This window comes from Phaenicophaeus curvirostris, chromosome 11 (assembly GCF_032191515.1).
Source record: "Phaenicophaeus curvirostris isolate KB17595 chromosome 11, BPBGC_Pcur_1.0, whole genome shotgun sequence".
NCBI lineage: Eukaryota > Metazoa > Chordata > Aves > Cuculiformes > Cuculidae > Phaenicophaeus > Phaenicophaeus curvirostris.
In genome coordinates this window covers 1,086,037-1,157,205 of record NC_091402.1, presented here as the reverse complement: position 1 = coordinate 1,157,205, position 71,169 = coordinate 1,086,037, and the positions used below count along the sequence as shown (strand labels likewise).

Below are 71,169 nucleotides of genomic sequence, written 5' to 3'. Positions count from 1 at the left end.
ATGGAATATGAAAAGATTCCAAAGGCGTGGAAACATTAAGTTTGCAGGTAACTACTTTCTGTGTCCATAACAGAAAGGCAGAGTTTCTGGAAGAATCAGGAAGAGCCCTACTCTGCCTCTCGATCATGAGATGGAGTGGATGATCCAAGGGATTAGCAGGGACAGGCATTTCCTATGGAGGTTGCCAGCTCAAACGCGGCAGATGACGGCTGACAGAGAGTTAGAACATGGCAGCGGTTGTTAAGGAGCAGGAATCTTCTTTTCCTGAGTCTTCTCTGTAACAACTAGCAATAGCTGGAACCTGAACAGGGGCAGTTGATGCATTTCCTGTGTCTGCCTATGACCTCAAAGTGCTTTGGAGGAATCACGTGAGAGAAATCCTCTTCATCTCCCTTTATCTCCCGTGGTTCTCTGCTGCTGTGTCTTGTAAGCAGAAACTGAAATGTTATCGAGTTCTTCAGTTGGCAGCTGCGCTACGTCAGTAGCTTTCACAGAGCCACATGGAGAGAATAAAAGATGAAACATGGGAGGAAAAAAATGAGGAGAGGAACTCTTTGGAATTAACTTTTTTTTTTTGTCTGTTGTTTTTTTTTTTTAAGGTCCAAGTCTCCCTCCAGCATTTCATCTCTCTCCAGAGGTTCATATTCCTGCTCTGAGTTCAGACCAGGTTCTCCCTGCAGTCACTCCTACTCCTGAGCTTTCAGTTGTTCCGAATCTCATTCCAACTCACCATCTCCACTGTATCGTTGCAGGGGTAAAGGTCACAAATCTGGCACCAGGTCCAGAACCCATGGTGATCCCTGTTCAAGATCAAGGTCATCCCCCTACAGAAGACACCGTTCACGGCCAAGGTCTCCCCTATTTAGAGGCCACTCTCACCCTCAATGAACAAGACCTCAAGGGGAAGGAGAGAGGAATCATTTTAACAGATATGCAGAAGTTCCAGCACACAATATGAAAGCTCAGAGTGGCAGAGCTGCTGAGTTTAGAGATCCATTGTCAAAGGAAAGATACAGAGAACAGGAATGTAACGATACAGAACGGTACGAGCAGTTTTGCAAGGGCTGGCTTGTTGGTGCTTGCCTTCACTCTCCAGTAACCAGAGAGCATTTTTCTCCACATTGGTTTTGACCACTTGGGACAAGACAAGAAAATATACCATGTGCTTGGGGTGTAGGCAGGATTCTTCCTGTGGACAGAGACCCTTGTATTTAATTCCAGTCGGATTAAGTTTATAACAGCTTTAATCTCAGTGATACAGGACACTTTTTTTTTCCCATTTAATAAAAATGTTATTATTCAGGCATGTTATTAATTAGGACCTTATTTTGAAGAACAAACCACACACAGTAGAAACTAATCGGATTTTTTAATTAGCTATGTTGTGTGTGACGAGCCTTGTCATGTCACTGGACACCATCTTGTTTAGCCAATGCAGTCAACAGCTTCTTGCACCTTTGTTTTCATCCTCCTATTGGATGCATCAAAAAGCTCAGGGAATCAGGGTGTCCCTGGGGTGGGGGTGGCCATGCCAGAGATGTTGCTCTGTGCGCATCAGCCCTAAATTTGCTCACACCGTGTTGGCCCCACGAGAAGCTGGACTGCTTGGCCCCCTTGGCTCGAGCCTGCATCCTTCTCATTTCCAGCAAGGGGAGAAGGTCTAGTTCAGGAATCACTTTGCCTGGAGACCCCGGGCAGTGTGTCACGCAGAAGGAAAATGGCGAGAATGTCAGCTGAAAGAGTTTGGACTGAAAAGGAAGCACAAACCATGAGCTGGCAGGACAGTGCTGGCTGGAATGAGGCCCAGGCTCCGAGTCATCTGGAGGTTCAGCCACAGTTGGCAGGGTTTCTCACACAGGTCACCAAGGAGGGGAGGGTGTCGGACGGAGAGGAGCAGAGCAGAGTTTCCAAAGGCTCAGTCAGTGCCCAGCTGCAGGACTGACATAAAACTCAGAGACAGCCACATCCCTGCCTGGGGTGGCAGAGCCAGGTCACCAGTGCAGGCGCAGCCACGACACTCTCGGGTGCTCACAAGCACAGCCATGGTCAAGGATCCCCTGAGCGCTGGCATGGCCCCTCTGTCCCCCGGTGCCCCTGCCTGGATCCCAGCCCTCTCGCCCACCCCACGGGTCCCCTGCTCGCTGGCTGCTCCGTCCTGGTGCTCCCTGCAAACAAGCAGCCCTCACGCCTTTCTCCCACAGGCACCCCACACTCGGCCATCTCCCCAGGGGCCGGCACGGACCCTCTGCCACCTGACAGCCCAGCGCGGACCCCAGCCCCCTAGAGCCCGGCTGGCCAGACTGAGGCTTGCTGCTGTATGCACACGCTCAGCCCATCCCACCAGTTCTGGGCAAGGTGCAGACCCTCACAGAGCCTCTCGCTTGCCTCACTCAGCCTGGGGCCCCACACGAGGTGGGTTTTTGAGAAACACCGACCCTGAATCGCTCCAGGAGCTGCACTGGGACCCACACCTGTTCCTGACACAACAAGCCAGGGCTCCGTACACACTCTGCTTGACTTCACCAACTGGCACCCATAAACGCCAGACCCCAGGGGCTGGATCATAGCATTTAACTTCACAGACACACAGGACAGAGTGAGCTTATGCAGGGAGATTTTTAAGAAAAAAATTAATAAAAGGCTGTGAACATCATGAGATTCAGCAAAGCCAAGTGAAAGGTCCTACATGTGGGTCGGGTCAATCAGTGGTTTAATGTGTAGAATCATAGAATGTTCTGAGTCTGAAGAGACTCACAATGATCATTGAATCCAACTCCTCTCTGAGAGCTTTGGTCAAATGCTTCTTGAATATTGTCAGGCTTGGCACTCACTTTTCCATTTGTCTAACCCACAGCTGACCCTACACTTCCTTCTCCAGACTCTGTCCCACCTACCTTCCCCCCAGAGCCCCTCCTGGCACAGAGGAGGGTTTTCCTGATACTGACTCGTGGGAAGAATGAGCCCTTGGAAAAAGGCAGCAGTGCTCTCGGCAGTCGTGCTTAGCTCAGAGGAAATTCAGCTCCCTATGGTCATCCCAACAGGGAAACGACCCTTTAGAGAGCAGGAAGGAATCTCCTGGGAAAGCTGCACTGCTTGCACACCCTTCCCAGGGCCCAGTGTATTTCATGCAGACGCAAGGACCTGCACCCTCCCACTCCAGCCCAGCCCTCTCCCAAACCCCCATTTCTTCCTGAATTCATTAAAAGAGTTGAGTTTTTGCTTGGCAGCGCCTCTCTCTGCCTGTGGTCATTTGCACAGTGGGAGGGAGTGGGTGTTCCCGCAGCCTCTGCCCACCCGACAGGTACCTTAGCTGGGCTGGAGATGCCCCGAGAGGATGGGGAGATGGGGCATCTCTCCAGGTGGCGGGTGCCAGTGGGTGATACCACCTTGATTGGCATCAACGCCAGCAGGATGGGAACCTCCATCACTGCCCCACTACCAACATCACTATCATTGCCTAGCACCAGCACCACTGCCCTTGAGCTGGATCCGGCCACGGAAAGGAGCTGCGGCCACCCTGGGAGGCCAGGCTGGGACTGGCTGAGAGCTCGCACGCAGCCCTCAGCGGGCAGAACTGGCCAGGGCTCACGTGCCCAGATCCTATACCTGGCAGGGCGCTCACTGCCCAGGTCACTCCAGCCCCTCTACAGCCTCATCTCTTGCTGTCTGGGCGTTATCTGGAAAAACCCTCTGCCCACGGGAGAGCCCTGAGCCAGAGGCACAAAAGTCCACAGCCTTCCCATGCCAACTGAGGCGAGAGGATGCAAAGTACAGAATTGCAGATGTATCCTTTCTCCTTCATCGACAGCTCTGAGCCTCCCAGAAGCCAAGTCCTTCTTCCCAGGGCCAGGCTGTCCTTGTGTTTCTTTACTGCAGCATGAACAGGAGTTAAGTGTCCAGGAAAAAAGCACTGCCTCATCCCATTACAGCATTTCAATATCTACAAACCAAGGTAGTGCACTTTCAAACTATAAAGACCGGTTGATTAAATCGAGAATGGAATTCTCATCACACGTCCTATGGGTCCCTCCAGCCTGGGCCCCAAAAAGCCAGTGACAAGGTGATGGAGAGCCAGCAAAAGATGCCACCTAGGGAGGCTCTGTCTCCCCTAATGATTAGATTTGCTGCTGCAGATCAGAAATCGCCCCTGTACCGCTCAGGGCATTCCAGCATCCCTCTGCAAGGACAGTAACGATCCAGCCACGAAGCTAAGGGACCCCCTGAATCCCAGCTGCCACATACACTGTGCCATCTTCCACCACATTCCGTCAATGAACAGCGTTCAGGGCTCCTGCAGCTCACCACGGCTTCGATAAGCGTGCTCCGACTCAGGGCTCACCAGGGGAGCTTCTCAGCACTTCAACTTTGCTTCAGGCTTGCTTGGAGCACGAGGCTTCATCCCTCTGCCTTGGCCCCAGCAGAAGGCGGGCAAGGGGCAGGTTTGTGAGTGGTTTGATGGAAAAGAGCTTGGTCACCTACCAGAGATTAAAACCCAACCAAAGAAAGAGACCAGAGAAACTCTGTTAGAGAGGAGCAGAAAGAAACATCAGGGCTGACCTCTGTTTAACTGGGGGGGTTTGGGATTCTGGAGACTGGAGCTCCCAGAGGACTCAGCTCTCCAAATGGAAACATCCTTTAACTTCAGATCCTGATCCTGACAGGAATATTACAGACTGCCCCACCTCTGTTTTGCAGTTACCTTGAGCGTTTGCTTGTCCCTGTCCAGTTCTCTTCTGTGATCCCAAAGTCTGTTGTAATCTGACAGCGCTACAAACAGGCAGCCAAACCCCTCTTCCCTCAGAGATGGGAAACTGCAGTCACAGACTACGCAGGCACCAGGAGAAGCCTTCGGGTCTGGGATAGGATTAAAAAGGGAGGACTTGCGAGCATCTGTTTTCCACAAGATGACCCCATCCTCCTGATCTGGGTCACGTAAGGGAACTTTGTTCTGGCAGCCAATAGAGAAAATGGCAGTGTGACCACAAACCCATCCAGGCTGGGGGGAGGGACTCCAGCTCCCAACATGCCTTGAGGGAGGAAACCAGCCCCCAACATGCCTTGAGGGAGGAAACCAGCTCCCAGCATTCTTTGGGGAGGGGATCTGAAGCTGTCACCGTGCTTTGGGGAGTGTTATAAATTTAGCCCAGTAAAAGATAGGAATTGGTCCAATTAGGTCGAATCAGAATTTATTAGCAAGAAGACAGACAGGCAAATACAGCGCTGGGCGACTGGGGAAGCCCTTCGCTTCTCCACAGTGCGCCCTCACCCCAGCAGACCTCGACTTTTATAGGCTCGCGTGTCTCTCCTTGTTGCTAGGCCTTCTCCTTTACTTCCTCAGTAGACATTGGCTGTCTCGAAGTCACAGGACGTTCCTCTGTGCATGTCTCTCCTTGTTGCCAGGCCCTCTCCTTCACCTCCTCAGCAGATATTGGTTATCTCGAAGTCACATGATGTTCTTCTTCTTTTTTGTGGTTTTCCTCCCCTCCAAAGCCCTGGTTGGAGTCGATGATCCAGTGGGTCTCTTCCAACCTGGTTATACTATGATTCTATGATTCTAAAACATCATGTTTACCTTTAACTTAAATGCTGCACAAAGCGGGGTCCATTACTTAGAGCAAATACAAAACGCTATTTACAAGGGTCAATGAACAAACTATTTCAAAGGTTCATCACACCTTCGCAGGAGTCAATGAACAAACTTTCTCTTGAAGTTTATCAGAGGGAGAGAGTCTGATTCTGTCACCGTGCTTTGGGGAAAGGGTCTGAAGCTGCCCAGGGAGGTGGTTGAGTCACCTTCCCTGGAGGTGTTTAAGGGACAGGTGGACGAGGTGGTGAGGGGCATGGGTTCGTGTTTGATAGGAATGCTTGGACTCGATGATCCGGTGGATCTTTTCCAGCCTGGTGATTCTATGATTCTGTGATTCTACAAACTCTGCCGAGGTCTCTGTGGTGCCGGGAAGCAGAGCGGCAGGTGCCTAAGCGACAAATGTCAGCGTTAGCAGGTGGCAAGGGGTGCCCTGGGGTAGTGAAGTGACAGCCTGGCAAGTTGCTGCTTCAGCTCCCCAGAGAAGATCCCTTTGGCTGGTTCGCTTTAGCCCTTCTACCAAGGGCCTGACTTTGGAAGACAATGTTCACACAGGCGGGTGTGGGGGCATTCTGCAGGCTGCCTGATGTCCCTGTCCAGGCAAGAAAAGGATTGCCAGCTGAGTCCTGCCAGAGTTTCTTCCACACTCCTGAGACAGAGTCTGCAGATATCCCTCTGGTGCACCACTGCCTTCCGCGGCAGGAGGCTTTGCTTTTCAAACCTGTCTTTCTGCAGGTGTTTGCTAGGTATGTCTGTGATGAAGCACGTGCCTAACGCATTCCAGTTCTACGTGTAACGTCTTCTTCTGGGGGAAAAGGCAAACCCACAGAATGCCATGAGAGATGGAATGCTGGAAAGAGGCACAGCAGCTACTCGGATCCATCAGGAAGTACCCTCCTCCGCGAGACATGCTGTCCGGGGTTTGTGGATCTGCTATACCTCTGCCTGATGCGATGCCACCAGCGTGCCTGCTCCCGCTGCTTTCTGGAGGATGAGTGGAGAGGTTTAAGGTGGTGTAAGGTGCCAGAGCCTTCTGGCAGCCTGTGCCTGCAACCGCTCTCTCTACTTAGCCGTAAACCATCCCTTGTCAGAAATGTTCCCCAAGGGAAGGGGCAGTAAGCCGTGCTTCTCGCTGCCTTTGTGCTTTCTGACTCTGTCCTCACAGGTGCCCATTTCCTTTTACCGGCTGAAGCTCTGCCACCCCTGGGCTCTTGCACTTCATGTCCACCATAAAAGCATGTTTTCTGTCATCAGACTGACCCTTGGTCTCCCGCGCTTCATGGCCACAATAAAAGCACATTTTCTGTCTTCTGAGTGTGTCTGCCCTCCCTGCCCTCCTCTCCCAGGCAGGTCTGGTGGCCCTCATGAAAAGACACTGCCCTGAAGCGAGAGACGCAAACAGCCAGTGCTAGGCAACAGCCTGAGCAAGAGCCCAGATGTTTTTTCTTTTTTTCTTTGACATGCAGAAACAGAAAATGCATAAGGAATTTGCTTTATAAAAAAATCTTTTAGGTTCTTCTATTTGGGAGCTGACTGGGAGAGATTTTATCTTTAAATGTACGTATGCACCAGATGCTTTCCTGCGCATTATGTGCAGAGGAGATGTTGAAGGAGGGCTGGCAACATCGGGCATGAATTACACTTGCTGCACCCCTCCCTCCTGGGGCGCTGCAGTGGGCAGCTCCCACGGAAAACAATATGGCCCAGCACCTTGTCCCCAGTGGCCGGGGCATCGCTGGCTGGAGGCATGTGCCCACCTGCTGAGGGCAACCCCTGGGTGCCTTCACAGCCTAAAATCCCTGGGGACGCAACAAGGACACCCTCTGCTCCCTAAGAGGGGGCAGCAGTGCCCGGGATCTATGGAGGATGACTGGGGTACAGGGGTGGGCTGGGACGTGGAGAGGGCTGGCAGCGTGGAGGTGGGCTGGGGATGTTGAGATGGGCTTGGTCTGTGGAGATGTGGTGATGACTTGGAGATTGGCTGGCATGTAGAGATTGGCTGGGGAAATGGGTCTTTGCTTGGCATGTGGAAATTGGATGGGAAGTAGAGATGGGCATTGGATGTAAAGATGGCCTGGCAGGTAGAGAAGGGATGGGGATGGGGATATGGGCTGGGGATGTGGAGATGGTCTGAGGACATTAAAGTGGACTGGGGAAAGGGAGCTTGGCTGGAGATGTGGATATGAGCTCAGATCCTGTACCTGGACTGGGACGCAGAGATCAGGTGAGGATATGAGATGGGGCAGAGAAGTGGAGATGGGATGAGGACATGGAGATGGGCTGGGGAAGTGGAGTTGAGTTGGGGACGTGGAGATAGGCTGGGGCATAAGGGTGGGGTGGGGACTTGGAAATGGGCTTGGGATATTGTGATCTTTCCATCATCTTCCAACAGTCCTGGAAGACTGGGGAAGTCCCACTGGACTGGAGGCTGGCTGATGTTGTGCCCATCTACAAAAAGGGCCGCAGGGAGGACCCAGGAAACTACAGGCCTGTCAGTCTGACCTCAGTGCCAGGGAAAGTCATGGAACAGGTGATCTTGAGTGCTATCATGAAGCACATGCAAGAGAACCGGGTGATCAGGCCCAGTCAACATGGGTTCACAAAAGGCAGGTCTTGCCAGACTAACCTGATCGCCTTCTATGACAAAGTGACCCGGCTACTGGATGAGGGAAAGGCTGTGGATGTGGTCTTCCTGGACTTCAGCAAAGCCTTTGACACAGTTTCTCACAGCGTTCTGCTTGAGAAACTGTCAGCCTCTGGGCTGGACAGGCGCACACTCTCCTGGGTGGAAAACTGGTTGGATGGCCGGGCCCAGAGAGTGGTGGTAAATGGTGTGAAATCCAGCTGGAGGCCAGTGACAAGTGGGGTTCCCCAGGGCTCAGTGCTGGGTCCAGCCCTGTTCAATGTCTTCATCAATGATCTGGATGAAGGCATCGAGTGCACCCTGAGCAAGTTTGCGGACGACACTAAGCTGGGTGGAAGTGTCGATCTGCTGGAGGGTCGGGAGGCTCTGCAAAGGGATCTGAACAGGCCGGACCGCTGGGCAGAGTCCAATGGCATGAGGTTTAACAAGGCCAAATGCCGGGTCCTGCACTTGGGGCACAACAACCCTATGCAGTGCTACAGACTGGGAGAAGTCTGTCTAGAAAGCTGCCTGGAGGAGAGGGACCTGGGGGTGTTGGTTGACAGCCGACTGAATATGAGGCAGCAGTGTGCCCAGGTGGCCAAGAAGGCCAATGGCATCTTGGCTTGTATCAGAAACGGCGTGACCAGCAGGTCCAGGGAGGTTATCCTCCCTCTGTACTCGGCACTGGTGAGACCGCTCCTCGAATACTGTGTTCAGTTCTGGGCCCCTCACAATAAGAAGGATGTTGAGGCTCTGGAGAGAGTCCAGAGAAGAGCAACAAAGCTGGTGAAAGGGCTGGAGAACAGGCCTTATGAGGAGCGGCTGAGAGAGCTGGGGGTGTTTAGCCTGGAGAAGAGGAGGCTGAGGGGTGACCTCATTGCTCTCTACAACTACCTGAAAGGAGGTTGTAGAGAGGAGGGTGCTGGCCTCTTCTCCCAAGTGACAGGGGACAGGACGAGAGGGAATGGCCTCAAGCTCCGCCAGGGGAGGTTTAGGCTAGACGTTAGGAAAAAATTCTTTACAGAAAGGGTCATTGGGCACTGGAACAGGCTGCCCAGGGAGGTGGTTGAGTCACCTTCCCTGGAGGTGTTTAAGGCACGGGTGGACGAGGTGCTGAGGGATATGGTTTAGTGTTTGGTAGGAATGGTTGGACTCGATGATCCGGTGGGTCTCTTCCAACCTGGTTATTCTGTGATTCTGTGATTCTGTGAAATAGCAGTGAGGGCACATTTGTGAAAGTCTTGGCTCCTATCCAGGCTGCAAATGAGCATGAGATCAGTGGAACGAGATGTTATTTTTCCCAGTTTGGTGTGCTCACCCCTGCTAGCAGGTATGAGGTTCAGTTCACATCCATTTAATTAAGGTACTTATGTTATACTAGTGGGGAAGGAAAGTTGTTTTCAGGTCAGAAAGAATTTATTAAGAACAAGAAAATCAAGTTACCAAGTAAGATGGGCTAAATCAAAAGCTTTTATTGAAGCCTCTGTACATAAGGAGTGTGGGTAATGATGAACTTGAATCTTAACCATCTCCTGGCTTTCTATTTGCAGGAAACAAGTTGTATGTGACTTTGACACTGGTTTTTTTGCTATATGAGGTTTTAATATAGAAAGGGAAAGGTACTAACAAGGTACTTTGCAGGTCAAGTGGTTCCAGCTGGGGCAAATGGATCACATTTGAAAACCCTAAATCCAGTATTACAGACTTTGAACACCCCGTGAAGAGACCTCAGTTGTCACATAGGTGTCCTTCTGGGTTGGTTGCTCTAGTGGTCTGCACGGCAGGGACCAAGGACATTGGCCTGGACGTGTGCCTTTGAAGCACCAGACAAAGCTCAGTATGCCACTCTTCTGGAGATGTATTTAAGTTTTGCTTGTAGTGAACCTCGAACCTATTAAGCTAACATCAGGTTTTGAATTGCCTTGGTTGAGCTGGTACAGACCTCTGTGTGTGTTTACACTCATAAATCAATTGAAACACTGTGGGAACATTCTACAGAGAACAAGGCCCAGATGCTGTGAGATTGTTTAATACTGAACAACTATAACAAGGCCTTGAAACAGAGAGCCAAACGATAAACAGGGGCCAGCTGGGAGGAATGCAGCAGCTAGTTCAGTGGGAACAAGCACCAGCTGAAAGAAAAATAATTAAAGAGAACTATCAACATAGTTAATTTTAGTGTAACTTGGTTTCTTAGCATGTGCAGTAGTTTAGTCAATAATATGTTAGTAATAGCCTTATGGACATCTACCTTTAACCAGGAATACACTGTGGATACCCTCGTGGGCACCCAGTTATGTAACCGAAAAGGGTTTATAAAGAAATAGCTAAGCTCAATAAAGTGAACACTCACTCATCATATTGATCTCTGTGTTTGATTCCGTGATGCTCCCATCAACAAAATGCAAGCTGCATCATCTTAGTGAAATCCGCAGGAAAGCAACGCAGTATTGCCCCCACCCCTCCCAGCACTTCACCAGCCTTCCCCTTAAACAAAAACAAGACCAAGAGGAAACAATTCTTGGTGACCCTTTGCAGATTCCCTGGGATGTGGCGCGTTGCTCCAGCACTGGCCGTTCGGTTGTGCTGCAGCTGCTCACGCATTCCCTGAATGTGGACTCAGGATGGAGAAGAGCTGGTGGCAGCAGCTGGTGAGGGGTCCTGTCTATGCCTCTCTGCCTCCAGCTCAAGCTTCCTCAGCAGAGAAACAGGACCTGCTGCTGTGGGGCTGCTGTGGGTCTCCTGTTGGTCCTCCAAAGCATCCCTCACCTTGTTTTCTTCCCATCTTGTTTTAAGAGACCACAGGGTGTTAATTGCTTCTTCTCAGATGTGACCGTGTCAGCTTTGCCTTGGGCAGAGCCAAGTGTGGATTACCTTTCTTCTCTGAATCCTAGTGCTTTCACTTCAAGTCTCTTGTAAATCCAGTTTTGATTCAGTGATTTTTGTCCTTATGGGATCTTTCTGGATGGAAAGAGGGAAAACAAGCCTTTCTTCTCTCTGCTATGCTCCGTTAACTTAAACCTCCCTGCATGGAGTTCTCTCAGTCCCCTTTGCAGACTGTGTGATTTCCTATGGCTCCTAGAAGGGAGAAGCAAATGCTTCAAAATTCAGACTACAGTGTGATCAGTCCTGGAGAGAAGAGAGAAAGGACGATTGTTTGCTCCTGCTCCCATCTGCAGAGACTCCATGTGGCTAACCAGAGCAATGGGGACCCTAGATTTTTGGTTTAGTTGGTTTTCAGGTTGTTTTTTTTATTCTTAGAGTTGTATCAGCCAAGGCAGTCTGGGAAGAACAAACACAGCCACAACAAATTATTAAACCTTTAAACCGTGATTTAAACCTTTAAACTTACTCCTCTGCCTGCCTCCAAGAGCCTGGCAGAGCCCGGGGTGCAACTCTGCTGAATGCTGGTGTGCGCAGGGAGAAGACAAGAGCAAGAGGAGTCTGTGAAAGGCATCATTGTGCACTCCTCTTGCTCAACTAGGAAAGGAGTACAAGGAGAGGAAATTTCTTATTGCAAGCTTCTGTGTAAGTAGTGGCTCAGCAGGGAGGAATCCTAGTGTCGAACAGCACTGCAGTTTGTTATTTTGCGGGTATATTATTTGTCAAGAGCTTTTTTTTTTTTGTTCCTCTGTTAATCCTAATTACATAAATAATAACTGTGGAAAAGGACATCAAGTACACAGTAATCTTGCATTCACCTAGGTCTCTAGGGCTGGAATTCCTACAGCTGTTAAGCAGCTGCAATGTCTCCTCAGTTCTTGTGGTGCTCAGCTATGGGATGGGATAATGATAATTTAATAATGCACATAAGCCTATACTGACATGGCTTTGCAGCTCCTGTTCTCCTGCCTTATAAAAATACAGGGAAACAATCACATAGAGAAAGAAGAAACGGCTCATATGATGTGTGCAGCTTGTATATTCTTCAGAAAGCATTCAAAAAATCGTGCAACGCAAGGAAAGGAGAAAGGCTTGTAGCACAGATACAAAGATTGAATTGTATTAATTCTCAGACAGAAATTTGGCAAATTGGGCAGATGAACATGGACACGAGCTGGAGGAATCTCTGCAGAAAGTGGCAGCATCTCCAGCAGCGAGAACATGGAAGGGTCGAAGAGCTGAAGGAAAGATGAGTTCACTTTGCCAAGTACTTGAAATATCAGCCACGTTGGTAGCAATACTGAAGGAGAGCTGCTGTGAACTGCAAAGGAAATCTTCTGCCTTTCAGCAGTGTTAAATACGCAACTGGAATTAATAGAGGATGGATGTTATATTGTTTAGAAGGAAAAATAAACAGACTTGTTTTCAGATGTGGGACTGTTGAAAAATCCTCATCCAGACTGAAATGCACTTTCATCTTTATTATTCCAAACTACCTGGGATACCCCTGACAGCACTTGCTTGAGCAAATTTCTGATTGCATCCTCTCTTTAACCATTTCTGTATCATGTAAGAAAGTCTCCTAGTCAGTAGGTTGTATTTCCCTAGCTTAATCGGCTCCTGATTTGAAGAAGTTCTTGCAGCTCCTCCTAATCTTTAGGTACTGCCAATACAGGCTTTTAAGCAATAGTTTCACTTACACAGTTCTGACCCTAAGCAGTATCTCCTGATGATTAACACTTTTCTATAGAGCAGCAGTAGAACGGTTTATTAGCACCATGGGGATTTATTAGCACCATGAGATCTGTGCATTCCCCAGTTCCTAATCACATGTGACTTAGGAGGTTCTTCCGTCTGCAGTTTTTCACAGACAAAATTTCATATAATCCCAGTGGAGAATAAGTAGAGGGGAAAATCACATTCCAAAGGCTGCTTTCAGTAGTGTTTTGCACTTCTCTTCAGTTTGCGAAAATATACAATATTGCTTTGATGGTTGAAAGGACTCCACGCTTTTCTGCTTTTGATATAAAATCAGGGGTCCAAATTTAGAACATTTTTTTCCCCCGTGTGTTCTCAGTTTTATAACAAGCAGGAGTTTAGGGCTTTAGTGTTATTACTTGCATAGTATTTCATCTTGCCCTCTACCTAGACTTTTCCATTCCCTAGGAACTGAGAATGATAGAATCATAGAATCACCCGGTTGGAAAAGACCCACAGGATCATCAAATCCAACCACTCCTATCAATCACTAAACCACGTCCCTCAGTGCCGAGTCCACCATAAGGCCTGTTCTCCAGCCCCTTCAGCAGCCTCGTTGCTCTTCTCTGGACTCGCTCCAGAGCCTCAACATCCTTCTTGTGGTGAGGGGCCCAGAACTGAACACAGCATTCCAGGAGCGGTCTCACCAGTGCTGAGTCCAGAGGGAGAAGAACCTCCCTGGACCTGCTGGTCACGCCGTTTCTGATCCAAGCCAAGATGCCATTGGCCTTCTTGGCCACCTGGGCCACTGCTGGCTCATGTTCAGTCGCTGTCAACCAACACCCCCAGGTCCTTCTCCTCCAGGCAGTTTCCAGCCAGACTTCTCCTAGTCTGGAGCTGCTCAGGGTTGTTGTGCCCCAAGTGCAGGACCCAGTATTTAGCCTTGACAAACCTCATGCCGTCGGTCTCAGCCCAGTGGTCCAGCCTGTTCGGATCCCTTTGGAGCCTCCCGACCCTCCAGCAGATCCACGCTTCCACCCAGCTTAGTGTCGTCTGCAAACTTGCTAAGGGTGCACTCGATGCCTTCATCCAGGTCATTGATAAAGACATTGAACAGGGCTGGACCCAGCACTGAGCCCTGGGGACACCACTTGTCACTGGCCTCCAGCTGGAGTTAACTCCATCTCCCACCACTCTCTGGGCCCTCCATCCAACCAGTGTTCCACCCAGGAGAGCGTGCGCCTGTCCAGGCCAGAGGCTGACAGCTTCCTAAGCAGAATGCTGTGGGAAACTGTGTCATGGGCTCTACTGAAAAGTAAAAAATATATAAGAAAAGCTTTAGAAAGTCTGTAGATGTAGGAATCAGTGATAGCAAGGTTGACCTGTTGGATACTTTTGACTTGGGGTTCTTGAACTGACCTTGGGTTGTAAGAGTGGGAAGCTGAACAAAGAGGTGAACATCAGAGATGCAAATCAGGGTGGAGACAGCGCTTACAGGCAGCGTGTGGGGTTTTGGAGGACAGCCAACCAAATGTTGCTGCTGGTGATTGTGAGCGCGTGGACAATAGGCCTGGGCCAATGAGGACAGATGAGCAAAGGTATATAAACCTGTAAGTTCCAACAATAAAAGTCTCCACTTTTACATCTATCTGGAGTCCGTCTCAGCGTTTCATTCCCACAAAATGGTGACCCTGATTTGATGGGGTATTCAACGCGATCAGCGTCCAGCAGGAATCTCAGCTCCGACAGGGTCATCGGCAGGACCGACTGACTCCTCACACGTTCCTGGGCATCACCGTCAAGACGACAAGTGAGGAGCTGAGTAATCATGGGGCAGGGTGCATCAACAGAGCAAGAGGCAATAGTTAAGTTACTGCTCCCAATTCCTTCGAAGAGGAATCAAATATGATGAGACTAATATACACATTTTGCTGAAATGGCTTCGTAACAATGGAGCCCCGTTGGATGGTGCCCTAGTATTCCGACCAAAAACATGGACAGAAACGGGCAATTTAATCTGGGAGGCGGCTTCTTGTGGTGATGCTAATGCTACCTCTATGATGATGACTTGGCGTTTAGTTAAGGACACAATTGCTGCTTGGGATGCCAAAAAGGCTGCAAGCGATTCCAACTCTAACGACGTATCAGGGACAGAACAACCTTTAATTGATCTAACTGAACAGACGCCGTGTGTCACCTGTGCTTGTGCCCCCTAATTTTAGCCCCTCAGAGTCGACACCCAAAAATCCTGCCCGTAACTGGGAGAAGATAAAGCGTGATGCATTAGCAGATGGCCATGCTCTTCCCTCTGCATTCCCAGTTATCGTACGCCAGAATGCACCCAATGAGTGGACTCCTTTTAACTGGGATGTGATAAAGGAGCTGAGGAAAACTGTTACCACGTGGGGACTCACCTCTCCCTACGCTCAATCCCTTTTGGAGAATGTACTGTCAGGCAATACAATTACACCTTTTGACTGTAAACAGCTCGCTACAATGATCCTGACACCTGCACAAAAATTATTACGGCAACAAAAGTGGGGAGTGTTTTGTGAAGCGGCAGCCTTGCAAAACCTCGACCGGCCAAGCACCTCTGCTGCAGAGCTGGCTCTGGCTCGGGGTGCAGGCCGGGCCCGCAGGCGGCGCCGGACCCGCTGCCGCTTGGCAAGAACTACACCATGCAAGTGAACAAAACACTGCAGACCGTCCTCACCCGGCTCTTCCCTGGATATGGCAATGGACTGTGACTCCGTAAAGCACTTCTAATTTTCTTTTGTTCAAACTTAACGTGGGAAACAGAGCAACCTGTATGGATGGACCAATGGCCCATATCAACAGAAAAATTAGCCGCCCTAGAACAGTTGATAGCAGAACAAGAAGAACAAGGACACATTATCCCTTCAACCAGCCCTTGGAACACACCTGTGTTTGTAATCAAAAAGAAATCAGGCAAGTGGAGGCTCATACACGACCTCCGAGCAATCAACAATATTTTGGAAGATATGGGACCACTTCAGCCTGGTCTTCCATCACCGATAATGATACCAAAACAATGGGACATAATTATTCTTGATTTAAAGGACTGTTTTTTTCACTATTCCATTACATCCAAAGGATAGTAAAAGATTTGCATTTTCAACAATCAATAGAAGTCGACCACAGCGCCGTTATCAATGGACTGTGCTGCCACAAGGAATGAAAAACTCTCCAACCATCTGTCGAGCATACGTGGCACTAGCTCTGCAACCTTTTCAACAAAAATATCCGCAATTAATATGTTACCATTACATGGATGACATCCTCATTGCAGGGCAAGATATAGAAACACTCATGGCCAGTATGCATGATCTTAGAGCCTTTTGGCAAAACCGAGGATTGCAAATTGCACCAGAAAAAATCCAAACAATGGCACCCTGGAAATATCTCAGAAATGTTATTTTTGACCATTCTGTCCAACCACAGCAAGTTCAGCTGAACAAAAATGTCAAGACTCTAAATGATGTTCAGCAACTTGTCGGGAACATCAACTGGATACGTACTACAGTAGGAATTTCAAATGAGTTAATGCAACCTTTATTTGAATTATTATAAGGATCTACAGAACTTACAGCACCACAAGAGCTGACAGCCGAAGCGCATAAAGCAATTGAACAACTTATCTCCCAGTGACAAGTTTATCGATACGACCCTAATTTACCATTTAACATATATTTATGTAATCAACCCTCACAACCAATAGCTATTATTGGTCAGTGGGATCAACATCGATCGGACCCTCTTCGAATAATTGAATGGATCTTTTTACCACACCAACCACACAAAACTTTAGTCACTCACATAGACATGTTTGCTCTTTTAATAAAAAAGGGATGAACTCGACTTATGGAACTCAGTGCACAAAGCCCAGCAACAATATATTTGCCAATAACAACAGATTATTTGCAATGGAGCATTCAAAACAGCTTTGAATTACAGGCATCGCTAGAAGATTTTATCGGACAAGTAAACAACCATTTACCCTCTCATAAATTATTTACCTTTTGTCAACAAATCGAGATTTTTGAAAAACCGTTGTGTCAAGACCAGCCAGTCCAAGGCTTAACTGTCTTTACAGATGGTTCAGGGAAAACAGGCCAGGCAGTGGTTACTTGGTATAGTGATAACACCTGGCATGAAAAAATGACTACAACTGAAGGATGACCACAACTGGCAGAATTGGCAGCTGTCATTTTAGCTTTTGAAACGTGGCAACAGATACCACTTAATGTGGTATCAGATTCTATTTATGTTGTTGGTTTAGTTCGACGAATGGAAAGAGCATATCTGAAACATGTATTATCTGAATCATTGCTTTTGTTGTTAAAACATTTGTGGCTTTTGTTGAGCTGTAGGAAACATGTTTATTGTATTTTACATACTCGCAGTCATACCTCACTGCCAGGATTTGCTGCAGAAGGAAACATGAGAGCAGATAAATTAGCAAATGTAATTGGAATATCCACAACTACACCACTGCCCAATTCAATTGAGCAAGCAAAACTCTCTCATGATTTTTTCCACCAGTCAGCTAAGGCTTTACACAAACAATTTAATTTAACTCATAAAGCAGCAAAACAAATTGTCCAGTCCTGTGCAGATTGTCAACCTTTTCAATCTCACTCTCATTCTGCAACAAACCCTCAAGGTATTCAAGCATGAGAACTATGGCAAACGGATGTGACACATGTAACAATGTTTGGGAGACTGAAATATGTTCACGTCTCCATTGACACATACTCAGCTATGATGTGGGCAACCGCAAATGCAGGCAAAAAAGGTTGCCATGTACAAGCCCATTTTCGTGCTGCCTTTGCAGCTGGATGTTCAAGCTTAAAATACAATTGTATAAAATAAATTGAGTCCTCTTATTGAAAAATGGCATAATTATGGCTTTTTAGAGCAGGACAAAATACACTATTCTAAAAAATAACAAGCATGACAAGCAAGAAGTGAGAGGGAAAAACTGTAACTGGACAACACTTAAAGGAATGCTGACTAAACCATCAGCAAGAGATTTTTTTTTTTTTTTGTCTTAAGTACTGTGGTTTCAACACGTGATACAAAACCCTGCACAGAACAAAAGAAACGAGGAAGACAGCAAGGAAGAGAAGAACTCACCAGGAGAGTAGAGGGGAAAAATAAAAAGAAGGAAAGGTGAAATAATAGCTGAGCATTATTATCCAGGAATTGAATACATTTCCCAACGTTCTCTTGAAGACTCTGATTAAGGCTTTGTTGTATGTTAGATTTATGCTTGAACAGTGCTTATGGTGGGATTTCATGAAGCACATATGCCCTACAGCTCAGTTATCAGCCTACAAGTGCTTTCCTATTTAAACTTATTGAACTAGAGTATAGAGCACAGTAACTTGGGAAGTAAAGTGTCCAGGTGTTTTGTTTAACTTGCATCTGTTGGTGTTCCCTTTCAAGATTTAATTTGGGGGCTGGAAATATTTTAACTATTACCTGATTTGATCTTTAAGATCTATGCAGGCAAGAAGAGAAAGAAGTTCTTCTGTTTTTTTCCCTTTACTGTTCTGGAAGTGATTAGAAATACTGTGTTTATGAAGTGCATGGACATTTCAAAATCAAGGCAGGACAGTATGTTACCATGTAGTTCCAAAAGTATATGCTTATCACACTTCTGTTATTCATCCTCCAAGTTGCAGTCTCAGATCATCTTGTCTAGTTCTCTTGCTTTGGCTTTTTATACCTTGCAGGGACTTAAATCGTGAGCTCAGAAGTGCTGGTTCAACCTGAGGGTGAGGGAGCAGTAAGTCAGTACTGGGAATTGGAAAGGCTACAATTCCTCAAATATTTTGTATACATTTAGTTCATAGCTTCACTCAAAGACATATTCAAAGCCTTGAAGAAATAGGCAAGAGAGACCAGGTCTTCAGTGATGTTTCAGCACCTAATCCTACAGGAATATAATGAGAATGTTGGTCCCTATTTTTAATGTTATGTGTTGAGCTCTAAGTCACTCAGAAAGGTTTTTAACATGGAAAGACATTCTTTGTGTTTTAAGTGCCAGATGTACAGAATTTCTCAGCAGTCTTTTGCTTTTCTCAGCAAAAAAAATACGATATTCATTGAGTATGGCTGTCTGCCCATCTACATATATTTGTTCCTCCTCTAAGTTATAGAAAAATATTATTTACTGTGTTGTTTGTAAAATGTAAGAGCTAACATGCCAGAAGCTTTTCATGCCAGAATTTTCAACAATTTCTTTGTTCAACAGTAGTTTAATCAGAAAATGTATGCCTTATTAAATAGGTTTTTCTTCTTTTCTTTTCCCAATAAAGTCAAATGATAGTGTTCAATTTTCAGTTTATCAGTTCTCGAAGAAAATTTTTGATCATGTTACCTTTTTTTTTTTAAGGCAAGAAGTACCAGCTTCCATTTGATCAGCTTGCTTGTGCTGCTTCCAGAATGATGCAGGAGAAAGGAGACTGTATGTGTGTGAATGACAAAGGAGAACAGAGAACAGCTATAGAGGGAAAAATTTAAAGCCATGTAAATCAACTAGAATTTGTAATAGTACATAAACTGGTAATATGCGCTTTCCCTTGCCATAGATAACAGTTAATTGTTACTATTCTTGCAAGTTCAGAAGTCTGCAATAGAGATATTGCAGATATACAATACCAGCTGTGGAGGTTGTTCCATCTATTTGTCTCTGCCAAACAATACTCCACATCTCTTAAGCCAATTTTGATCATGATATTATCAAAAACATATGAAAATGTTTTGAAATATATTATTTTAAAACTCAGATGGCACAGGAAATTGAAGGATGCTACGTGAAACAAGAAAACTGCATCCGGGCTTCTTCATAAAATATACATTTGAGACGTTATTCAGAGCTTCTAAGAAAAAATGATTACGGAAAGCAAGTCAAGCTTACAGGCCTTTTCTGATACAATTAGTTACACAATATAATTAGAACAGAGATACTAACTTTGATAAGCTGATACTGTATAAACCCAGTTTCTGTTCCCATGTTTGTCACCACCCCCTCAAAAAAAAAAATAAAAATCTGAGCTTCTGTCTCTGCCTGTTCTTCCTCTCTGCCTGGCTGCCAGTAATGGAACTAACCCTCAGGTCAGCACTGGGGCCAGGGTTTTACATTGACAGTTCTAGTTCACCTCTTCAAGTCAGTTTACTGTTGGTTTCCTATTATACTATATATCGATGCTATTTTTATGGCTTCCTTCATTTTACTGGTGCTGTGGTATCTGCACTTTTGCCTAAGCATCGTGAAAGGTCAGGGTTAAACTGAATATTATAAAGAAAAATCAGAGAAAATTCTGTAAATAAACTTTAAAGCACTCAAAGACTGATGTTGCTTAATCACAAGCTTAATCACTACCCACAAGAGCACCAGCTTCTCTTGACAGAAAGGATGTTTAATCTTAAGCCTATTCTCAGAATTCATCTTTACCTAAGGAGCTGCTATCAGACTCTTGTATGGTACAACCAAGAGTCCTATATGACTGAAAAGTATCATATCATAGATTAAAAGACTCACAAAGTGCTTTGGTTGGAAGGGACCTTTACAGGTCATCTAGTCCAAGCCCCTGCCGAAGCAGAGACATCTTTATCTAGATCAGGTTGCTCAGAGCCCCATCCAACCTGACCTTGAATATTTCCAAGTATGGGACTTCTACTGCCTCCCTGGGCAACCTGTTCCAGTGTTTCACCACTTTCACTGTAAAAAATTTCAGTCTAAATCTATCCTTCCTTAGTTTAAAACCATTCCCCCTCCTTGTCCTATCACTTCACCCCCTGATAAAGAGCCCGTCCCCATCTTTCCTCCTGTAAGCCCTCTTTAAGTACTTGAAGGCTGCTATAAGGTGTCCCCAGAGCCTTCTCTTCTCCAGGCTGTAATGTGAAACATCAGTATCAATTCCTGTAAAAACAAACAGGCAGTTTACAAAAACACTCATCCAAGATTTGCAGTGTTTCTAGATCAGAAGAGTTTCAGATTTCCTGGACGAACCTCAGAAACACAATTCTGTGTTTCTACATCACTGGACTTCTTGATTTAATCCACTTTAGCAGAGACCTTTACGAAGCAGTAGACAGTTATTAAAGTAATCGGGTCCAGAGAACGGTCCCAGTTTTGAGAGTGTCCAAATCCCCCAAATCACCATCTCCCTCTGCAGGAGCTACAGCCACACTAAAGGACCAAATCCTTATTTATATGCAATAAGACATTTTAAAGGTCTGGACACAGTGAAAACTACTTGATCAATTAAGATTTAAAATTAAGCAGTTACTAGGTCTCTGAAATTGTCACAAAATTGCATGTTAATTTTTAAAACTAGTGTTAAAAAAGATCAGTCATCATGTAGTGGACATGACAGAAGCTATTTAAGTTAGCTTTTCTTTTTATTTATAACAGATGTAGAAACCACTCTGGACATTACAAAGAAGTTAATCTTCTTCTATTAAATGTTAAATGTGTAGTTAGAATTTATGTCAAAATATGCTGTGGTGTTCTATTTTGAAACACAAGCTAAATTTACTCTGATTTGAGCTAACGCACATGCCTGAAAATCCTTTGAATACAAAAAAGTGTAGAACTTGGTTTAAGACATTCCCTCAGATTGGTTACAGGTTTCATTGGTTTATTTTTTCCATTTGTTTTAATTGTTACTATTTGCCTATTATTGCTGCAGATATTGACTTAGAAGTCCCAGAGAGTAAAATTATTTGGTTATTGCAGACTTCCTTCTGACTGTTAACACACACTGTTATGTAACTTTTACTGATTAGTGAGACAGTAATAACTCTGTCTACTAAAAGGGCATGGGGAGCTTGAATTCATCTACCAAGTGTCACAAGAACCCATATCATTTTTACTCAGATTGTGATCTATGTCATTTAATCTTACCACGGTTTCATCTACCCCTCCAAGTTATATTAGAATCCTACCGATGATCAGGAAAAGGAAAAATAAACCAACCCACAATACAATACCTGAGACAATGGGCTAACTCTGCAAATGAACCTGGACTACCAGTTGACCTTCATTATTACGGCCACATTCACTTTGGTCTTCCTCCCATCCAGATTATTCTCATGGCTTGTTTAAGCTCAGGGGTTTGAGTTGTGCTGAAGGTGAAGGTCATACCTAGCCTTGTCCTTTGCTGTCCTGACTTGATGACTAGTTTTCCTAGAGGAACTTCAGCCCTATCTTGTAGTCATGTCCTGAGCCCCGACTCCTGCTGCTCCTGACTGGTATCACTTGGTGGGCACTGGATTTATTGCATTACCTCACATGTGAGGGACTGTCAGTGGACCCTAAGAGTGACTCACCTGTGTCCCCTGGTGTTTTGGGATTGTGTCCTGCTTGCTGGGGTGACTGCCCTGCTGTGTCACCCTTGGGTCCCAGCTCATCCTCTCTCTCAGAATAAGCCTGCTCTTGCTGACACTGGGTATCTTTCCACCCAGCAAAACCTTCAGCTTTGACCTAGGAACTGAGCACTTAAGGACAGAGTTTACCAAAAGCAGCATGTTCAGTTAGAAGCTCTCCTATGCAGACCATAGGGAATGATTAGGAAAAGAGTCACACAGAAGAATATAGGACTGCCTGTAGAAGTTCAGATTTAGCTTGACTAGATCTTCTGCAAGAGAAAGAGGCTTATTGGAACACAGCAGAGATTGATCCAAGCACACCCCTTTTTCTCAATGACAAGTAATAGAGATGTTCAGAAAAGCATAAAGAAATGGCACAAAAGGATTATTCCTTGTATACATTTCTGCGTGTAATAGATACAGGGACCTACAAGGCAAAGTGACACCAAGTTGCTGCATTTCATAGCCCACAGTGGACATAACCTCTGTAATCTTTTTAATCCATTTAGATGTTTGACCTCTACAATAACCCGTGTTAATGAGTTCTTCTGTTACGTGATGTGCATCCTTCCATTGTGAGCCTGCTGCTTGGATGCTGTCTGCTTCTTGCTGCAGAGAATCAGAAACCAAATCTCAAGAAAAAACAGGAGAAAACGTGAGACAAGAGGAAAGAGGAGCAAAAAGCATGGGTGACAATTCCCAAGCTGCAAGATAGACAAACAGCATTACATATGTCCTCCTGCCCTTCTTATGATTGATATAATCAGGCTCTGTGTTCTAGAAAACATACTGCATGCAGCTTGAGAGCCTAAGTAAGACAAATCTCTGGGGAAGAGTGGGCCAAAGTGACTTGTTTTTTCTTTCCAGCAGTATCCAAGTGACAGAGTTCAAATCTGTATGTGCTTTATTTGTGTGCGAGGTAAACACACAAGCCAGTAAGGGTTCCTGGGGGCAGTCAGCATAAACGCAAGGTACGCCTTCCCATGGCGCATGCTTTTTTTGTAAGAGCAGTAAAACAACAAACAAAGCTGAAAGAAATAACAAGAAATAAAATACTTTGTGTTCTAATCCATCTTGAATGTTTATATCTAGTAAATATATAGTTAAAGTGCCTGAACCATCCAGATTTATTAAATTTTTAAAACATCATCTGTGCAGACCATGTTCCAGGGCAAACAGGTTTTATTATAATACATGACACGTCGCCTGCCTGGCTGCACAGCAGAGCTTTCAAATGGGGCTTTGCAGGCCTTTTTTTCCTGGGAGGAATAGCCCACTTGTCTTGCCGGGGCAGCGGACCTCACATCATGAAACAAACAGGAGCTCCTGTCCCTCGTGCAAGGCCTTACTATTTATTTCTTTGGATGTTTGGTCACTCTGGAAAACATTCACTCTGTTGAAAAAAATTCCCTGTCTGTCCATTTTCTGTTCACAATCAACACATCACTGGCTCTTTTATCTATTTAAACAGCAGCAGGTGGCATTTTGGCAATTTGGCTGTCAGTCCATGCTCACCTGTTGGAAAGTGCTTGTAGTTTTACTTTAAGTGAGACAGATGAAAATTACTGTCAAACAGAAATTAAACATTCTGAACTACTTGAGTAATCAGGTTGTTTAGTGAAGTCAGGAGTCATCCAAAGGGCATAAACAATGTATTTTTTTAATCTAAACCGTATGATTTTTCCCTCTCATCTGAAGAACAGTCTTACTGATACCAAATGCCATTTAGCATGCAAGTAATGGAAATAGAAAGCACATATTCTAGGCATTTTACTTTTACTTTTACGATGTACCTTTGAATATTATCTAGTTGACCAGAAGACTTGAAAAAGCAGACTGTTGTCAGAAAGTGCTTTACTAAATTCTATTTGGTACAAATGATTAGAAAAGTATTTGAAGACATACTTCTTCCCACTTACACCAAAATTCCTTAGTTAAACGCTTAAATCAAAATTACATTTGTCTTTATTTTCAATACTTTTAAAAACATTGCTGTTTCTCTGACAAAATGGAAAATACAGCCTTCATAATAACCTTGTGAATTGCTTACTCAGAGTCCTAATGGTGTGTATGTTCTTCATTTTTATAGGCTGAATTCCTGCTTTAGCTCTGTGTTGCTGTGACATTCAGTACAGGCAGGTCTGCCACGGATCTTTTAAATTATTTCAAGTTTGCAAGGAATAAGAATGTCTTGGATAAATGTTCTGCTGGTATTTAACCTTAAAGGCTATGTTTCTGAGGAAACACCAGTATCCTCCCTTAATATGCACTGCTCTTTTTAGTGGCATAACAAAGAAACTGAAGATAAAACAATAGACAAAATCTGCAGTTTTTATGTGACTTCTCTTCCTTGTCTCTGATTTCACCCACACAAGTCTGTCATAAGCATTATTTTTTTCTTTTAATGAGGCCAAACAGTACTCAGTTTTTTCCTACTGACTTTCAAAAGAAAGCGTATTGTTGCTTCATTTTATATTATTACTTATGTAAATCTTAGTGTAGCCAAAAAAATATACATGAAAATTTATAGCTTCTGGGTAAACCAGTTTTGCAAAATTCTACTTGGCACTTTCTTTAGCCAGTAGTATTTTCTGATAGGAAAACAAAAATAACTTAATGCATTTCATTGCTGCAATCTCCAGATCCAATGATAGGCCGGATAGATTTTAATTTATTCATTTCTCTACTAGATTAAAAAACAATGCATCACCTTGAAATGCTAGAAGTCATGCACTAAAATAAAGATCAAAAATATCATAACTCAAATCATCTGAAGATCAGTCATGAGCCATCTGAACTTCCTGACTGAAACTGTGGTATTTCTGCGGGAGCTAGTTTAATGTAACCCTAAATCTGTCCTTCTTCTGATCGAGTCCTACCTTAATGGTTTCATTAAAGCTGAGAGTCCACTTAGATGCAAAATTTAGCAACCCTTTGGAAATAATTCTCCATTCAGCTTTACAATCTTTCTGAAAATAAGCCTTCAAATTCGTCAGCCTCTGCAGGACAAAATCCTGTATCGTAACCCTGACCTGCGTCAGACTGCAGAGGCATCAGGAAGCATCCATTTTCATTCAGTTCAGGCACACACCTCTGGGGAGACCTTTATTTGCAGTGCTTCAGACCTTCACGCTACTTTAGTCTTGATCATTCCAAAAACCACTTCCCAGAAGGTCCAAGGCATCAGAGTAACTTTCTAACCCCGGCAGAAGTCTACGCCCAGAGAGAACTAGAGTCTCCTAAATGTTAATGCTGACATCTAGCTGTGGTAGAAGCAGGCATTCCAGGAATCCTATACATGGAAGCTACAGGCTCTTGATTACTTTGACCAACCCTAGCATACTTACATATTAATGCGGTAATTAGTATGGTAAAATGTTTACAGGCACTGCTCACCCAGTAGCAAAAGAAGCTGCTGGGGCTCTTTGCCCAGTGGACTTCTGAGCATCTCATGCTCAGGAGATGATAGGTTTCTGCTACAAGCCCTGGCTAAATTTCTACATGCAGGACCAGTACTCTGCCCTGGTGTATTTTTCTAGTATTCCTGGATGACCAAAACTAGGTTAACATTTTAAAAGAGCAAAGGATTTTTTTCATGCTGACACATGAAAGTTTAAGGTACTTTCTGGAGCTGAAGAGCAGGCAAAGCTGCCACGGAGATAGAGGCTTGCTCTCGCATGACAGGCGTGGAAGCAACACCATTAATTCCTTAGGTTCAATCAGTATTTGCACCAGTTGTTGAACGTAATTCTTAGAAGATGCTAAAAAAAACTACAAATACAGGTAGCAATGAGATTCTGGATAAATAATCTGTACCTGCATAACAATACTCTCACTACCACCACACTAGATAATGTTCAGCGACATTAATTTCTATTCTAGGTTTGGAAATCCATGACTGGTTCCCAAAAGAAATTTGTCTCACGATTAAGGAAAAATTGTGATCACTTGCAAGCCTTAACAACTGTGGAAACTAAACACAACCATGGAAGGGAAGATTTCTGCTTAGACCAGTGCTGTGCAAAGAAAAACCCCTGAGTGAGCCGACCTTCAGTAGTTCCCTTTTATTATTAAATAATTGAAGAATGGTACAGATGAGAGAAGAGATCCACAGCTTTGATTTGTGGTTTATCAATGTCATTTTTTTAATTGGTATATTACATCATTTTGAAGCCTGAAAATAGGAATACAATTTTGGGAATGAGAAAGCCAAAGAGTAGATAATTTCAAGAATAATCCCTGCCGAACAAATGTTTTTCAGTAGTTATTGTATTTTTATGTCTCCTCAGCTGAGATCATCTAAGATAGGCAAAATGATGCCGTCTCTGTTTCTAGTAGCCTGAGAGTGCTGATGTTTAAACTGCAGCCCTCTAACCCTCTGAGATCAGGTCATTTAGCAGAGATATTTATCTCCAGTCAGAAGCATCAAGCCCTTTATTTCTCCAAAGTTTCATTGAAGAGATATATTGAATTTCAGCACACTTCAGTAAGAGCTGAAGAAACACCCTCCCTAGAAGCACGGCTGCTCCCCAGCTTTGTAGGCTGAGCTGCCCGGCTCTGGTGCTCCCCCCGGGCTCAAACTATCAGCTGCCATCTCAGTCTCCCATTGTTATTATTTTAATTAATCAGCATCCCAGGGAAAAGCCTAACAAAACACCACTAAAATCAGATCTCCCAAACCGGCTGGAGTTCTCCTAATTCTTCCCTTTTCCCTTCATGTTTGACCTTTTTCTTTAAGAACATACGGAAAGTAACAGTAAAAGGATGGAGTCCTTGTATGTTTTAGAAGACACCTGGGCCCATCAAAATAAATTTTCTCATGTTTTATTATACTCTTCTAACAGAAGACCAAATTAATCTTTGTTAGTTCAATATAAATTTTATGTCTGAATGTCCAAAAATATTTGCAAAGTGTCAGAAAAATGGAGATTATTATTAAAGATTATGGGGCTATTTGGTTAACTGCTTTTTATCACCTGTAAAAGATGTCATGCATACCTTCTGAATCTCCCAGTTTTAGAAAATAAGGTGGTTACAGCTGCTTGGATGCCAGATTAGAGAGGGACTGGGAATTGAAACACAGAGAAGCAGCCCACATTTTGCATTGAACGCTATTCATAATTATTTCTATTTTCAACTGTCACTGACGGTTGAGGAATCAGTGTAGGATTCGCTTGCAGGAGTTAGTTGGGCCCAAATCATACGTGACCACACAGGATCAGAAAAGAACAAGTTTTTGTCTCTTTTCCCAGTCATCAAACCCAGAGTAAGGGTTGAAAAAATTGTTTCCCTTATGTTGTTAATAAATCCAAACTTATGAGATGCAATAATAAATACTACTGACCTCACTCTAAGGACAGAAATCATATAGAAATGTAGAGTGAAGGTAGAAATAAATTCTGTGCTGAAAGAATTTAAATATACGTTGGAAAGCAAAAGCAAGAGATTTACTCTTGAGTAGAACCTGTGGGTTCCCCAGCCCAGGAGAGATGTTGCTGCCGGACTGGAGGGAGTGCAGCAGAGGAAAGGCCACCAACATGGGCAGGGAACTGGGGCCCGTGGCACACCAGGAGAGGTTGTGGGAGCTGGGCTTCCCTTGCCTTCAGTAAATAAGACAGGCTAAACAGGGAAGCTGGTGGGCTCTTCCATTATCTTGTGGGTAGTTGCAGTCAACACCCAGCCAGACTCTTCTCAGAGCTGCCCAGCCAAGGCAGGAGGCAGCAGACACCAGCTGCAGGAAAGGAGATGCCATCTGCACAGAGGAAGAAAACAATCTTCAGATTATTTGATCAGGGAGATCAGACAGGAGAATGAGCTGCCCAGAAAGGCTGTGGGGTCTCCAGCCTGGAGATGATCAGAACTTGAATAATCAAAGCACTCAGCAAACCAATCAAATTGTGAAAGGAGCAGGGGCAGGACCTGCAGAGATCGTAGCCAACTTAAATTACTCTGTGGCTCTCTGTACAGAAGTAGTATATACTACATTCTTCTGGGATAGTTGGAAAATATCCAGAAGCTGTTTGGGAAAATATACCAAAAGCCATTACTAATACAAAGTGGAGTGGTGCCAACAAGAGAGACGATTTATATTTGTATCGGTAGTGTTTTGGGAGCCAAGGTTCATGATGGACCACAGCTCCTGCTTAAACTCCTGTGTCCATCCTATAGAATCACCTGAAATTTTCTTTACCAGGTCTCTAATGCAGCTGGTTCTGCAAAGGAAAATTCAGGCACAAACTTCTGTTGCACTTCCACCTGAAAAGATCAAGATTGTGCATTTTTTAGGTCCTTGGAGACAGCCTTAATTAGTCTGATCTTCTGCAGGAACTTTTAATTAAAGTAAAATGAGCAACAGCAGCATCTTAGCTTGCTGTTTGATATTTTGATATAGTTTCAAGCAGATACAAAACTCAGTCCACAAACTTATCCTCACAGTCAGCACAATCTGCTTGCAAATCTTGAGGTTTGCTGAACTGTTTCCACTTCAGGTGAAAAAAAAATCAATTTACAAAACAAAACGCCACTAAACAAAACTATGCTAAACTTAGGGTCTGTTCACAGAGTGGAACTAAACTCTACTTTACATATCCCGAAGCTAGGTCTAAATGTTGAGGAGTTTTTAGATCAAAATGGGCACGGATATTTAGACGTGCACAACCCAGCTTTTGCACCTGAATAAAGCTAGCCTTGCAAAAGAATTAGTTACTGTAGAGGACACGTTTTCTTTAAGGTTTCTCTCTGTATCATTAGAAAGTTGCTCTGTCTTGTACTTCTCTCATTTCTCGGGAAGCTTCCCTCAGCAGTCCCTGACTTGTTCCTTTGTAGACCAGAGTGCTCACAGAGCCGTTTCTCATGGGAAAGCATAATAATGTATGTAAACAATGATTGTTTACTGCTAAAGGAGAACTGACGAATCAGCTTGTAACACCATGGCTGCCTCTGCTAAAGAGAAGTATAAATGTATTGTGAACTCGGAATAAAACGGCTTCACTAGATCATATTGGTTGTGTGATGTCTGTATCCTCTGCAAAACACTGCACTGCTTACTCTTTGCCACCTCAGCCACTCCTTACACGTAGGGTGATCTTAAGGCAGTCACATGGATTATGGAGTTTGTGGCTGCTTTATATTAACACCACGGACAGGTGGAGTAGGCATATTTACCCAGTACATCACTACCATCCTACTCTCTCTGGGTTGGCTCACACAAGGCGCTGTATTCACAGAAGAAATAATTCTTCTGTTTCAGTGCCACTGGCAACCAGAAACCCTCTGCCCATCTGCCCCAAACCTCTGTGGCCACATAGCTAATGCAGGTGAAATAAAACAGGCACAGGCATGGGCTGCAGGGTAAACGGTGAGTCCAGCCCCTGCATGGTTCTGCCTCAATCCAGTTGGTGTCTTCCCACAGTGCAGCTTAGGGGAGGGAGGCTTTTTCCCTATGGGAAGCATGGGTGAGGCCACCTTGTTTGGGAGGAAAGAGCTATTTGAATGCATGGTGTGTGTGAGGAGGGGCACCACATCCTCTCTCTGGCTGGTTTGCTGGTTTTGCCACTGCTGCATGAGACACCCAGGCAAACCCCTGGGCACCAGCACAAGGAGGATTAAACTCCTCCCTTTGGGCTGTGAGTACTGCATCCTGCACTCTGTAGTGCAAGGAGATGCCAGAAAAGGTGGATCCTCCCAAATCCAAGCTCACAGAATATCACAATCAGTCACTGCACAGATCTTGCCACAGAGTTTTGCTTGCTGGTATCAGTGTCCTCACTTCCCTCTCAGTCTCTTCAGCGTAAACAAATCCTACAGAAACCAGAGCTTTCCTACAGACTCCACTTCTAATGCGCCTTTACACACCCACTGCAAACAGTGGAGTTACTCCAGACTCACGCACATATATCCTGGATTGCTGCCTGCTCCCAGCCGAGTTGCTCAAGTGAAGTCTCAGTGAGGTGTAAGGATTTTTTAAAGCACCTCCTGGACTGCATCAGCGATGAAGTTGTGTTTATAGGCTCGGTAGCCAAAGCCTGGGTTTGGGGAAAATGGGAATGAATAGGGAACGCATGCTTGGTGAAAGGGGGGGGTGGATTTCAAGGGTCACAGGCTGCAGAAAAGGGAACTCTCCCTGTGGACACCACACCATGAAGTCTGCTCAACCTCTGACTGGTAGAAACAAGGAAAAAGAAAAACATTCTCAATCTATCTCAGAAACTGCATATTTTTCTGCCTAGGCTGGAACGGCTCCTGACTTTGTCTCCTTGCCTATTTTAATTAATCCAGTTCAGATCGTCATTATTGGGAATGCAGTGTAGGAGAGGCACACAGACAAGAAGTCAGGCTGAAAGCACGGTAGAAATTTTTGGATTAATTGTATTTTTTCCACTGGAAAATACTGATTTTTTTCAAAGCTGACATTACTTTTAGAGAAGGTCGCTTTTGATTAATTTATTGACTCATAAAAAAATTGGAAGGAGTTCTGAAGTTGTCAAAACAAAGTGTTTTGATGTTCTCAAAGAAGAAAAAAATAATCTATTTTCCAGTTCAACTGACCTCTTGTTTGGAAATTGAAGCTAATTATCATGAAACTTTTCAAAAAGATGAATACTTTGAAATCAGATTTGGAAAGGAGACTAATCTCATGAGCATTGTTAGACTCTCACTTTCCAAGACAAGTTCCGGTGGAATCCTTTATGAAATCTCAGATGTTGGCACTTCCCTCACCTTGACTCAGGATGACACAGGAGAAAACCACCTTGTCCTGCTAGCTGGCATCATCTCTCAGCCAAGGAGGCAAAAGCTTTTCCTCTTTCCAGGTTCACAGCAAATGGACCAGAGCAGTAGAACCAGCATGACAGCAGCTGGCAGTGATAGACAAACAGCTCTGGGGGAACGTGGGACACAAGTTCCCAAAAAGATGGGTTTTCAGACAATCCTTTTGCTGTTGACCCCATCCTGAGCAGACCCTGTTCTGTAGAAGGGAAGGAGACCTCCATGCTCTGTCACACACAGTGAGGCTGCTCTTAACTAGGGGCCAACTGCAGCGGTTGGTCCAGGGATCTGCAGAGCTGCAGTCAGCTCCCAGCTTCCACAATTCAGAATGTAAAATACTTGTTTGAAGACCGGGTACCAAGGGCTCACTGGCACCTTTCGGATAAGAGATGCTCCTCGATGCTGCTGGCCCTTCGGTTCCTGCCTGTGGGTGACTGGTGCGCAGCAGGACAACAGCATCACTTGTTACATCTTCTTTCTTGGGCAGATGATTAACCTGAAGTGTAAAGGTGGTGTGAAAGTGTCTCTAGCTGAACAACTCATCTGAAAACTTGAGCTGCTCTTGTCAAGGCTGCAGAGATCCAGCCTTCTCCCCTCAGTCCCCAGCCCCAGCTGATAGCCAGAAGCCAGGCAACCCTCACAGGCTGAGGATCTGTGCTCAGCCTGGCTCGGCCGTGTTGACAGAGAATGGTCCACACTCTTCTTCTGGCATGGAACAGCTCCAGGCGAGCAGCAGAATGGATAGGAGCTGCCAGCCTCCCTGCTCTGTTCCAGACTGAAGAGAGCTGCTGAGCACACGTGGCCTCTGGGCTTTGTAATCTCTAGCCACAAAGCTCTCCTCTATATTGCATTTGTGCTTATTGGAAGCGATTACATTTTCCTGGAAGGCTTTGGCCCCTGGATGCTACCTGCAATGGCAACGCTCCTTCCCCAAACGGCTGCTGGCGGGAGGATTGGCAGAGTGACAGCCAGCAGGAGCTGGGAGCTCTCTGCCTTCGTGTCCTTGGAAGCAGCTGTGGAAGCTCCTGGCTCACAGGAAGGTCAGATGGGTGGAACGGTGCTCCAGGGCAGAAGAAGTGTTTCACTCCCAAGAGAAAGCATGCTGGGGATGAGTGCAGAGGGCGAGGAGGAAGAACGGTGCAGATGGTCTGCACTGGCTGTCTCGCCAGCCTGAGCCAAAAACCAGGATGGAGAATGTGACACCGTATTGCATCAGACATTTATGCAAAATTAGTGCTGTAGGACCAGCCAAGGTTCAGGGGTTTGAAGGCTTACTCAGAGCCAGGAAGGCTTCTCTGGACTTGCTTGGGACGTAGGTGGGTGAGCTATGGGACAGATCTCTAGCGCTTCATGCCGAACAGACTCACTGCTTGGCTTCGTGACCTGCAAAATCGCTGCAGCCCTTCTCAGGGAGTGAGTCTTGTCCCTCTCCAGCCCCACAGAAATCCCAGGAATGTCTCAGAATTCAGGCAAGTTCAGCTACCTGGCTAAACCATCTCATTAGCTTTATAGAGCCCAGGAACAGAAGAGAAACTCAACCCTTCTCTTTGTTTCATGGACCAGGGCCCCTGAGAAGTGTTATAGGAGAAATGACCCAGGGTGCTAGCAGCAGCTATGTACACATCTGTGAGGGGAATGGCTCGAGGCTGGAAAGAAGTTATTATTCTGGATGTTAGGACATGGATGTGACAAGCTTGAAGAAGTGAAGGTTACTTGTTGCGCAAAAGCTTGTTGCTCTGTCACTTCTATTGTTATCCCTCTGACATCTGGGTGTTTCTCTGCACCTATTTATAAGGAACACAATGAAGGTATGCATACGTCTAGCTGCCAGCATCTGAAATTGGAGATCAGAGAGTGAGCAGAGTTCACAAGTCATAACCAGTCAGCTGGGGTGTCGCAGAGGTTCTGTGATGGGGCTATTTCTGTTTAATCTCTTTATCAATATTAAAGACTATGGAGAGCTCCCTCAGTCCATTTGCAGGTGACATCAAGTTGGGCAGGACTATCAATCTGCTCAAGGAAAAGATGACTCTGAAGGGACTTCGGTGTGGTTGGACTCATGCGCTGAGGGCTACAGGATGGGGACCAACGCATATCAGCACTGGGTCCTGCACTCAGGTAACAACAACCCCATAAAGAAATGCAGGCTCATTACAAAAATGAACTTCAAAAGCTTTGTTATTGACACCAAACAATATTACATTACATTACTTATTCCTAGATTAACATGTTTCTAAAACTACGTCAATCAATTCCAAAGATTCCTGCTGTTTCTAGTCGGGCCCCAACTAACGTCCATCCCCTCAGCCGGCAGCCGGGGTGTTTGGTGGGCAGAAGCAGGTTGGGCAGTGGTGGGAGATTGGAGCTGGGTGGTGCGGTGGTGTTGGCCGGGGAGTGGCACCAGGTGCTGGTGGTCCATCCCTCGCCAGCTCTGGAGGGCAGGATGGAATCCAGTCATTCCTGGGCGCCTGCCCAGCATCGGGATTGGGCCACCAATCTGGTCGTGGAGGGGGCCCAATGAAGAGTGGGGCAGGAGGTGAGTGGTGCTGAGGTGGAGGTGAAGGACGAGCTGGAGCTGCCTCCTGGACTCCATCAGGGCTGTGGCTGTGGTGCCGTCTGGCTGGGGCTGGACCAGCACTGGTGCTTGGGGCATCGGGGTCAGCCCATGGATTGGTTGCTCTGAGGTTGGAGGCTGCGCAGTTCTGGGGTCCATTCTCCTCCTCTGCACCTCCTGCCACTGCCAGAGCATCACCTCATCTCTTCTTTGTGCATTTGCCCCCCTGCCTTGGGCTCCGTGGGGCTGCAGCTCGCTCTCGTTCCCCAGGGCTTTCCCTGCACATCCTGAGGAGGCTGGGCTGATCTCTGTGGAAGAAGGGGCTATAGAAGAAGTGCAGCTGCAGAAAAGAAAGGAGAAGAGTCAGTGCCATCATTCCTGGAAAGGGCAAAACCAAGACTCCCTAGTCAAGCATTTGCATCAAGAAAGACATGCCTGGCTGTGACAAAGGGCTCCCTGGGGCTTGGATACCTCCAGGTTTGGCTGAATAAAATGTTTGAATTGAGCTTCTTTAAGGAATGATCCACAACATTGTTCTCAGCATTTGGGAGCACAGAACTTAGGGTTTTTGAAAGACCCCCAAATACCACTGGTTTTCAGCCCCGTCAATGTGCAATCATCATGTTGGGAATAACATGATGCTGAGGTGTGTCTTGCCATCCTTCAGCAGATGCCACAAGGAGAATGGTACAACCAGATGCAGAGTGAGTACGAAAAGAGCCAGAAGCGATGGGACCGTGATGGTGTTTCACATCCCTAACCAAATCCCTCTGGTCAGCACTTCTGCATCGGCAAATTCCTGCATGGAGAATTCCTGACAATGACCCTGAGACCAAATTGGTCCATGTGCTCCCATCCCCATCCTCACTGGCTGCCTGGGAAAGGTCTATTTAATCGGAATGGGGCCCTCACCCCATCGACTTTCCTGAGGATTCTTTCGAGTGAGAGCGTTTGCTTGTCCCTGTCCAGTTCTCTTCTGTGATCCCAAAGTCTGTTGTAATCTGACAGTCAGCGCTACAAACAAGCAGCCAAACCCCTCTTCCCTCAGAGATGGGAAACTGCAGTCACAGATGACGCCGGCACCAGGAGAAGCCTTCGGGTCTGGGATAGGATTAAACACAGAGGACTTGCGAGCATCTGATTTCCACAAAATGACCCCATCCTCCTGATCTGGGTCACTTAAGGGAACTTTGTTCTGGCAGCCAATAGAGAAAATGGCAGCGTGACCACAAACCCATCCAGGCTGGGGGGAGGGACTCCAGCTCCCAACATGCCTTGAGGGAGGAAACCAGCTCCCAGCATTCTTTGGGGAGAATTTCTGAATCTGTTATCATGCTTTGGGGTGAGTGTCTGAATCTGTCACTGTGCTTTGGGGAGAGGGTCTCAAGCTGTCACCGTGCTTTGGGGAGCCAGCGTGGTGGAGGGGGAGCCGGGCCCAGGGGGGAGCGGGCCCTGAGCCCAGGGGAGCAGCTTCTACGGGCAGGGGCACAGCAGGGACCGACCTGCGGTGCTTGAGGGGTCTGTGCTTCCCAGGGCATCCTGCAAGGACTGGGGGGAACAGGCTTTCCCAGGGCACAAAGGTGCTTTTCCGAGGCCCTGCCAGGAAGGAAAGAGCCCGCTCTACAGTTTCCCCTGTCTGTAGAGCGAACCCGAGCCCTCGTTGCCCCCAGGGATGGCCCCATGGGGCTCAGGGAGGGCTGAGGGGCAGGGGGGCGTCACTGTCGCGGTGTGCAGTGCTGCCCCATGGGGCACAGACGTGTCCTTGCCCAGCTGTGGGGCCGGAGCCCCGATGATAGCCCTGGTCTGGCAGCACTGCATGGCATTGCCCCCAGGCCGTCCTAGCAGCGTGATCCCCTCGGCAAGGGGCAGGGGAGGCTGTGCCAGGGTGTCCATTGTCTCCTCAAGCACAAGACTTGGTCCTGTGCACATGATGGGGTGCAACTGGGTCTGTGTGTCTGTTTATCAAAGGTGTAAATGCTCCTGTATAGTATTCTCCTTCAGCTTATTCTGGCTGTGGGCTTGTTCCATGCAGAGGCCTCTCCAGCGGGCAAGGAGGTGGCAGGACTTTTTATTATAAACATTTTTTTTTTCCCTGTGGCCTTATAATGCAGTGCAGAGGATCTGTAGCAAATAAAGACCTGGCTGCACTCAGCCTCCTGTGTTCTCTGTGCGGCTCAGGATGGGCAGGACCCACTGTCTCCCACCACCAGGCTGAGTCCTGTCTCCAGGTTGTGTCCCCTCTGCTCCTGAGCAAGGAGAATATGACAGGCTTGCCTGGGGTGGTGGTGGAGGGCATTGTGTGACAAACTCGCCAGCTGAAGAAGGAGATGTTTGTGATGGGCAGCCTTCTAGGAGCTCATGCCAGGCAGCTGGGGTTAGGCTTGGCATTTTGGAATGATGTAATTTGTTAATTCAATTACATGAAAGCTAGGTCCCTTGCAGCGATGGCTGGGAGAACTCATCCACAAGTTGACACACTGTGTGGGCTTCCCAATTGCCTCTCCAAATGCTCGCTGTGAAAAAGAAAATGCCCCCTTCCCAGTGACTGCAGATCTGGTTGATGATAAGAAAACACTTGGTGATGTATCTTTCTTAATCACCATACAGAGTATTTGAGGGGTTGGGCTTTTATGATGCTTTTGTCTAAAACCTCCTTTATTTCACAGAGTTTTCTTTGCTGTGTCCTACTCCCAGTCACTTGTTCCTGGAGAGGCTCCTGTGTCATCAGGTGGTTCATCGTTGGACACCTCTTCTACAAGGTTAGAGGGGACGAATCCTCTGGTGCCGTCTGTCAGCTCTCCCACATACCAACCACCTTCATCCACATCTCCAAAGATGTAAACACATTGTCCAGCAACAAGAGGAAGCTCCAGTTCCGGCTGCTCATTTGGACCATTGAAAGGATCATAGCTGTATCGAGCTATGAATGCTCGAAGCTTTGCTGGCTGTTTTCTCATAGCCTCCAGGAGGATGGACTCCGTGTCTGCTGCCAGGGTATCCTGGGGCAGCCTGGAAGTTAAGTGGTTGGATCTTTCCAGCTGTTCCAGTTCCGGAAAGAGCTGCTGCCATTGTTCATTAGGCTTCAGAAAGCCATCATTCAGTTCACTCAGCTGGGCTTGAACCACCAGCAGGGTTCCTTTCTGTTCCCTGCTTTCTTCTGTCTGAGCCCTCTGCAAACACGCGCCTTCTGATTTCCTCTGGAGTGATAACTTTGTGTCCTCATGCTCCTTCTCCAGTTGTTGATTCTTTCAAGTCCTGCTCTGCCTCTTCCAGCACCCCTGCCACCTGCATGAGTTTCATTTTCAGGTCAGCATTTTCAGCAAGAACCTCATCTATCAAATCCATCTGGCTACGGAGATGAGCATTTTCTTCAGCCAGGTGGGTGTTTGCAATTTTCATCTCCATGAGCTGCATCTTCAACACCACATGCATTTGGCAGTAGGTGCTGCCATAGGCGTCCTCTTCACCTGCAGCCACTTGGGCCCAAAGCTCCTGAGGAACCTCCTTTGTGAAATCGCCCTGGTTGTCCTGTGAAGCTCCAGTTGCTTCTGCTCCTACAAGCTAAGGGCAAATATTCTCTTAGATCTCAAGGCCAAGGCTCACCCTGCATCGTTCCTGCAAAGGATCAGGGGCAGAAGGCCAAGGAATCGTAGAACCACAGATTCATAGAACAGTTTGGGTTGGAAGGGACCTTAAATACCATCTAGTTCCAGCCCCTGTGCGATGGGTATGGACAGAATCACCTCCCGTGAGAACACTTCTTTTGATGCAGGCCAGGACACGGTTGGCTTTCTGGCCTGCAAGCACACATTGTCAGCTCACAGAATCATAGAATCAGAGAATCACCAGATTGGAAGAGGCCCACCAGATCATCTAGTCCAACCATTCATATCAAACACTAAACCATGTCCCTCAGCACCTCGTCCACCCGTCCCTTAAACCCCTCCAGGGAAGGTGACTCAACCACCTCCCTGGGCAGCCTGTTCCAGTGCCCAATGACCCTTTCTGTGAAAAAAATTTTCCTAATGTCCAGCCTAAACCTCCCCTGGTGGAGCTTAAGGCCATTCCCTCTTTTCCTGTCCCCTGTCACCTGGGAGAAGAGCCCAGCTCCCTCCTCTCTACAACCTCCTTTCAGGCAGTTGCAGAGAGCAATGAGGTCTCCCCTCAGCCTCCTCTTCTCCAGGCTAAACACCCCCAGCTCTCTCAGCCGCTCCTCATAACGCCTGTTCTCCAGCCCCTTCACCAGCCTCGTTGCTCTTCTCTGGACTCGCTCCAGAGCCTCAACATCCTTCTTGTGGTGAGGGGCCCAGAACTGAACACAGGATTCCAGGAGCGGTCTCACCAGTGCTGAGTCCAGAGGGAGAAGAACCTCCCTGGACCTGCTGGCCACGCTGTTTCTGATCCAAGCCAAGATGCCATTGGCCTTCTTGGCCACCTGGGCACACTGCTGGCTCATGGTCAGTCGCTGTCAACCAACACCCCCAGGTCCTTCTCCTCCAGGCAGTTTCCAGCCAGACTTCTCCTAGTCTGGAGCTGCTCAGGGTTGTTGTGCCCCAAGTGCAGGACCCGGCATTTGGCCTTGTTAAACCTCATGCCGTCGGTCTCAGCCCAGTGGTCCAGCCTGTTCGGATCCCTTTGGAGCCTCCCGACCCTCCAGCAGATCGACACTTCCACCCAGCTTAGTGTCGTCTGCAAACTTGCTAAGGGTGCACTCGATGCCTTCATCCAGGTCATTGATAAAGACACTGAACAGGGCTGGACCCAGCACTGAGCCCTGGGGACACCACTTGTCACTGGCCTCCAGCTGGAGTTAACTCCATTTCCCACCACTCTCTGGGCCCTCCATCCAACCAGTTTTCCACCCAGGAGAGCGTGCGCCTGTCCAGGCCAGAGGTGACAGTTTCTGAAGCAGAATGCTGTGGGAAACTGTGTCAAAGGCTTTGCTGAAGTCCAGGAAGATCCATCCACAGCCTTTCCCTCATCCAGCAGCCGAGTCACTTTGTCATAGAAGGTGATCAGGTTAGTTTGGCAAGACCTGCCTTTCATGAGCCCATGTTGACTGGGCCTGATCACCCGGTTCTCCTGCATGTGCTTCATGATCGCACTCAAGATCACCTGTTCCATGACTTTCCCTGGCTCATGTTGAGCTTCTCATCAGCCAGCACCCCCAAGCCCTTCTCCTCGGGGCTGTTCTCTATCACATCATCTCCCATCCTGTACTGAAATCAGGGATTGCCCAACCCAGCTGTAGGACCTTATGCTTGGCCTTAGTCGATTGCTGCTGGCACGCAGCTGGCCCGGGCATGCCCAGGAGTTCCCTGCAGGGCACCGACCTGAGCAGCATTTACCTGAATGTGGTCAGGCTCCTGATGCGTTTCAGGGAATTGCTCCCACTGAAGGTGGAATTGTTTCTTCTCCCTCTTCAGTTCCTCCCAGGCTGTACGAAGCCTTTCCAGATCGAAGTGGAAGGAGACCTTCTGCAGCTGCAGCTCCTCTTGATCCCTTTTGAAGTCTGGCCATGCTCTGTGGAGCTGCTCATTTTGCTGGTCAAGGTGAGGCTTCATCACCACCAGCTCCTTCTCACACATTTCAAGTTCCTCCCTCCTGCTCTCTCTGTGGGAACCGGACATCATCGATTCTGCTGACAGCAGGGAGGTTTTTTTATGACCATTTCCCTGCTTCTTTTTATGAGAGTAGATCCAGCAGCAGCCAAGAAGTCCCACTGCTGCAGGTACAGCATCGAGCACCACTTCGTGGAAGCAGAAATGCATTTTGCAGACCCTGGGCTGATCTCTGGAAGGAGAAACAGAAACCGTGGTCAAACAATCATGCGGAAGGTTACAGGAAGGTTAAAGTTGATAAATGCCTTCAGGTATTTCTGTTTGCATGAACAGGATGGTTTTCCATCCTCTCTGGTAATTCCTATCTGCTCTCCCAGCAGAACACACAAAAAGAGCTCCAGCGATCCCTAGACACTGGTCACCAGGGTACTCATCACTTTCACTTCACCTCACCCTGATGCTGGAACCAATTTCCCCTTCTTTCTGTGAATTCTCTGGATGTTCCCGGCTTCCTGCACCCAGGACGGTCTGTTCTGGGGACCATCTGCTTCTTGTCTCCAACAGAAGAGAGATGAGGACAACTCCCAAGTGGCAGCCTCCATGCTCTGCATGGATAGACCCTGCAGCACTGCTGCTCCCTGCCTCCTCTGCCTCCTCCCTGGAAAGGTTGCGCTGTCAAATCTCAGAAGCAGTAGCAGTCGAGGCTGGAGTTGAAGTCCATCCTTACGGATCACAGAGCAAACAAGCAGGCAGCTAAATTGGAATGGAGCTTCAGCTGCCAGGCCAGGATGCCTCCGTACAAACCCTGCAGTCAGCAATGCAGCACTTGGGAAATAAATACGATCGGGGAGAGGGAGCACCGGGCGAGGCTGGCAGAGTTAAACCAGAAGGGGAAGCCTCTGGGCTCTGGATGTTTCCCAGCAGAATTTATCCAGAAAGCAGGAAAAGAAGAGCTGACAACACTGTGAAGAAATAGAGGCCCTTCCATGGAGATTAAAAATCGAGCAATGACTGCACAGAAGCAGACCTGACCTACCCTTCACGGAGACAGACTTTCAGTTCCAGTGGAACTGGCACCGGGCACTGCAACAGCAAAACCACAGCCAAAATGCTTTGGTTTTCACGCACTGAGAAAGGTGCAGGCAGCTCCCAGTGGCGAGACCACCTGCGTCCTCCAGATCGTCCTGGAGAGTGAATCCAGAGTGTGCTTTGCCCTTGACAGCAGAGATGTCTCCAAGGCAACAGGTCAGCATCACAGAGGATGATATCACAGAGGCCGTAGCCCGTGGCCAGCGTGCCACTGGCCCACAAGCCCGTGCATCCCACACTCCGGATCAGGAGTTGCTGCAGAGAGAGGAGCAGAGCCCCACAGCTCCGAGTCTGCTGGGTTAGAGGCACAGAACAGGCACCGCCTGGCCCTGACCATGCCGTGCGTCCACTACAAGTTCTTCTCCAGGCTGAACTATGATACCGTCACCTTCAGCGGCCTTGACATCTCCCTGGGAGACCTCAAGCGCCAGATTATGTCTCGGGAGAAGCTGAAGGCGTCCAGGTCTGACCTGCAGGTCTCCAACGCGCAGACTGGAGAAGGTGCGTTGGGCGGTGGGTGCAGGGCTCAGAGACCCCCAGCTGGCAGCATTGCAGATGCCCCACAGCAGCCACAGCTGTGGGAGCTGCTCTCTGCTCTTTGTGGGTCAGCCCCAGACAGTGTGAGTCAGCCTGGGGCCCATCCCACTGGAGGGGAAGGGGACGGGAGGGCAAGTGGTGCTGGGGATTAAGTGTGGTGGGAAGTGATGATGGGATTTGGCCATGACCAGGAGCTGTCACTTGTACTGTGTCCTCGCAGAGCTGTTCTTTCCTGATTGCTCTTCTGATCTCCAGATCTTTCCGTTACACACAGGGCAGGCATAGGAAAACACGTGGATGCTGGGCGACGGGGATTGTTCACAAAAGTTTTTGGCAATAAAGATAGAAGAAAAAACTAGACCAGGAATTTCTACCTCCATGGGGTGTTTGGAATTCTTACATGTGGACGTAAAGTGTTGGTTCTTTAGAAATTTGTCTTTGCAGGAGACCTGATGAGATGTTGCGATGACCTAGGAAACCAAATGGATTTTGGGTGAAAGAGGCCAACTTGTTCTGATTGTTGGGAGTCCTCTCACCTGCTCCTTTTCCCATCAGTCACCGCCCTTTCTCCTAGAGTTTGGAACTTCTCTATAGTCCATAGGCAGCTGCCGTGTGATTCCTGAGGGGGAAGAGCAGGAAATGGTTTCATCTCAATGATTACTCAGTTTTCTGAAGAAGCACTCTGTCATATGGAACTGACAGTGAAATGTGCATTTCAGTGCTGACCTGGTGTCTTCTGTGCAGGGTGTTTTGGTCTGAGAGAGGTTCCTGCTTGTAAGAACAATGTACTGAAAAATGGGGTACAAATTGTGAAATGTTCGTGTTTTGTGTGTGATCTCTAAGCAAGAGCACCCCAACAGCTTGGTTGGAGAGATGGTGCCTTTGGTTTTCAGCCCTTCCTTCTGATTCAGCGTTCAAAGGTCAGAGCTTTCAGTATTCCAAACAGTGGAGCAGATCCCAGGGAATGGCTGCTGACGGTGCTTTTAAATATTCCATCACATCCAGCCCGTGTGATTGCAGCATAAAAACTGTTCTTCTGGAGTGCGCTTTGCATTTCAAGCCAAAGCAGTTTCAAGTCCAAGAGTCTCAGGCTGTTGTTTTCTTTGGGCTCTGTGTAAATATTGTCAAAAGGCTTTCCTCGTGCTGAGATGAAGGTGGTGTAAGCTAAGGCAAATCCTGCAGAGCTTCAGGCCCACACCATTCCCTAAAGGCTTTTAGAGGCTCTCAACATCAGTGATTGCATTTGATTCTCTCTGCTCTGCAAAATGTGAACGGGAAGAACTCATGGTGTTTAACTGGGACAGCTGATTGCCTGAAGCTCATAGAACTCACCCAAGGTGGCATCAAATTGTGCTTCTCTGTCAGTAAAGGGGTTCTCTGCCATGCTCTGGAATTGCACAATAATAGACATTCGTACCACCTGACTGATTTTTTCTCTGTGTTTATGTTGCTTTCAGAATACACAGATGAGAACACCCTGGTTCCCAGGAACTCATCGGTCATCGTTAGAAGAATCCCTGCTGGAGGAGTTAAAGCTGCCAGCAAGCCCTCTGTTCCGTGAGTTTCCCTACAGCCTTGGGTTCTTTGTAGTGGTTTCCTTGTTACCTTTCTGTATGGAGATTAGTTTCCAGAGACGCTCACACTATGTCTTTCTTTTTAAAGCTGCGGTTAATTGCTGCTGTTATGCGGTAGATTTTAATGGATCTCTCCCAAAGCAGACTTACATTTTTAGTCCTGCTGGGGCATGGGGTGCCAACTCCATCAATGGTGACTTTTAAGATGGTTGTGTTGGATTGGCTCTTGGGATTGGTTGTTCTGAGACCCAATTGGTAGATCCTGTTTCCTCTGCCTGGAGGGGTTCCTTATTATGTGTCTTGGCTTTCTTGCTTTTATAGTACAGACAGGATGGCATTTGAGTGCCTCCTTGCTATTTGTTCCCATCTCAGAAGAGTCTGATAGTCGTGTTTGGCTATTTCTGCACCAGGAGGAGGGGGTAGGGTATTCCTACACCCCAAAGCAGGGGAGTAGAGAAAAGACCAAGGGCTGCCAGCTGGTGAACAACGCAAACACAAAGTTTCATTCCTAAGGCATTCCAGTGAGTTCCCTAAAGACAATATGGTTTAGACAAAAGAAACATCATCCTTAAGTCTTTTGCCTTTTGTGCCAGTATGATAGAGGAGTAGGGAATTCTGTCCGAGCTTGAAAATCACTGAGCAGTTTAGCACCTTGACAAATTCTCCTGGTTATCTTCCTTGGACTTTTTTTACCCTGAGCTGACATCTGTGCTCCAGGTTTTAATTCTTTATTCCTGAGATTTACGGAGGACAGAGAATTGTGTTATTGATTGCAATTACAGATGTTCAGGACTGAGTATCAGATTATTGCTGTCAGTGATGCATTCACAGAGCCCGGTTCTACCTCAGCGACACCAGCAGGGTTTGGATGGTCCTGTTTCCCAGCCTTTTGACAAATCCCCCCTTTCCAGCACAGCCGGGAGATAATTTTAGCTTGCGGTTTTGCCATGTCTTAGTGGTGTCGGTTCTCAATCAATGAACTCTAGAGATGCTGGTCTCTGGATGTAAACTGGGGGCCTGTCACTGCAGTGGTTGTTGCAAGGCTTTCAGGCACTCCCTAGGAAATCTCAACACTGCAGTGTTTTGCTTATAAAGAGAGCCTGGCTCTAGGGTTCATTTCAACACGCGTACTCAGCGCTGTCCTGTCTGTGCATCCTCTGGGTCTGGTTGGATGGTCTCTCTCCGGGTCCTGCAGTGCTGCCCTAAAATGCAAGAAGAGGCGCTGCTGGCATCAAAAGTGGCTTTGTTCACGTAGCAAACTTGCACTTGGAAGTGTCCAGACCACCACTGCTGCTTCTTAGAAACTAAAGGGCTCTGCCTGGTACCTCTTTGTAATGGTTGATGATTTGAGAACACAAGCTGTCATAGAGACTTCATGGTTTCGCTATTAATGTAGCAGAGAGAAAACACTGGAGGGCTTCCTCTTGCACTGTTGTCTTCTGAGTCTGTCAGTCTCAGAGCCATTAGTGAAAAGCCAGAAATGGCACTTGGGTTTGTTTTGGTTTTTAGTTGCACTGAATGCACCAAGAGAGAACAGTTTCTGCATGTGAATGAATTTCCACATTCCCTGAATCATCAGAACATAGTGTTTGATGCTCAGGTTTCATAATGGGTATTCACTGCTATATGTTGGGTACAAGCGTGTACTTAATTTTAAGATCTGATCTCCTTTCTTTCTTCTTTCTAGAAGTGGAACGGAGCCAGTACGTGGAACACCAAAAGCAGTATGTAAAAACACAGCCTCGCACTTCTCTCCGCATTGATTTCTAAATAATGAAGCCTTGTAGGAATTCTCCAAGCATGAACTTATTATATTTTCCAGTAAAACACAGAATATGTTGTAAATAGAATAGATTGGATTCAGCACTGCAGAAATGGAGAAACGCCATCATTTGCACCATTCACATGTGAATAGTGGCATTTGTGGCTGGCAATGTGACAATGCATTGTATTTCACCCAGAATATGCTGGAATATTCCTTGTATGGCTCTATGTCACATGGGGAATGTGCAATTGTGTTTAGGTCTTGCAGGTTCAAGGTTTGCACAGCTGAACACAGTCCCATGCTCTGCGTCTGTCTGTCTGCATCTGTCTGTCTGTACAGCTTCTGCTGTTCTTTTTTTCCTGGCCACTCAGATGGTTTGGAGTGGTCTTTTGCCATTTGCACACTGTATCACTCAGCTTTTGGTTTTCAAGACTACTTTTGCATGATGGTTTTTGAAGAGGATAACAAACCCCACAGAGGAGCAGTTCTTGCTGCATTGATGCTATTTTGCCTTAGTTCACCAGCGTGTGTTGAAACACCAATCCCATGTCTGTAAACAAATAAACGGAACTATTTTTAAAAATACATTTTAGCTGAAAATTGGCAGCTGCCTCTCCCCTTCGACTCCAATGCTGCTGTGAGCATTTGAAAGGCATCCCTCTCTGAGCTGTTGTGGAGCAACGAGCTGATCTGAAGCTGGTGTGCTTATTTCAGCCTCTTCTTATTAACCTCACAGCACTCTTAACGCTGCCAGAGGTTTGGGCTTTGTTGTGAACAAATACAAATGACGCCAGGCTGGAAATGCCTCTTTCAGTCCCACGCAGAGGATACAATGCAGGCTTTCAGAGCAGAGCAAAGGTTCTCTGTGGCTGTGTTTGCGTAGTAGAATTTGACTCTGTGTTTGATTTTCTTGACACAGGTTTATGACTCCTTGGCACCGATGGCTTTGGCCAAACTGATTAAGGTACATAGAGAATATTCTCATTAAAGGCTAAAAAAAGAGGTTTTGCTTCATATTTTTAGATCTGATACTGTGCTCTGTCACTGAGAACTACTGCAATGTGCACAAAAGTTTTTTTATGATTAAATTTATGTGTTTTACCTTTACAATGAGTGTCTGTTCTGATCCTGCCCTGTAACAAGCAGTTCCCAAACTGGGAAGAGAGAGGGGGAGAACCTTCTCAGCCTCAATGTTGTGTCTTCATTAGTTTCATTGATTTTGCGTTGTAGACGAGCCCAGTTGTTACAGCAGAATTGAATTGGTGTGAGTGATGGACATTTTGGGGGCAGGGACACTGCCCAGCCAGAATAGAAGCGTTGCTGGAGCTTGGACAATGGCCTGGCTATTTCTGAATTTCTAGTCATGACAGTTCTAGATCCCTTCTTGGAATGTGCCATGATTTCATCAGTTGTAGGACACAAACTGCAGACAAGGCAATGGGATTTGTGTGGCCGTGCACTCTTTGAATGGTGTCCCTGTCCCTCCTTGTTCTCAGGAATGCACCAGTGTGTGTGTGGCACGTAAGCAAATGTGACAGCAGCCGAGTTTTGCTGTGCAGCCAATTGTGGTTTTTGCTCTACCAAGTGTGACTTTGTCTGGGGCAGCACCAGTGATCGCTCTGCAAGAGCAGGCGCAGGGCTGGCACGTTAAATGACGAGTCTGTCGGGTTGCAGAGATGGGAGAAGGCAGAGTTCAATGCAGAGGAGTGTTCCTCCTGCTGAATAGAAAGTTAATTCCAAGCCTGAGAAATCTCCTCCCACTGGAAACTTCTTCCCTCTCTCACTGCAGAAATGAATTGGGGTACATTTTGGGGAAAAGAACAAAATTAATTATTTCAGAAAAATATAGGAGCGCAAGATAAAGCAGCTAAACCCTGTGAGTGCCTCTGCCCTCTCGAGCACGAGCTGGCTCAGTGAGGAAGCAATGGGTTGTAAAAGGCCAATGGCACCTTGGCTTGGATCAGAAACGGCATGACCAGCAGCTCCAGGGAGGTTCTTCTCCCTCTGGACTCAGCACTGGTGAGACCGCTCCTCAAATCCTGTGTTCAGTTCTGGGCCCCTCACCACAGGAAGGATGTTGAGGCTCTGGAGCGAGTTCAGAGAAGAGCAACGAAGCTGGTGAAGGGGCTGGAGAACAGGCCTTATGAGGAACGGCTGAGAGAGCTGGGGGTGTTTAGCCTGGAGAAGAGGAGGCTGAGGGGAGACCTCATTGCTCTCTACAACTCCCTGAAAAGAGGTTGTAGAGAGGAGGGAGCTGGGCTCTTCTCCCAGGTGACAGGGGACAGGAAAAGAGGGAATGGCCTTAAGCTCCACCAGGGGAGGTTTAGGCTGGACATCAGGAAAAAAAAATTCATAGAAAGGGTCATTGGGCACTGGAACAGGCTGCCCAGGGAGGTGGTTGAGTCACCTTCCCTGGAGGTACTTAAAGAATGGGTGGATGAGGTTCTGAGGGGCATGGTTTAGTCATTGATAGAAATGGTTGGACTTGAGGATCCTGTGGGTCATTTACAATCTAGTGTTTCTGTGATTCTGTTACAAGATTTTTGTTTTCTATTCTTCTCTATTCAATGCCAGCTTTGAATGTGGGTCTACTCCTAGTTATTCTTTATGGGTTTGGATGTGTTGTGTAAACCTTTTTTGTTCAAACACATCAGTCAAGTACCTTTAAGGACTCCTGTCAGTGTTATTGGAATGATTTCATAGATGTTGATCTGGATTCTGTTACTGCTGAGGGAAAACAATGTCTATGAACCAACAAGGTGTAAAATGTTGAAAGGTGTTGCTTGCTTTTGTGAGTGAATGTAGACAGAAACAAAACCCAGAGTGGTGGGTCTGAACGAGCGGTATTTGAATGTCCAGCTGATACGCAGTCACGCCCTTAGACCCTGCTTGTACTTGGACTAGTGTGTAATAAAAACAACTTTTGAATACATAAGCCTTTAAGGAACCAGCTGGCTTCAACAAGTGGAAGACCCAGATCTGCGTAAGGTTCCTGTTACGCTTTGTGTGTGAAAAGGACACACTCAGCTGGAAACAGGCCAGGTTCTGTTGTCCGTAGTTAAATTACTGAATAGGATGAAGTTCATAGAGGAGATGTGCACCACCTGCAGCACCTGTTGGGCAAATTTCTACTGAAAGGAACTTTTGTCTTGCTGAGGATTGTAAAATGTTTGATTCCTTTTAATGCTGCCATGTCTGAAGCTGAATTCTGGCAAGGGAAACGACTCCCTCGACTCCTCGGTTGTGTCCTTTGAATGCTGCAAAATGTAAATACTGACACTTGCATGCATCTTTCTGGGTTAAATGGTGCAGTGGATGTCTGCTCCCTCAGACAGTCTGGATCTGAACAGTCAGTGTGAAAGTACTGGATGGTATCATGTTCTCCATACGTAGCTCCAGTCCTCTTGGAAGAAACCAGGGTTAGTCACACAAGTCTTTATGGATGGGGCAAACCCAGCCTGAGGTCCTGAGTGTCCAAGGATTCTCTTTGCCCGTAGGTGAGCAGAAATAGAACCATCATGAAATGGTTTGAGGGCTCCCAGAACATCTTCAGGATATCTCTCTTGTATGTCAGCAGCTGTTTCCACACAACTTCATCTCACGCTGTGCTGCTCTTTACGGGGGGGGGTGAGTTGTGCTGGCTTTGTCCGTGTGGGTTTAAAATGTGTCTCTAACGTGTGTCCAATGATTCCTTATTTCACAGACGGCCAACCTAGCCGGCGCTGACGCATCTGAAGAAGATAAAATAAAAGCGATGATGATCCAGTCTTGCCAGGACTGTGACCCCATCAAGTAGGTGTTGATAATGTCCAATCTGTCCTTTGAAGATGATGTAAAAATGGTAGAGATCTTTGTTTGATGAGAACAGACACATACATAGCCATGTTTTCTTTTCTTCCCCTAACCTTTTAGTTACGTGAAGACACCTCTGTCATCAAATACTTGGTTCCATTGTGGAAAACCTGGCCACTCCATCAGGAACGGCCCAGACGATGGGGTAAGACTGCGGGGCACTTCTGGGGTCACTGAGCTTTGGATTTTCTTACCCAGGCAGGGAGGAAACAAACCCATGACCTGTTCTCGTAAGAACTGTGTCTCCTGGGGTTGAGGACAGAGGTTACACAGAGATGCTGCAGAGCCCTTCAAAATTCAAGGGATACCTTGAACCTTTATTCCACATATCGTTCTGTGAGCTTTCATGGGGTTCTTAATCTATTTCCATATTCCTGGAAATATGTCTGGTTTTACCTCTTTAATTACACTTCAGGGGTTTTAATATTTGTTGTAAAGCCAAGATGCTTCTGTTGACCCCGTGAACTGAATATTTGCATGTTTTAATTACCCAAGTCTCTGGGTGAGTGTTGGTGCCCTTGCACATCAGTCACTGACTGCAAATGCATGAGGTGTGACTTCAGCCTTCGTACAGAGTTGGGGGATATCAGTCCCTCCAGGGACGGATTCAGAGCCCCGGTTTCAGCTCTTGCTCAGAACTGCGCTGTGAAGGAGGAGCGGGTTTGTGTCTCTGCTCTGAGGGGATGATGAGCTGAGGAATATTTCACCCTTAAGAACATGACATTAAGCCAAGGAACTCGACTGAGTTCAAAACACTGCTCAGGCCTTGGGAACGTCGTGTCTGTTACTACATTCAGGAAAAGAGGTCTTTCAGTCTCACAACCCTTGTGCTGTGTAAAAGGAGAGGATTAAGGGCCTTTGCTGCTGGCAGTAATCGTTGAAATATCATTGGCAGCATGAGTCATAAGACGAGATCTGTCTGCACTTCTGTTCTGAACAGGGCAGACATCCTGGGTCTGTTCCCAGAATGAAGAAGTGCACAGGAATTCCAAGGAGTTTCCTGATGGAGGTGGAGGATCCCAACACAAAGGGGGCTATGCTGACAAACACTGGGAAATACGTCATCCCAATCCTTAATGCGTAAGTAGGGAATTGATTGGACTGAGCAAAAGGGGAGGAGAGAAACAACGTGCAAATGTCTGAGTGGGAACACACCCGAGCTGGCCAGTGTCTGTAATCGCAGGGGAGGAAGCATTGGCATTGTCTCTTAACCTGGGAACCTGGGACACCTTCTGATCTTACAGGCACAGGGGCTGCTGTGGCTGCCCTGGGTGCTGGGTAAACTCGTGGAGCACTGAGGATTATTTCTGCAAAACATGCCAGTGATGCTCACAGTGCAGTCGCTCTCTGGGAAAGTGCATTTTACTTCTGGTTGGTGTTTCAAAGGCATCTTGCAAAATGTAACAAAGGGCTACTGGACTGAGATTGCCTCTCCCTCTGGCTTCTGTCAGATCCCACATTGAAACAGGCTGAACTGCTTTTGCTTCTCCTTGGTGGAGAGTTCTGCAGAGGGAGAACAGTTCCTGGCTCCATGTTCTAGTGCTTAGGCTCTACAAGAGGAGGAGAAGCTGACTGCCTGTGTTTTTGCAGGCTGATGTGGAGAGACTAGAATTCTATCCATTCTCTTCCTTTGATAAATGCAGAGCTTGAGGAAGTTTTCCTTTACCTCTCTAGAACCTTTTTCTTTTTCCTCCTCCACCTCCTCCAGGGAAGCTTATGCCAGAGAGAAGAAGAAAAAGCCTCCCTTGCTACCGGTGGAGCCATCCTCCACCTCCTCAGATCCTGTTCCAGAGGAACAGCCACCGCTGACACCTCCACCTCCTGCCCTCGTGGCTTTCAGACCTCCTGCTGCTCTGGTGAGTGTCCCTGGACTTTCTCCATCTTCCTCTCGGTCAGTTGGAAAGGCATAGAAGTTTTATTTCAACACATGCAGTTATTCTTGTATTTCAGCAGAGCTTGTTTTCCAACTGTGTGCATTTATTCTCAAGGGCTCTCCTGTCCAACTCCAACCAGCAGCATCAGCACCGGTTCTCCCAGGCCCCCAAGGACAATCCATGCCCACAGCTGGTGAGTGACCATCACTGCAGGATTGCTGTAAAAACATTATCTTCAGTTCAAATGAATGAGATCTTGTTCTTTTTCCTCTTCCCAAAGCTCATCCCAAGCAAGGCAGGAGAAGGTGCCCAGCAGGTGGAAGAGCAGGCTGGGAACCGTGAGTACCTACAGACCCTCACTCTCTTACTGTTTGTATCCTGTGACAGGAGGCCATAAGACAGAGCCTCTGCCACAGCTGATTTACAAGGGAATAATTGTGCACAGTTGTGGAGAATGCAAGTGGTGATTAACTTTTAAATGGCTTAACTGGAATTGGCTTTCAAAGAGAGAAGGTGTGCTTGCAGTAAGAGTATTCAAGCTAAACCTCCAGTGCAGGACTGAAAGGAGGGCTCTGGAAAATGAAGGCTTTTTGAGGAAAACATCATTACTTATAAAAACTACCTATAATTAAAGGATGAGATGGAAAGCCACGCCTTTGAATACTGGCTCAATAGGGCAGAAGATATCAATCTCCCGATCAATCACTTGGTTGATACCGATTGAGCAGATACTTGGAAAAGTCTATGCTGTTCTTTTACGAACATTTTTGAATGTCTTCAATTCAGCTGTTTCAAATGGCTAAGGTGCTTTCTCTCCCCTGGAGACAGAGGGTCTGGTTTATCTCTTTATATACTTGTGATCTCCCCTATGCTAAGTACAGGGGGAGGATCCTGTCCCTGGTCCTGCTGGCCACAGCGTGGCTGATGCAAGCCAGGATGCTGTTTCCCTTCCTTCTCCAGTGACAGGACACTGGATACGTAAAGAAGAGGATGTATTTTTCCAAATGAAATTGCGTTGTTGTTCATTTTTGTGTTCTGATAGCGGGTTGGGCTGCAGTTGCACTAACATGTGTCTGACATAAGCACAAGCAACTCAGTCTTTTTCCCAAAATTATTTTGTTGCAGAGGGTAAACATACCAAACTGAAACCGGGTAATTGTTATCCTAAACCTTTCCCTAAAAGTGGTAGGAATTCTAAACTGTTTTTGCTTAAACAGGATCTTCCCCTTTGGCATTTGCAGGCAGGGAACACATTCTCATACTGGCCAGGCTTTTTTCCTTGGTGGCTTTTTGTAATACAGGTCCAACTTGTTTTAACAGGGAAACAAAGATGTCCAAACTTGACAAATTTACAAATGAGTTTCGTGAGGAACCAATGGAATATGAAAAGATTCCAAAGGCGTGGAAACATTAAGTTTGCAGGTAACTACTTTCTGTGTCCATAACAGAAAGGCAGAGTTTCTGGAAGAATCAGGAAGAGCCCTACTCTGCCTCTCGATCATGAGATGGAGTGGATGATCCAAGGGATTAGCAGGGACAGGCATTTCCTATGGAGGTTGCCAGCTCAAACGCGGCAGATGACGGCTGACAGAGAGTTAGAACATGGCAGCGGTTGTTAAGGAGCAGGAATCTTCTTTTCCTGAGTCTTCTCTGTAACAACTAGCAATAGCTGGAACCTGAACAGGGGCAGTTGATGCATTTCCTGTGTCTGCCTATGACCTCAAAGTGCTTTGGAGGAATCACGTGAGAGAAATCCTCTTCATCTCCCTTTATCTCCCGTGGTTCTCTGCTGCTGTGTCTTGTAAGCAGAAACTGAAATGTTATCGAGTTCTTCAGTTGGCAGCTGCGCTACGTCAGTAGCTTTCACAGAGCCACATGGAGAGAATAAAAGATGAAACATGGGAGGAAAAAAATGAGGAGAGGAACTCTTTGGAATTAACTTTTTTTTTTTGTCTGTTGTTTTTTTTTTTTAAGGTCCAAGTCTCCCTCCAGCATTTCATCTCTCTCCAGAGGTTCATATTCCTGCTCTGAGTTCAGACCAGGTTCTCCCTGCAGTCACTCCTACTCCTGAGCTTTCAGTTGTTCCGAATCTCATTCCAACTCACCATCTCCACTGTATCGTTGCAGGGGTAAAGGTCACAAATCTGGCACCAGGTCCAGAACCCGTGGTGATCCCTGTTCAAGATCAAGGTCATCCCCCTACAGAAGACACCGTTCACGGCCAAGGTCTCCCCTATTTAGAGGCCACTCTCACCCTCAATGAACAAGACCTCAAGGGGAAGGAGAGAGGAATCATTTTAACAGATATGCAGAAGTTCCAGCACACAATATGAAAGCTCAGAGTGGCAGAGCTGCTGAGTTTAGAGATCCATTGTCAAAGGAAAGATACAGAGAACAGGAATGTAACGATACAGAACGGTACGAGCAGTTTTGCAAGGGCTGGCTTGTTGGTGCTTGCCTTCACTCTCCAGTAACCAGAGAGCATTTTTCTCCACATTGGTTTTGACCACTTGGGACAAGACAAGAAAATATACCATGTGCTTGGGGTGTAGGCAGGATTCTTCCTGTGGACAGAGACCCTTGTATTTAATTCCAGTCGGATTAAGTTTATAACAGCTTTAATCTCAGTGATACAGGACACTTTTTTTTTCCCATTTAATAAAAATGTTATTATTCAGGCATGTTATTAATTAGGACCTTATTTTGAAGAACAAACCACACACAGTAGAAACTAATCGGATTTTTTAATTAGCTATGTTGTGTGTGACGAGCCTTGTCATGTCACTGGACACCATCTTGTTTAGCCAATGCAGTCAACAGCTTCTTGCACCTTTGTTTTCATCCTCCTATTGGATGCATCAAAAAGCTCAGGGAATCAGGGTGTCCCTGGGGTGGGGGTGGCCATGCCAGAGATGTTGCTCTGTGCGCATCAGCCCTAAATTTGCTCACACCGTGTTGGCCCCACGAGAAGCTGGACTGCTTGGCCCCCTTGGCTCGAGCCTGCATCCTTCTCATTTCCAGCAAGGGGAGAAGGTCTAGTTCAGGAATCACTTTGCCTGGAGACCCCGGGCAGTGTGTCACGCAGAAGGAAAATGGCGAGAATGTCAGCTGAAAGAGTTTGGACTGAAAAGGAAGCACAAACCATGAGCTGGCAGGACAGTGCTGGCTGGAATGAGGCCCAGGCTCCGAGTCATCTGGAGGTTCAGCCACAGTTGGCAGGGTTTCTCACACAGGTCACCAAGGAGGGGAGGGTGTCGGACGGAGAGGAGCAGAGCAGAGTTTCCAAAGGCTCAGTCAGTGCCCAGCTGCAGGACTGACATAAAACTCAGAGACAGCCACATCCCTGCCTGGGGTGGCAGAGCCAGGTCACCAGTGCAGGCGCAGCCACGACACTCTCGGGTGCTCACAAGCACAGCCATGGTCAAGGATCCCCTGAGCGCTGGCATGGCCCCTCTGTCCCCCGGTGCCCCTGCCTGGATCCCAGCCCTCTCGCCCACCCCACGGGTCCCCTGCTCGCTGGCTGCTCCGTCCTGGTGCTCCCTGCAAACAAGCAGCCCTCACGCCTTTCTCCCACAGGCACCCCACACTCGGCCATCTCCCCAGGGGCCGGCACGGACCCTCTGCCACCTGACAGCCCAGCGCGGACCCCAGCCCCCTAGAGCCCGGCTGGCCAGACTGAGGCTTGCTGCTGTATGCACACGCTCAGCCCATCCCACCAGTTCTGGGCAAGGTGCAGACCCTCACAGAGCCTCTCGCTTGCCTCACTCAGCCTGGGGCCCCACACGAGGTGGGTTTTTGAGAAACACCGACCCTGAATCGCTCCAGGAGCTGCACTGGGACCCACACCTGTTCCTGACACAACAAGCCAGGGCTCCGTACACACTCTGCTTGACTTCACCAACTGGCACCCATAAACGCCAGACCCCAGGGGCTGGATCATAGCATTTAACTTCACAGACACACAGGACAGAGTGAGCTTATGCAGGGAGATTTTTAAGAAAAAAATTAATAAAAGGCTGTGAACATCATGAGATTCAGCAAAGCCAAGTGAAAGGTCCTACATGTGGGTCGGGTCAATCAGTGGTTTAATGTGTAGAATCATAGAATGTTCTGAGTCTGAAGAGACTCACAATGATCATTGAATCCAACTCCTCTCTGAGAGCTTTGGTCAAATGCTTCTTGAATATTGTCAGGCTTGGCACTCACTTTTCCATTTGTCTAACCCACAGCTGACCCTACACTTCCTTCTCCAGACTCTGTCCCACCTACCTTCCCCCCAGAGCCCCTCCTGGCACAGAGGAGGGTTTTCCTGATACTGACTCGTGGGAAGAATGAGCCCTTGGAAAAAGGCAGCAGTGCTCTCGGCAGTCGTGCTTAGCTCAGAGGAAATTCAGCTCCCTATGGTCATCCCAACAGGGAAACGACCCTTTAGAGAGCAGGAAGGAATCTCCTGGGAAAGCTGCACTGCTTGCACACCCTTCCCAGGGCCCAGTGTATTTCATGCAGACGCAAGGACCTGCACCCTCCCACTCCAGCCCAGCCCTCTCCCAAACCCCCATTTCTTCCTGAATTCATTAAAAGAGTTGAGTTTTTGCTTGGCAGCGCCTCTCTCTGCCTGTGGTCATTTGCACAGTGGGAGGGAGTGGGTGTTCCCGCAGCCTCTGCCCACCCGACAGGTACCTTAGCTGGGCTGGAGATGCCCCGAGAGGATGGGGAGATGGGGCATCTCTCCAGGTGGCGGGTGCCAGTGGGTGATACCACCTTGATTGGCATCAACGCCAGCAGGATGGGAACCTCCATCACTGCCCCACTACCAACATCACTATCATTGCCTAGCACCAGCACCACTGCCCTTGAGCTGGATCCGGCCACGGAAAGGAGCTGCGGCCACCCTGGGAGGCCAAGCTGGGACTGGCTGAGAGCTCGCACGCAGCCCTCAGCGGGCAGAACTGGCCAGGGCTCACGTGCCCAGATCCTATACCTGGCAGGGCGCTCACTGCCCAGGTCACTCCAGCCCCTCTACAGCCTCATCTCTTGCTGTCTGGGCGTTATCTGGAAAAACCCTCTGCCCACGGGAGAGCCCTGAGCCAGAGGCACAAAAGTCCACAGCCTTCCCATGCCAACTGAGGCGAGAGGATGCAAAGTACAGAATTGCAGATGTATCCTTTCTCCTTCATCGACAGCTCTGAGCCTCCCAGAAGCCAAGTCCTTCTTCCCAGGGCCAGGCTGTCCTTGTGTTTCTTTACTGCAGCATGAACAGGAGTTAAGTGTCCAGGAAAAAAGCACTGCCTCATCCCATTACAGCATTTCAATATCTACAAACCAAGGTAGTGCACTTTCAAACTATAAAGACCGGTTGATTAAATCGAGAATGGAATTCTCATCACACGTCCTATGGGTCCCTCCAGCCTGGGCCCCAAAAAGCCAGTGACAAGGTGATGGAGAGCCAGCAAAAGATGCCACCTAGGGAGGCTCTGTCTCCCCTAATGATTAGATTTGCTGCTGCAGATCAGAAATCGCCCCTGTACCGCTCAGGGCATTCCAGCATCCCTCTGCAAGGACAGTAACGATCCAGCCACGAAGCTAAGGGACCCCCTGAATCCCAGCTGCCACATACACTGTGCCATCTTCCACCACATTCCGTCAATGAACAGCGTTCAGGGCTCCTGCAGCTCACCACGGCTTCGATAAGCGTGCTCCGACTCAGGGCTCACCAGGGGAGCTTCTCAGCACTTCAACTTTGCTTCAGGCTTGCTTGGAGCACGAGGCTTCATCCCTCTGCCTTGGCCCCAGCAGAAGGCGGGCAAGGGGCAGGTTTGTGAGTGGTTTGATGGAAAAGAGCTTGGTCACCTACCAGAGATTAAAACCCAACCAAAGAAAGAGACCAGAGAAACTCTGTTAGAGAGGAGCAGAAAGAAACATCAGGGCTGACCTCTGTTTAACTGGGGGGGTTTGGGATTCTGGAGACTGGAGCTCCCAGAGGACTCAGCTCTCCAAATGGAAACATCCTTTAACTTCAGATCCTGATCCTGACAGGAATATTACAGACTGCCCCACCTCTGTTTTGCAGTTACCTTGAGCGTTTGCTTGTCCCTGTCCAGTTCTCTTCTGTGATCCCAAAGTCTGTTGTAATCTGACAGCGCTACAAACAGGCAGCCAAACCCCTCTTCCCTCAGAGATGGGAAACTGCAGTCACAGACTACGCAGGCACCAGGAGAAGCCTTCGGGTCTGGGATAGGATTAAAAAGGGAGGACTTGCGAGCATCTGTTTTCCACAAGATGACCCCATCCTCCTGATCTGGGTCACGTAAGGGAACTTTGTTCTGGCAGCCAATAGAGAAAATGGCAGTGTGACCACAAACCCATCCAGGCTGGGGGGAGGGACTCCAGCTCCCAACATGCCTTGAGGGAGGAAACCAGCCCCCAACATGCCTTGAGGGAGGAAACCAGCTCCCAGCATTCTTTGGGGAGGGGATCTGAAGCTGTCACCGTGCTTTGGGGAGTGTTATAAATTTAGCCCAGTAAAAGATAGGAATTGGTCCAATTAGGTCGAATCAGAATTTATTAGCAAGAAGACAGACAGGCAAATACAGCGCTGGGCGACTGGGGAAGCCCTTCGCTTCTCCACAGTGCGCCCTCACCCCAGCAGACCTCGACTTTTATAGGCTCGCGTGTCTCTCCTTGTTGCTAGGCCTTCTCCTTTACTTCCTCAGTAGACATTGGCTGTCTCGAAGTCACAGGACGTTCCTCTGTGCATGTCTCTCCTTGTTGCCAGGCCCTCTCCTTCACCTCCTCAGCAGATATTGGTTATCTCGAAGTCACATGATGTTCTTCTTCTTTTTTGTGGTTTTCCTCCCCTCCAAAGCCCTGGTTGGAGTCGATGATCCAGTGGGTCTCTTCCAACCTGGTTATACTATGATTCTATGATTCTAAAACATCATGTTTACCTTTAACTTAAATGCTGCACAAAGCGGGGTCCATTACTTAGAGCAAATACAAAACGCTATTTACAAGGGTCAATGAACAAACTATTTCAAAGGTTCATCACACCTTCGCAGGAGTCAATGAACAAACTTTCTCTTGAAGTTTATCAGAGGGAGAGAGTCTGATTCTGTCACCGTGCTTTGGGGAAAGGGTCTGAAGCTGCCCAGGGAGGTGGTTGAGTCACCTTCCCTGGAGGTGTTTAAGGGACAGGTGGACGAGGTGGTGAGGGGCATGGGTTCGTGTTTGATAGGAATGCTTGGACTCGATGATCCGGTGGATCTTTTCCAGCCTGGTGATTCTATGATTCTGTGATTCTACAAACTCTGCCGAGGTCTCTGTGGTGCCGGGAAGCAGAGCGGCAGGTGCCTAAGCGACAAATGTCAGCGTTAGCAGGTGGCAAGGGGTGCCCTGGGGTAGTGAAGTGACAGCCTGGCAAGTTGCTGCTTCAGCTCCCCAGAGAAGATCCCTTTGGCTGGTTCGCTTTAGCCCTTCTACCAAGGGCCTGACTTTGGAAGACAATGTTCACACAGGCGGGTGTGGGGGCATTCTGCAGGCTGCCTGATGTCCCTGTCCAGGCAAGAAAAGGATTGCCAGCTGAGTCCTGCCAGAGTTTCTTCCACACTCCTGAGACAGAGTCTGCAGATATCCCTCTGGTGCACCACTGCCTTCCGCGGCAGGAGGCTTTGCTTTTCAAACCTGTCTTTCTGCAGGTGTTTGCTAGGTATGTCTGTGATGAAGCACGTGCCTAACGCATTCCAGTTCTACGTGTAACGTCTTCTTCTGGGGGAAAAGGCAAACCCACAGAATGCCATGAGAGATGGAATGCTGGAAAGAGGCACAGCAGCTACTCGGATCCATCAGGAAGTACCCTCCTCCGCGAGACATGCTGTCCGGGGTTTGTGGATCTGCTATACCTCTGCCTGATGCGATGCCACCAGCGTGCCTGCTCCCGCTGCTTTCTGGAGGATGAGTGGAGAGGTTTAAGGTGGTGTAAGGTGCCAGAGCCTTCTGGCAGCCTGTGCCTGCAACCGCTCTCTCTACTTAGCCGTAAACCATCCCTTGTCAGAAATGTTCCCCAAGGGAAGGGGCAGTAAGCCGTGCTTCTCGCTGCCTTTGTGCTTTCTGACTCTGTCCTCACAGGTGCCCATTTCCTTTTACCGGCTGAAGCTCTGCCACCCCTGGGCTCTTGCACTTCATGTCCACCATAAAAGCATGTTTTCTGTCATCAGACTGACCCTTGGTCTCCCGCGCTTCATGGCCACAATAAAAGCACATTTTCTGTCTTCTGAGTGTGTCTGCCCTCCCTGCCCTCCTCTCCCAGGCAGGTCTGGTGGCCCTCATGAAAAGACACTGCCCTGAAGCGAGAGACGCAAACAGCCAGTGCTAGGCAACAGCCTGAGCAAGAGCCCAGATGTTTTTTCTTTTTTTCTTTGACATGCAGAAACAGAAAATGCATAAGGAATTTGCTTTATAAAAAAATCTTTTAGGTTCTTCTATTTGGGAGCTGACTGGGAGAGATTTTATCTTTAAATGTACGTATGCACCAGATGCTTTCCTGCGCATTATGTGCAGAGGAGATGTTGAAGGAGGGCTGGCAACATCGGGCATGAATTACACTTGCTGCACCCCTCCCTCCTGGGGCGCTGCAGTGGGCAGCTCCCACGGAAAACAATATGGCCCAGCACCTTGTCCCCAGTGGCCGGGGCATCGCTGGCTGGAGGCATGTGCCCACCTGCTGAGGGCAACCCCTGGGTGCCTTCACAGCCTAAAATCCCTGGGGACGCAACAAGGACACCCTCTGCTCCCTAAGAGGGGGCAGCAGTGCCCGGGATCTATGGAGGATGACTGGGGTACAGGGGTGGGCTGGGACGTGGAGAGGGCTGGCAGCGTGGAGGTGGGCTGGGGATGTTGAGATGGGCTTGGTCTGTGGAGATGTGGTGATGACTTGGAGATTGGCTGGCATGTAGAGATTGGCTGGGGAAATGGGTCTTTGCTTGGCATGTGGAAATTGGATGGGAAGTAGAGATGGGCATTGGATGTAAAGATGGCCTGGCAGGTAGAGAAGGGATGGGGATGGGGATATGGGCTGGGGATGTGGAGATGGTCTGAGGACATTAAAGTGGACTGGGGAAAGGGAGCTTGGCTGGAGATGTGGATATGAGCTCAGATCCTGTACCTGGACTGGGACGCAGAGATCAGGTGAGGATATGAGATGGGGCAGAGAAGTGGAGATGGGGTGAGGACATGGAGATGGGCTGGGGAAGTGGAGTTGAGTTGGGGACGTGGAGATAGGCTGGGGCATAAGGGTGGGGTGGGGACTTGGAAATGGGCTTGGGATATTGTGATCTTTCCATCATCTTCCAACAGTCCTGGAAGACTGGGGAAGTCCCACTGGACTGGAGGCTGGCTGATGTTGTGCCCATCTACAAAAAGGGCCGCAGGGAGGACCCAGGAAACTACAGGCCTGTCAGTCTGACCTCAGTGCCAGGGAAAGTCATGGAACAGGTGATCTTGAGTGCTATCATGAAGCACATGCAAGAGAACCGGGTGATCAGGCCCAGTCAACATGGGTTCACAAAAGGCAGGTCTTGCCAGACTAACCTGATCGCCTTCTATGACAAAGTGACCCGGCTACTGGATGAGGGAAAGGCTGTGGATGTGGTCTTCCTGGACTTCAGCAAAGCCTTTGACACAGTTTCTCACAGCGTTCTGCTTGAGAAACTGTCAGCCTCTGGGCTGGACAGGCGCACACTCTCCTGGGTGGAAAACTGGTTGGATGGCCGGGCCCAGAGAGTGGTGGTAAATGGTGTGAAATCCAGCTGGAGGCCAGTGACAAGTGGGGTTCCCCAGGGCTCAGTGCTGGGTCCAGCCCTGTTCAATGTCTTCATCAATGATCTGGATGAAGGCATCGAGTGCACCCTGAGCAAGTTTGCGGACGACACTAAGCTGGGTGGAAGTGTCGATCTGCTGGAGGGTCGGGAGGCTCTGCAAAGGGATCTGAACAGGCCGGACCGCTGGGCAGAGTCCAATGGCATGAGGTTTAACAAGGCCAAATGCCGGGTCCTGCACTTGGGGCACAACAACCCTATGCAGTGCTACAGACTGGGAGAAGTCTGTCTAGAAAGCTGCCTGGAGGAGAGGGACCTGGGGGTGTTGGTTGACAGCCGACTGAATATGAGGCAGCAGTGTGCCCAGGTGGCCAAGAAGGCCAATGGCATCTTGGCTTGTATCAGAAACGGCGTGACCAGCAGGTCCAGGGAGGTTATCCTCCCTCTGTACTCGGCACTGGTGAGACCGCTCCTCGAATACTGTGTTCAGTTCTGGGCCCCTCACAATAAGAAGGATGTTGAGGCTCTGGAGAGAGTCCAGAGAAGAGCAACAAAGCTGGTGAAAGGGCTGGAGAACAGGCCTTATGAGGAGCGGCTGAGAGAGCTGGGGGTGTTTAGCCTGGAGAAGAGGAGGCTGAGGGGTGACCTCATTGCTCTCTACAACTACCTGAAAGGAGGTTGTAGAGAGGAGGGTGCTGGCCTCTTCTCCCAAGTGACAGGGGAGAGGACGAGAGGGAATGGCCTCAAGCTCCGCCAGGGGAGGTTTAGGCTAGACGTTAGGAAAAAATTCTTTACAGAAAGGGTCATTGGGCACTGGAACAGGCTGCCCAGGGAGGTGGTTGAGTCACCTTCCCTGGAGGTGTTTAAGGCACGGGTGGACGAGGTGCTGAGGGATATGGTTTAGTGTTTGGTAGGAATGGTTGGACTCGATGATCCGGTGGGTCTCTTCCAACCTGGTTATTCTGTGATTCTGTGATTCTGTGAAATAGCAGTGAGGGCACATTTGTGAAAGTCTTGGCTCCTATCCAGGCTGCAAATGAGCATGAGATCAGTGGAACGAGATGTTATTTTTCCCAGTTTGGTGTGCTCACCCCTGCTAGCAGGTATGAGGTTCAGTTCACATCCATTTAATTAAGGTACTTATGTTATACTAGTGGGGAAGGAAAGTTGTTTTCAGGTCAGAAAGAATTTATTAAGAACAAGAAAATCAAGTTACCAAGTAAGATGGGCTAAATCAAAAGCTTTTATTGAAGCCTCTGTACATAAGGAGTGTGGGTAATGATGAACTTGAATCTTAACCATCTCCTGGCTTTCTATTTGCAGGAAACAAGTTGTATGTGACTTTGACACTGGTTTTTTTGCTATATGAGGTTTTAATATAGAAAGGGAAAGGTACTAACAAGGTACTTTGCAGGTCAAGTGGTTCCAGCTGGGGCAAATGGATCACATTTGAAAACCCTAAATCCAGTATTACAGACTTTGAACACCCTGTGAAGAGACCTCAGTTGTCACATAGGTGTCCTTCTGGGTTGGTTGCTCTAGTGGTCTGCACGGCAGGGACCAAGGACATTGGCCTGGACGTGTGCCTTTGAAGCACCAGACAAAGCTCAGTATGCCACTCTTCTGGAGATGTATTTAAGTTTTGCTTGTAGTGAACCTCGAACCTATTAAGCTAACATCAGGTTTTGAATTGCCTTGGTTGAGCTGGTACAGACCTCTGTGTGTGTTTACACTCATAAATCAATTGAAACACTGTGGGAACATTCTACAGAGAACAAGGCCCAGATGCTGTGAGATTGTTTAATACTGAACAACTATAACAAGGCCTTGAAACAGAGAGCCAAACGATAAACAGGGGCCAGCTGGGAGGAATGCAGCAGCTAGTTCAGTGGGAACAAGCACCAGCTGAAAGAAAAATAATTAAAGAGAACTATCAACATAGTTAATTTTAGTGTAACTTGGTTTCTTAGCATGTGCAGTAGTTTAGTCAATAATATGTTAGTAATAGCCTTATGGACATCTACCTTTAACCAGGAATACACTGTGGATACCCTCGTGGGCACCCAGTTATGTAACCGAAAAGGGTTTATAAAGAAATAGCTAAGCTCAATAAAGTGAACACTCACTCATCATATTGATCTCTGTGTTTGATTCCGTGATGCTCCCATCAACAAAATGCAAGCTGCATCATCTTAGTGAAATCCGCAGGAAAGCAACGCAGTATTGCCCCCACCCCTCCCAGCACTTCACCAGCCTTCCCCTTAAACAAAAACAAGACCAAGAGGAAACAATTCTTGGTGACCCTTTGCAGATTCCCTGGGATGTGGCGCGTTGCTCCAGCACTGGCCGTTCGGTTGTGCTGCAGCTGCTCACGCATTCCCTGAATGTGGACTCAGGATGGAGAAGAGCTGGTGGCAGCAGCTGGTGAGGGGTCCTGTCTATGCCTCTCTGCCTCCAGCTCAAGCTTCCTCAGCAGAGAAACAGGACCTGCTGCTGTGGGGCTGCTGTGGGTCTCCTGTTGGTCCTCCAAAGCATCCCTCACCTTGTTTTCTTCCCATCTTGTTTTAAGAGACCACAGGGTGTTAATTGCTTCTTCTCAGATGTGACCGTGTCAGCTTTGCCTTGGGCAGAGCCAAGTGTGGATTACCTTTCTTCTCTGAATCCTAGTGCTTTCACTTCAAGTCTCTTGTAAATCCAGTTTTGATTCAGTGATTTTTGTCCTTATGGGATCTTTCTGGATGGAAAGAGGGAAAACAAGCCTTTCTTCTCTCTGCTATGCTCCGTTAACTTAAACCTCCCTGCATGGAGTTCTCTCAGTCCCCTTTGCAGACTGTGTGATTTCCTATGGCTCCTAGAAGGGAGAAGCAAATGCTTCAAAATTCAGACTACAGTGTGATCAGTCCTGGAGAGAAGAGAGAAAGGACGATTGTTTGCTCCTGCTCCCATCTGCAGAGACTCCATGTGGCTAACCAGAGCAATGGGGACCCTAGATTTTTGGTTTAGTTGGTTTTCAGGTTGTTTTTTTTATTCTTAGAGTTGTATCAGCCAAGGCAGTCTGGGAAGAACAAACACAGCCACAACAAATTATTAAACCTTTAAACCGTGATTTAAACCTTTAAACTTACTCCTCTGCCTGCCTCCAAGAGCCTGGCAGAGCCCGGGGTGCAACTCTGCTGAATGCTGGTGTGCGCAGGGAGAAGACAAGAGCAAGAGGAGTCTGTGAAAGGCATCATTGTGCACTCCTCTTGCTCAACTAGGAAAGGAGTACAAGGAGAGGAAATTTCTTATTGCAAGCTTCTGTGTAAGTAGTGGCTCAGCAGGGAGGAATCCTAGTGTCGAACAGCACTGCAGTTTGTTATTTTGCGGGTATATTATTTGTCAAGAGCTTTTTTTTTTTTGTTCCTCTGTTAATCCTAATTACATAAATAATAACTGTGGAAAAGGACATCAAGTACACAGTAATCTTGCATTCACCTAGGTCTCTAGGGCTGGAATTCCTACAGCTGTTAAGCAGCTGCAATGTCTCCTCAGTTCTTGTGGTGCTCAGCTATGGGATGGGATAATGATAATTTAATAATGCACATAAGCCTATACTGACATGGCTTTGCAGCTCCTGTTCTCCTGCCTTATAAAAATACAGGGAAACAATCACATAGAGAAAGAAGAAACGGCTCATATGATGTGTGCAGCTTGTATATTCTTCAGAAAGCATTCAAAAAATCGTGCAACGCAAGGAAAGGAGAAAGGCTTGTAGCACAGATACAAAGATTGAATTGTATTAATTCTCAGACAGAAATTTGGCAAATTGGGCAGATGAACATGGACACGAGCTGGAGGAATCTCTGCAGAAAGTGGCAGCATCTCCAGCAGCGAGAACATGGAAGGGTCGAAGAGCTGAAGGAAAGATGAGTTCACTTTGCCAAGTACTTGAAATATCAGCCACGTTGGTAGCAATACTGAAGGAGAGCTGCTGTGAACTGCAAAGGAAATCTTCTGCCTTTCAGCAGTGTTAAATACGCAACTGGAATTAATAGAGGATGGATGTTATATTGTTTAGAAGGAAAAATAAACAGACTTGTTTTCAGATGTGGGACTGTTGAAAAATCCTCATCCAGACTGAAATGCACTTTCATCTTTATTATTCCAAACTACCTGGGATACCCCTGACAGCACTTGCTTGAGCAAATTTCTGATTGCATCCTCTCTTTAACCATTTCTGTATCATGTAAGAAAGTCTCCTAGTCAGTAGGTTGTATTTCCCTAGCTTAATCGGCTCCTGATTTGAAGAAGTTCTTGCAGCTCCTCCTAATCTTTAGGTACTGCCAATACAGGCTTTTAAGCAATAGTTTCACTTACACAGTTCTGACCCTAAGCAGTATCTCCTGATGATTAACACTTTTCTATAGAGCAGCAGTAGAACGGTTTATTAGCACCATGGGGATTTATTAGCACCATGAGATCTGTGCATTCCCCAGTTCCTAATCACATGTGACTTAGGAGGTTCTTCCGTCTGCAGTTTTTCACAGACAAAATTTCATATAATCCCAGTGGAGAATAAGTAGAGGGGAAAATCACATTCCAAAGGCTGCTTTCAGTAGTGTTTTGCACTTCTCTTCAGTTTGCGAAAATATACAATATTGCTTTGATGGTTGAAAGGACTCCACGCTTTTCTGCTTTTGATATAAAATCAGGGGTCCAAATTTAGAACATTTTTTTCCCCCGTGTGTTCTCAGTTTTATAACAAGCAGGAGTTTAGGGCTTTAGTGTTATTACTTGCATAGTATTTCATCTTGCCCTCTACCTAGACTTTTCCATTCCCTAGGAACTGAGAATGATAGAATCATAGAATCACCCGGTTGGAAAAGACCCACAGGATCATCAAATCCAACCACTCCTATCAATCACTAAACCACGTCCCTCAGTGCCGAGTCCACCATAAGGCCTGTTCTCCAGCCCCTTCAGCAGCCTCGTTGCTCTTCTCTGGACTCGCTCCAGAGCCTCAACATCCTTCTTGTGGTGAGGGGCCCAGAACTGAACACAGGATTCCAGGAGCGGTCTCACCAGTGCTGAGTCCAGAGGGAGAAGAACCTCCCTGGACCTGCTGGTCACGCTGTTTCTGATCCAAGCCAAGATGCCATTGGCCTTCTTGGCCACCTGGGCCACTGCTGGCTCATGTTCAGTCGCTGTCAACCAACACCCCCAGGTCCTTCTCCTCCAGGCAGTTTCCAGCCAGACTTCTCCTAGTCTGGAGCTGCTCAGGGTTGTTGTGCCCCAAGTGCAGGACCCAGTATTTAGCCTTGACAAACCTCATGCCGTCGGTCTCAGCCCAGTGGTCCAGCCTGTTCGGATCCCTTTGGAGCCTCCCGACCCTCCAGCAGATCCACGCTTCCACCCAGCTTAGTGTCGTCTGCAAACTTGCTAAGGGTGCACTCGATGCCTTCATCCAGGTCATTGATAAAGACATTGAACAGGGCTGGACCCAGCACTGAGCCCTGGGGACACCACTTGTCACTGGCCTCCAGCTGGAGTTAACTCCATCTCCCACCACTCTCTGGGCCCTCCGTCCAACCAGTGTTCCACCCAGGAGAGCGTGCGCCTGTCCAGGCCAGAGGCTGACAGCTTCCTAAGCAGAATGCTGTGGGAAACTGTGTCATGGGCTCTACTGAAAAGTAAAAAATATATAAGAAAAGCTTTAGAAAGTCTGTAGATGTAGGAATCAGTGATAGCAAGGTTGACCTGTTGGATACTTTTGACTTGGGGTTCTTGAACTGACCTTGGGTTGTAAGAGTGGGAAGCTGAACAAAGAGGTGAACATCAGAGATGCAAATCAGGGTGGAGACAGCGCTTACAGGCAGCGTGTGGGGTTTTGGAGGACAGCCAACCAAATGTTGCTGCTGGTGATTGTGAGCGCGTGGACAATAGGCCTGGGCCAATGAGGACAGATGAGCAAAGGTATATAAACCTGTAAGTTCCAACAATAAAAGTCTCCACTTTTACATCTATCTGGAGTCCGTCTCAGCGTTTCATTCCCACAAAATGGTGACCCTGATTTGATGGGGTATTCAACGCGATCAGCGTCCAGCAGGAATCTCAGCTCCGACAGGGTCATCGGCAGGACCGACTGACTCCTCACACGTTCCTGGGCATCACCGTCAAGACGACAAGTGAGGAGCTGAGTAATCATGGGGCAGGGTGCATCAACAGAGCAAGAGGCAATAGTTAAGTTACTGCTCCCAATTCCTTCGAAGAGGAATCAAATATGATGAGACTAATATACACATTTTGCTGAAATGGCTTCGTAACAATGGAGCCCCGTTGGATGGTGCCCTAGTATTCCGACCAAAAACATGGACAGAAACGGGCAATTTAATCTGGGAGGCGGCTTCTTGTGGTGATGCTAATGCTACCTCTATGATGATGACTTGGCGTTTAGTTAAGGACACAATTGCTGCTTGGGATGCCAAAAAGGCTGCAAGCGATTCCAACTCTAACGACGTATCAGGGACAGAACAACCTTTAATTGATCTAACTGAACAGACGCCGTGTGTCACCTGTGCTTGTGCCCCCTAATTTTAGCCCCTCAGAGTCGACACCCAAAAATCCTGCCCGTAACTGGGAGAAGATAAAGCGTGATGCATTAGCAGATGGCCATGCTCTTCCCTCTGCATTCCCAGTTATCGTACGCCAGAATGCACCCAATGAGTGGACTCCTTTTAACTGGGATGTGATAAAGGAGCTGAGGAAAACTGTTACCACGTGGGGACTCACCTCTCCCTACGCTCAATCCCTTTTGGAGAATGTACTGTCAGGCAATACAATTACACCTTTTGACTGTAAACAGCTCGCTACAATGATCCTGACACCTGCACAAAAATTATTACGGCAACAAAAGTGGGGAGTGTTTTGTGAAGCGGCAGCCTTGCAAAACCTCGACCGGCCAAGCACCTCTGCTGCAGAGCTGGCTCTGGCTCGGGGTGCAGGCCGGGCCCGCAGGCGGCGCCGGACCCGCTGCCGCTTGGCAAGAACTACACCATGCAAGTGAACAAAACACTGCAGACCGTCCTCACCCGGCTCTTCCCTGGATATGGCAATGGACTGTGACTCCGTAAAGCACTTCTAATTTTCTTTTGTTCAAACTTAACGTGGGAAACAGAGCAACCTGTATGGATGGACCAATGGCCCATATCAACAGAAAAATTAGCCGCCCTAGAACAGTTGATAGCAGAACAAGAAGAACAAGGACACATTATCCCTTCAACCAGCCTTTGGAACACACCTGTGTTTGTAATCAAAAAGAAATCAGGCAAGTGGAGGCTCATACACGACCTCCGAGCAATCAACAATATTTTGGAAGATATGGGACCACTTCAGCCTGGTCTTCCATCACCGATAATGATACCAAAACAATGGGACATAATTATTCTTGATTTAAAGGACTGTTTTTTTCACTATTCCATTACATCCAAAGGATAGTAAAAGATTTGCATTTTCAACAATCAATAGAAGTCGACCACAGCGCCGTTATCAATGGACTGTGCTGCCACAAGGAATGAAAAACTCTCCAACCATCTGTCGAGCATACGTGGCACTAGCTCTGCAACCTTTTCAACAAAAATATCCGCAATTAATATGTTACCATTACATGGATGACATCCTCATTGCAGGGCAAGATATAGAAACACTCATGGCCAGTATGCATGATCTTAGAGCCTTTTGGCAAAACCGAGGATTGCAAATTGCACCGGAAAAAATCCAAACAATGGCACCCTGGAAATATCTCAGAAATGTTATTTTTGACCATTCTGTCCAACCACAGCAAGTTCAGCTGAACAAAAATGTCAAGACTCTAAATGATGTTCAGCAACTTGTCGGGAACATCAACTGGATACGTACTACAGTAGGAATTTCAAATGAGTTAATGCAACCTTTATTTGAATTATTATAAGGATCTACAGAACTTACAGCACCACAAGAGCTGACAGCCGAAGCGCATAAAGCAATTGAACAACTTATCTCCCAGTGACAAGTTTATCGATACGACCCTAATTTACCATTTAACATATATTTATGTAATCAACCCTCACAACCAATAGCTATTATTGGTCAGTGGGATCAACATCGATCGGACCCTCTTCGAATAATTGAATGGATCTTTTTACCACACCAACCACACAAAACTTTAGTCACTCACATAGACATGTTTGCTCTTTTAATAAAAAAGGGATGAACTCGACTTATGGAACTCAGTGCACAAAGCCCAGCAACAATATATTTGCCAATAACAACAGATTATTTGCAATGGAGCATTCAAAACAGCTTTGAATTACAGGCATCGCTAGAAGATTTTATCGGACAAGTAAACAACCATTTACCCTCTCATAAATTATTTACCTTTTGTCAACAAATCGAGATTTTTGAAAAACCGTTGTGTCAAGACCAGCCAGTCCAAGGCTTAACTGTCTTTACAGATGGTTCAGGGAAAACAGGCCAGGCAGTGGTTACTTGGTATAGTGATAACACCTGGCATGAAAAAATGACTACAACTGAAGGATGACCACAACTGGCAGAATTGGCAGCTGTCATTTTAGCTTTTGAAACGTGGCAACAGATACCACTTAATGTGGTATCAGATTCTATTTATGTTGTTGGTTTAGTTCGACGAATGGAAAGAGCATATCTGAAACATGTATTATCTGAATCATTGCTTTTGTTGTTAAAACATTTGTGGCTTTTGTTGAGCTGTAGGAAACATGTTTATTGTATTTTACATACTCGCAGTCATACCTCACTGCCAGGATTTGCTGCAGAAGGAAACATGAGAGCAGATAAATTAGCAAATGTAATTGGAATATCCACAACTACACCACTGCCCAATTCAATTGAGCAAGCAAAACTCTCTCATGATTTTTTCCACCAGTCAGCTAAGGCTTTACACAAACAATTTAATTTAACTCATAAAGCAGCAAAACAAATTGTCCAGTCCTGTGCAGATTGTCAACCTTTTCAATCTCACTCTCATTCTGCAACAAACCCTCAAGGTATTCAAGCATGAGAACTATGGCAAACGGATGTGACACATGTAACAATGTTTGGGAGACTGAAATATGTTCACGTCTCCATTGACACATACTCAGCTATGATGTGGGCAACCGCAAATGCAGGCAAAAAAGGTTGCCATGTACAAGCCCATTTTCGTGCTGCCTTTGCAGCTGGATGTTCAAGCTTAAAATACAATTGTATAAAATAAATTGAGTCCTCTTATTGAAAAATGGCATAATTATGGCTTTTTAGAGCAGGACAAAATACACTATTCTAAAAAATAACAAGCATGACAAGCAAGAAGTGAGAGGGAAAAACTGTAACTGGACAACACTTAAAGGAATGCTGACTAAACCATCAGCAAGAGATTTTTTTTTTTTTTTGTCTTAAGTACTGTGGTTTCAACACGTGATACAAAACCCTGCACAGAACAAAAGAAACGAGGAAGACAGCAAGGAAGAGAAGAACTCACCAGGAGAGTAGAGGGGAAAAATAAAAAGAAGGAAAGGTGAAATAATAGCTGAGCATTATTATCCAGGAATTGAATACATTTCCCAACGTTCTCTTGAAGACTCTGATTAAGGCTTTGTTGTATGTTAGATTTATGCTTGAACAGTGCTTATGGTGGGATTTCATGAAGCACATATGCCCTACAGCTCAGTTATCAGCCTACAAGTGCTTTCCTATTTAAACTTATTGAAGTAGAGTATAGAGCACAGTAACTTGGGAAGTAAAGTGTCCAGGTGTTTTGTTTAACTTGCATCTGTTGGTGTTCCCTTTCAAGATTTAATTTGGGGGCTGGAAATATTTTAACTATTACCTGATTTGATCTTTAAGATCTATGCAGGCAAGAAGAGAAAGAAGTTCTTCTGTTTTTTTCCCTTTACTGTTCTGGAAGTGATTAGAAATACTGTGTTTATGAAGTGCATGGACATTTCAAAATCAAGGCAGGACAGTATGTTACCATGTAGTTCCAAAAGTATATGCTTATCACACTTCTGTTATTCATCCTCCAAGTTGCAGTCTCAGATCATCTTGTCTAGTTCTCTTGCTTTGGCTTTTTATACCTTGCAGGGACTTAAATCGTGAGCTCAGAAGTGCTGGTTCAACCTGAGGGTGAGGGAGCAGTAAGTCAGTACTGGGAATTGGAAAGGCTACAATTCCTCAAATATTTTGTATACATTTAGTTCATAGCTTCACTCAAAGACATATTCAAAGCCTTGAAGAAATAGGCAAGAGAGACCAGGTCTTCAGTGATGTTTCAGCACCTAATCCTACAGGAATATAATGAGAATGTTGGTCCCTATTTTTAATGTTATGTGTTGAGCTCTAAGTCACTCAGAAAGGTTTTTAACATGGAAAGACATTCTTTGTGTTTTAAGTGCCAGATGTACAGAATTTCTCAGCAGTCTTTTGCTTTTCTCAGCAAAAAAAATACGATATTCATTGAGTATGGCTGTCTGCCCATCTACATATATTTGTTCCTCCTCTAAGTTATAGAAAAATATTATTTACTGTGTTGTTTGTAAAATGTAAGAGCTAACATGCCAGAAGCTTTTCATGCCAGAATTTTCAACAATTTCTTTGTTCAACAGTAGTTTAATCAGAAAATGTATGCCTTATTAAATAGGTTTTTCTTCTTTTCTTTTCCCAATAAAGTCAAATGATAGTGTTCAATTTTCAGTTTATCAGTTCTCGAAGAAAATTTTTGATCATGTTACCTTTTTTTTTTTAAGGCAAGAAGTACCAGCTTCCATTTGATCAGCTTGCTTGTGCTGCTTCCAGAATGATGCAGGAGAAAGGAGACTGTATGTGTGTGAATGACAAAGGAGAACAGAGAACAGCTATAGAGGGAAAAATTTAAAGCCATGTAAATCAACTAGAATTTGTAATAGTACATAAACTGGTAATATGCGCTTTCCCTTGCCATAGATAACAGTTAATTGTTACTATTCTTGCAAGTTCAGAAGTCTGCAATAGAGATATTGCAGATATACAATACCAGCTGTGGAGGTTGTTCCATCTATTTGTCTCTGCCAAACAATACTCCACATCTCTTAAGCCAATTTTGATCATGATATTATCAAAAACATATGAAAATGTTTTGAAATATATTATTTTAAAACTCAGATGGCACAGGAAATTGAAGGATGCTACGTGAAACAAGAAAACTGCATCCGGGCTTCTTCATAAAATATACATTTGAGACGTTATTCAGAGCTTCTAAGAAAAAATGATTACGGAAAGCAAGTCAAGCTTACAGGCCTTTTCTGATACAATTAGTTACACAATATAATTAGAACAGAGATACTAACTTTGATAAGCTGATACTGTATAAACCCAGTTTCTGTTCCCATGTTTGTCACCACCCCCTCAAAAAAAAAAATAAAAATCTGAGCTTCTGTCTCTGCCTGTTCTTCCTCTCTGCCTGGCTGCCAGTAATGGAACTAACCCTCAGGTCAGCACTGGGGCCAGGGTTTTACATTGACAGTTCTAGTTCACCTCTTCAAGTCAGTTTACTGTTGGTTTCCTATTATACTATATATCGATGCT

The 71,169-nt window shown here is 46.8% G+C and overlaps 2 protein-coding genes across 2 annotated transcripts; both read left to right on the top strand.

Annotated features, from left to right (window-relative positions):
- Nucleotides 1-40,498: 40,498 nt before the first annotated feature.
- LOC138725324 (E3 ubiquitin-protein ligase RBBP6-like) lies at nt 40,499-44,037 on the top strand. Its single transcript, XM_069866120.1, has 3 exons — nt 40,499-40,664; nt 42,158-42,257; nt 43,962-44,037. Exons 1-3 carry the CDS (start codon nt 40,499-40,501, stop codon nt 44,035-44,037), a joined length of 342 nt encoding a protein of 113 aa, XP_069722221.1.
- A 111-nt stretch (nt 44,038-44,148) lies between these two features.
- Nucleotides 44,149-66,678, top strand: LOC138725323 (E3 ubiquitin-protein ligase RBBP6-like). Its single transcript, XM_069866118.1, has 8 exons — nt 44,149-44,181; nt 44,926-45,003; nt 47,743-47,831; nt 47,952-48,036; nt 48,832-48,971; nt 49,600-49,747; nt 57,325-57,470; nt 66,558-66,678. Exons 1-8 carry the CDS (start codon nt 44,149-44,151, stop codon nt 66,676-66,678), a joined length of 840 nt encoding a protein of 279 aa, XP_069722219.1.
- Nucleotides 66,679-71,169: the final 4,491 nt, after the last annotated feature.

Coding starts and splice junctions, on each gene's coding strand:
- LOC138725324 (XM_069866120.1), top strand. CDS start 40,499: ATGCCGTGCGTCCACTACAAGTTCTTCTCCAGGCTGAACTATGATACC. Junction 40,665..42,157: donor CAACGCGCAGACTGGAGAAG/GTGCGTTGGGCG, acceptor TGTTGCTTTCAG/AATACACAGATGAGAACACC. Junction 42,258..43,961: donor GCCAGCAAGCCCTCTGTTCC/GTGAGTTTCCCT, acceptor TCTTCTTTCTAG/AAGTGGAACGGAGCCAGTAC.
- LOC138725323 (XM_069866118.1), top strand. CDS start 44,149: ATGGAGAAACGCCATCATTTGCACCATTCACAT. Junction 44,182..44,925: donor ATCATTTGCACCATTCACAT/GTGAATAGTGGC, acceptor TTTGCGTAGTAG/AATTTGACTCTGTGTTTGAT. Junction 48,037..48,831: donor GGAACGGCCCAGACGATGGG/GTAAGACTGCGG, acceptor TGTTCTGAACAG/GGCAGACATCCTGGGTCTGT.